At 46.8% G+C, this 70803-nt stretch overlaps 2 protein-coding genes across 3 annotated transcripts; one reads left to right on the forward strand and one right to left on the reverse strand.

The window, feature by feature from the left end:
• Positions 1 to 20081: 20081 nt before the first annotated feature.
• On the reverse strand, positions 20082 to 28281 carry TRIML1 (tripartite motif family like 1). The gene is made up of 6 exons (XM_002745157.7): positions 27737 to 28281; positions 27465 to 27560; positions 25173 to 25403; positions 23405 to 23427; positions 23137 to 23234; positions 20082 to 21007 (listed from the first exon to the last, which is right to left on the reverse strand). Exons 1-6 carry the CDS (start codon positions 28160 to 28162, stop codon positions 20457 to 20459), a joined length of 1425 nt encoding a protein of 474 aa, XP_002745203.5. The 5' UTR covers positions 28163 to 28281; the 3' UTR covers positions 20082 to 20456.
• A 9057-nt stretch (positions 28282 to 37338) lies between these two features.
• On the forward strand, positions 37339 to 59041 carry TRIML2 (tripartite motif family like 2). 2 transcript variants are annotated; one of them, XM_035292449.3, is made up of 8 exons: positions 37339 to 37640; positions 41369 to 41782; positions 42036 to 42131; positions 46641 to 46835; positions 47815 to 47955; positions 50260 to 50282; positions 50445 to 50545; positions 58357 to 59041. In XM_035292449.3, exons 2-8 carry the CDS (start codon positions 41594 to 41596, stop codon positions 58926 to 58928), a joined length of 1317 nt encoding a protein of 438 aa, XP_035148340.1. In that variant the 5' UTR covers positions 37339 to 37640; positions 41369 to 41593; the 3' UTR covers positions 58929 to 59041. The 2 variants fall into 2 exon arrangements, with proteins under 2 accessions (XP_035148340.1, XP_035148341.1); XM_035292450.3 differs by having other exon boundaries at positions 41372 to 41782.
• Positions 59042 to 70803: the final 11762 nt, after the last annotated feature.

A 70803-nucleotide genomic window follows, 5' to 3' on the forward strand; every position in this document is an offset into this window, starting at 1 on the left:
GTCTGTTCATGTCCTTTGCCCACTTCTTGTTTGTTTTTTTCTTGTAAATCTGTTTGAGTTCTTTGTAAATTCTGGATATCAGCCCTTTGTCAGATGGGTAAACTGCAAACATTTTTTCCCATTCTGTTGGTTGCCGATTCACTCCACTGACTGTGTCTTTTATGATGCAGAAACTGTGGAGTTTGATTAGGTCCCATTTGTCTATTTTGGCTTTTGTTGCCAATGCTTTTGGTGTTTTGGTCATGAAGTCCTTGCCTACTCCTATGTCCTGAATGGTTTTGCCTAGATTTTCTTCTAGGGTTTTTATGGTGCCAGGTCTTATGTTTAAGTCTTTAATCCATCTGGAGTTAATTTTAGTGTAAGGTGTCAGGAAGGGGTCCAGTTTCTGCTTTCTGCACATGGCTAGCCAGTTTTCCCAACACCATTTATTAAACAGGGAGTCCTTTCCCCATTGCTTGCTTTAAGATTGTATGGTTGTAGATATGTTGTGTTGCCTCTGATGCCTCTGTTTTGTCCCATTGGTCTATATATCTGTTTTGGTACCAGTACCATGCTGTTTTGATTTCTATAGCCTTGTAGTATAGTTTGAAGTCTGGTAGTGTGATGCCTCCCGCTGTGTTCTTTTTGCTTAGAATTGACTTGGCTATGTGGGCTCTCTTTTGGTTCCATATGAAGTTCAAGGTGGTTTTTCCCAGTTCTGTGAAGAAAGTCAACAGTAGCTTGATGGGGATAGTGTTGAGTCTGTAAATTACCTTGGGCAGTATGGCCATTTTCACGATATTAATTCTTCCTAACCATGAACATGGAATGTTTCTCCATCTGTTTGTGTCCTCTCTTATTTCGTTGAGCAGTGGTTTGTAGTTTTCCTTGAAGAGGTCCCTTACGTTCCTTGTGAGTTGTATTCCAAGGTATTTTATTCTTTTTGTAGCAATTGTGAATGGCAGTTTGTTCTTGATTTGTCTCTCTTTAAGTCTGTTATTGGTGTAGACGAATGCTTGTGATTTTAGCACATTGATTTTATATCCTGAGACTTTGCTGAAGTTGCTTATCAGTTTCAGGAGTTTGGGCTGAGACAATGGGGTCTTCTAGATATACTATCATGTATTCTGCAAATAGAGACAATTTGGGTTCCTCCTTTCCTATTTGAATACCCTTTATTTCTTTTTCTTGCCTGATTGCTCTGGCTAGAACTTCCAGTACTATATTGAATAGGAGTGGTGAGAGAGGGCATCCTTGTCTAGTGCCAGATTTCAAAGGGAATGCTTCCAGTTTTTGCCCATTCAGTATGATATTGGCTGTTGGTTTGTCGTAAATAGCTTTTATTATTTTGAGATACGTTCCATCAATATCAAGTTTATTGAGGGTTTTTAGCATAAAGGGCTGTTGAATTTTGTCAAATGCCTTCTCTGCGTCAATTGAGATAATCATGTGGTTTTTGTCCTTGGTTCTGTTTATGTGGTGAATTATGTTTATAGACTTGCGTATGTTCAACCAGCCTTGCATCTCTGGGATGAATCCTACTTGATCATGATGGATAAGCTTTTTGATGTGCTGTTGCAATCGGCTTGCCAGTATTTTATTGAAGATTTTTGCATCTATGTTCATCATGGATATTGTCCTGAAGTTTTCTTCTCTTGTCGAGTCTCTGCCTGGTTTTGGTATGAGGATGATGTTGGTCTCATAAAATGATTTGGGAAGGATTCCCTCTTTCTGGATTATTTGGAATAGTTTCAGAAGGAATGGTAACAGTTCCTCTTTGTGGGTCTGGTAGAATTCGGCTGTGAACCCGTCTGGACCTGGGCTTTATTTGTGTGGTAGGCTCTTAATTGCTGCCTCAACTTCAGACCTTGTTATTGGTCTATTCATAGTTTCAGCTTCCTCCTGGTTTAGGCTTGGGAGGACGCAAGTGTCCAGGAATTTATCCATTTCTTCCAGGTTTACTAGTTTATGTGCATAGAGTTGTTTGTAATATTCTCTGATGATGGTTTGAATTTCTGTGGAATCTGTGGTGATTTCCCCTTAATCGTTTTTTATTGCATCTATTTGGTTATTCTCTCTTTTCTTTTTAATCAATCTGGCTAGTGGTCTGTCTATTTTGTTGATCTTTTCAAAAAACCAGCTCTTGAATTTATTAATTTTTTGAAGGGTTTTTTGTGTCTCTATCTCCTTCAGTTCTGCTCTGATCTTAGTTATTTCTTGTCTTCTGCTAGGTTTTGAGTTTTTTTGATCTTGCTCCTCTAGCTCTTTCAATTTTGACAATAGGGTGTCAATTTTGGATCTCTCCACTCTTCTCATGTGAACACTTATTGCTATATATTTTCCTCTAGAGACTGCTTTAAATGTGTCCCAGAGATTCTGGTATGTTGTGTCTTCGTTCTCGTTGGTTTCGAAGAACTTCTTTATTTCTGCCTTCATTTCGTTGTTTATCCAGTCAACATTCAAGAGCCAGTTGTTCAGTTTCCATGAAGCTGTATGATTCTGAGTTAGTTTCTGAATTCTGAGTTCTAACTTGATTGCACTGTGGTCTGAGAGACTGTTTGTTATGATTTCAGTTGTTTTTCATTTGCTGAGGAGTGCTTTACTTCCAATTATGCGGTCAATTTTAGAGTAGGTGTGATGTGGTGCTGAGAAGAATGTGTATTCTGTGGATTTGGGGTGGAGAATTCTGTAAATGTCTATCAGGTTTGCTTGTTCCAGGTCTGAGTTCAAGCCCTGGATATCCTTGTTAATTTTCTGTCTGGTTGATCTGTCTAATTTTGACAGTGGAGTGTTAAAGTCTCCCACTATTATTGTGTGGGAGTCTAAGTCTCTTCGTAAGTCGTTAAGAACTTGCCTTATGTATCTGGGTGCTCCTGTATTGGGTCCATATATATTTAGGATCATTAGCTCTTCTTGTTGTATCGATCCTTTTACCATTATGTAATGTCCTTCTTTGTCTCTTTTGATCTTTCTTGGTTTCAAGTCTATTTTCCCACCAACAGACACTCGGTGACCTTCAGGGTTGTTTGTTTGGTTTCTGTCCTGTTTTGCTGTTATTGAAAATGCTCCTGCAGACATTCTTTCATATGACTCCTTGTACAAAGGGGCAAACATTCTTTTCTACAGCGCATACTAGAATTGGGCACACTCATATTTAATTTTCAAGATAATGCAAAATTGGTTTCCAAAGTCATTGCACCAATTCACACTCTCAGCAACCGCCCCAGGGGCATCATTGTTCTCTACCATGGTCATCTTTACCAATGCATTGGGTGTATCATCAGATTTCATTAAATGTTAAATTGCCTTTCACTGATTATTATGAATTGAGTCTTTTTTTTTTTTTTTTTTTTGAGATGGAGTCTTGCTCTGTCACCTAGGCTGCAGTGCAGTGGCACGATCTCAGCTCACTGCAACTCCTGGGTTCGAGTGATTCTCGTGCCTCAGGCTCCTGAGTAGTTGGGACCATTAATACTTACAACATCTGTCCACATAAAACGGGAGAGTGCCCTGATCCCCTCAAGGGACACGTGGCAGGGTGTGGCTCATTTATTTGGCCGCTGTGATCTAACACTCTACAGGAGGGTGAGCACACAGGGGAGCCAGGACCCGCACTCTGAGCTCGGGCCCCACACCAGTGGCCGGGGCATCACAATGCTCCTTCAGCTCTGCTGCCCGGGGACAGCCACAGGGTGAAACAGCTCAGTGAAGAGTCAGCCTTTTTGGACTCCTGCACTCGATGGGGTCTGAATTTCTGTCTAGCTTCTAGGAAGAACCAGGTCACATGAACTTGACGGATGGTGAATGTAGGGATTTACTGAATAGTGGAGGTGGTTCTCAGTGGGATGGGGAGGAGAAGGGGAGATGGAGTGGGAAGATGATTTTCCCTGGAGTTAGGCCATCGCTGGCCAGTCTCTCCCCTGATCGCCCCCAGCCAAAGTCCTCCCGACATCTCTTCTCTTCCCCTCTGCTGCACCCTTCTGCTCTGCCACTGTACCCCTCTTCTGATCACGGACCCTGGGGTTGACGGTTTTATGGGTACATGATGTGGGGGTGGTGGGCCAGGGCGGTTTTGGAAAAAGCAACACTTGAGTGGGAAAACAGAGATAACTGTTCTCACTTAGGGCCACAGTTTCCAGGCTTGAAGGTGAGGCCTTTGCTGGAGAACAAGCTTCTCTACCCAGTGTCCCTGCCTCCCGTCCATGTCAGGCACGTATGCACACACACTCATGTATACACATACGCACACAGAGAAAGCAAGCCAGAGAGAGAAAAAGTAAGGGAGAGAGTAACTCAATGGACCAGTGCATATTATCCCCATTCATATACACTGTAATTTCACCTCTTATCCAGCGTCCACACATTCATTGTGTTATTTCCAGACAATCTATCAAATTCCTTTTCTCTATTGGTCTATTCTTGTGCTAATGCCACTGTCTTATTTTCTATGGGTTATAATGCATCTTGATGTCCGAGGAAGCATATATTCCCACCTCATTCCACTTGAAGAGTTTCTCCCATCTATTCTTGATCTTTATCTGCCATATACATTTTTAAATTAATTTTCCCATTTCCTTTTAACCCTGTTAGTTTTGGTTTCTTTTTGGAGATGGAGTGCCATTCTGTTGCCCAGGCTGGAGTGCAGTGGCGTGATCTCAGCTCACTGCAGCCTCCACCACCTGGGTTCAAGTGATTCTCCTGCCTCAGCCTCCTAAGTACCTGGTATTAAAGGCACCTACCACCACACTTGGCTAATTTTTGTATTTTTAGTAGATGGGGTTTCACCATCTTGGCCAGGCTGGTCTTGAACTCCTGACCTTGTCATCCACCCCTTCGGCCTCCCAAAGTGCTGAGATTATAGACGTGAGCCACCACACGCAGCCCCAAGCCTGTTAGATTTTTACAATTTAATAGACTTTATTTTTTAGACCAGTTTTAGCTTCACAGCGAAACTGATCAGAAAGTACAGAGTTCTCACATACTCTCCGTCCCTACACACACACAACCTACCCCACCACCACCATTCCCCACCACACTGACGCAGTTGTGACAGTCTAAAGACCTGCGATGATACATCGTGATTACTCAGATTTCACAGTGTGCATTAGGGCTCACTCGTAGTGTTGTACAACTGCATGGTTTTTAACCAATGTATCATCACACATATCCTCCATTATACTATCATACGAAATAGTTTCACCACCTTAAAAATCTTCTGTTTTCCATCTCCTTACCCTTTACCTCTGGCAACCACTGACCTTTTTTACCGTTTCCATAGATTTGCCTTTTCCAAAGCAATCACTGCAGTGAGCCAAGACTGGAATCCTACCGTACGGAACCTTTTCAGCTTGGTTGGTTTCAGTCCTTTATATGCATTTCAGATTCCCCCGTGTGTTTTTGTGACTTGATGGCTTACTTCTTTGCAGCACTAAATAATATCTTATTGTTTGGATGTGCCACAGTTTCTTTCCTTTTTTAACCGAATGAACAGCATCTTAGTTGCTTCTAAGCTTTGGCAATTACAAATAAAGCTGCAATAAGCATTGATGTGTCCATTTGGGTGAATACCAAGGAGCATAATGGCTGGACTATGCAGGAAAAGCCAGCAAACGGCCCTCCGTAGTGTTATTACCGTTCTGTGGGTCCATCCATCCCAGCACAATGAATCGGTTTTCCTGATGCTACACAAGCTTGCCAGCATTTGTGTTTGGGATGAGCACCTTTTTGATTGGGGTGTAGTGCTATCTCATTTTTTAAAAAATGTGCAATGCTTCGTGATACAAGATGTTAACAGATCATCTGTACATCTGCTTGTTCACCACGCCCTGCGGCCAGGTGCTCTTCCTTCATGCCCCTTCCTGCTGATGTTGCTCTGCTGCTGCCCCGTAATACACCCTGATATTGACTTGCTGTTACTTACCCTTCTTTGGAACCGTCATGATTGGGTACTATGACCAGCCAATAGCACCGAAACTTCCCAGCTACAAAAAAAGATCAAATGAGAAATCAAATGGAGTGAATGAAAGACACATGATAGGTTTGTGTCTTTCATTCATTCCAGAAACATTATTAGTCATCATTTCTTGAAATATTTTGGCCGGGCGTGGTGGCTCACACCTGTAATCCCAGCACTTTGGGAGGCTGAGGTGGGTGGATCACCTGAGGTCAGGTGTTCAAGATCAGCCTGGACAACATAGTCAAACTCCGTCTCTACTAGAAATACAAAAATTAGCTGGGCATGGTGGCGGGCACCTGTAATCCCAGCTACTCGGGAGGCTGAGGCAGGAGAATTGCTTAAACAGGGGAGGCAGAGGTTGCAGTGAGCCAAAATTGTGCCACTGCCCTCCAGCCTGGGTGACTGAGCAAGACTCCATCTCACAAAAAAGAAAAAAAGAAATATTTTATTCCTTGAATTTTTTCAATAATACTGCTCTCAAATCCTGATTATATGTATGTTGGATTTTCTGCATGTCTCTTAAACTTTTCTATTTTCAGTGTATTGATCTATTTGTGTAATCATCAATATAATTTTGGAATAGCTCGGTTTACTAATCATTCTCTCATCTCTAGCAGTTTGATTTTTTAACCCTTCCTCCGAGCTTTCTTTTTACTTCAATTATTATAGTTTATATTTCTAGCAGTTTTGCCCAAATGTGTCTGCTCGTCTTTGGTGATGTTTTCACCCTGATTTTCATCCTATTCTGCCTTTCCTCACTGAAACACCTCAGAATGCCCATTTTATACTCTGCATTCCATCCTTCCAGGATCTGATGTCTTTGCAGGTCTGTTTTTGTTGGCAAATGCTCACAAACAACTTCTTCACGGTACCCATGACTTCTCTTTATCATTTACATTAGTTACAAGTTGTTGCCACTTGTCCTGTGAGGTGACTCAGAGGCCTTGTGTGAAGACTTATTCCTTGAGGGAGTATTGACATTTTGAGGTGCCTGGGGTTACTATAGACTCCCTGTGCTTTACATTTAAATTCCTGCTTGCAGTTTTCAGACCATGTAAACAGTGGGAATTCTGACTCCAACACAGGCGAGAGCCGGTAAACGGGTGTTTTTTAACTCCACTCCAGCCAATGCTAACATAGATAACACCAACGCTGTTCCCTCTGGCTATATGGAAGTGACGCCCCATCCCACTGTCCGCACTTGAGGAGCAGAGACTTTGCACCCAGATCCAGCCTCTGCTCCAAGGCAAGGATTGGTCCCAGGGTTTCTAGTGCCTTCAGGCTCTGCCCTGGACTCAAACTGTCTTTGTTACCGGCTTCCTTTGGTTTCTCTGTTTTACTGCTGGGAAGTTTCAAGATTATTGGCTCATCATAGTATCAAAAAAAAAAAGAGCCAAATAGTTACTTGTCATTATACGTCTAACTGCACCTGAATTTTGAACCATTCACCTGCCCGATATATTACACATAGGAAATTTACATAAAATTTAAAATAAATGTTCTGAACATATTGATCCTAGGTTGATCCTGTCATGTTGATCCTATTTTTCTTTTTTTTTTGAGATTGAAACTCAGTCACCCAGCCTGGAGTGCCATGTCGCAATCTTGGCTCACTGCAAACTTTACCTCCTGGGTTCAAGCGATTCTCCTACCTCAGCCTCCAAGTAGCTGGGACTACAGGCACACGCCACCCTGCCCAGCTAATTTTTTTGAATTTTTTTTAGTAGAGACGGGGTTTCACCATGTTGGCCAGGCTGGTCTCGAACCCCTGACCTCAAGTGATTTGCCTACCTTGGCCTCCCAAAGTGCTGGGATTACAGGTGTGAGCCACTGCACCTGCCCCTAGTTTTCATAATAATAGCATTAAGATATATTTAGGTAGATCATTTTTGTCTTCGGCTTGGTCTCAGTTTCAATGCAAAGACCCTTCTCAACCTGAGAAGCAAAAATGTCTCGTATCTATTACATCTAAGTGTTTCGTCTAATGTATTCTGAGCATGACTCCTCAAGATTATGTAAGGAGATGGGGTGACATTTCTTCCCTTGTCCTGTCATTTTTAGAAAACAGAACCTACAGGCTTTTGGTGTTGAAAATGGATTTCAAACAAATAGTTGAAATCATTACTTATGTATAATGAACATGATATAATGTTTACTGTGTAATGTTAGTTACCCAAACACACACACACACACACACACACACACACACTCTTTCTTTTTTACTAACATAAGAACATAGTAAGCTCTGGTGTAGACTTTTCCCAAAGATGTGATCGATGGGGCGTCTCATTCTTCCTGGCTGGCCCTGGCCCTGGTTCCACGCTGATCCTCCCCAGAGGCTTCCGGCAGAGTTGTCCACTCTTCCTGCAGGGCAGTTTCTAGCACCTGTAAATCTCAGTGTGTGCTTATACACTAGCTCCAAGCCTACTGCTTACGTGTCATCGTGTGCGTCCCTGTTTGCATCCACGGTGCTGTGCAGCCCTCCAGTGTCCCCCTCTCCTCAGCTGAGCTCTCTAGTCTGCACTGACTCCCAGTTAGTTCTTTTCTCTGTGTGTGATGGGTATTCCTATAGACTTGTAGCAATGATGGGGGCCGGGAGGAGGCATATTTTAAACGCTTTTGGCTGGAAAATCCTTTCCTGCATGGAATTCTAGCCTCATTGAAGAGCTCCGTGTTGGGACGGCTCTTCAGCAACACGAAACACATTGTCTCCCCACAAGTGTAGCTCAAAAAATGACTCTAAATCTAATTGTGGGGTGACCAAATTAAGGTACAAAAAATAAAGTTTAAATATGTGAATTGGGCAATTTATTATTATTAAACATATCTGTATTCAAGAAACGATTCTTGGTTTTTTGTTTTTTTTTTTGAGAAGGAGTTTTGCTCCTGTTGCCCAGGCTGGAGTGCAATGGCGCGATATTGGTTCACTGCAGCCTCCGCCTGCCGGGTTCAAGTGATTCTCCTGCCTCAGCCCCCTTAGTAGCTGTGAAGCAGGAGCGGCGAGAAACAAACCTCTCGAACACAGAACTGAGGAAGGAAGTGGCTTTTTATTCAGCCGGGAGCTGCGGGGGCCACACCCTCATTCACCAAGCCCCCCGAACGGCAGCTTCTCTCCTGTTTTATAGGCTTACGATGCTAAAGGGGAAACTGAGGCGAAACTGTGTCACTATCCATTGGCTGGATGTCAGACCTTACAATCTTTTGGCTTCACTGATTTGCTAATTCACATGCAGTGCAAGCGGGAACAGGCCGGGGAGGGGCCTACAGAGACAAGACAAAGGCCATGAATCATTAGTTGGTAGAGGGGTTTCCAGAAAGGAGCCCGGGTCGTGCAGACGTGGGGGTGGGACCCAGTGCCAGGTTCCAGCTGACAAGGATAACATTCATTTGAAGCTTTTTTAAGGCTTACAGATAACAGAGATGCTGGGAACGGAAAAGGGAGTCATTTTCTCAGCTCCTTGGTATTTTATTTTATTTTTTCTTTTTCACCCTCCTTCCCATCCTGAGGGGAGGAGGAGGTGAAGGACAGGAAGCGGGAGGGGGTCTCCCCTCTCAGCTGGGATTAACAGGCATGTGCCACCATGCCCAGCTAATTTTGTGTTTTTAGTAGACAGGGTTTCTCCATGTTGGTCAGGCTGGTCTCGAACTTCTGACCTCAGGTGATCCGCCCGCCTCAGCTTCCCAAGGTGCTGGGATTACAGGTGTGAGCCACTGCGCCCAGGCACAATTTTTGTATTTTTAAGCCCTCTGTTGAAAACTTCATTATCATGCTCTCAGGAAACAGTACATGAGGATACACAACGTTGTGAAAATTCTAACTTTTCAATGTTGTCTGCCCTCGGGTCATTTGTTTGCGTTGGAGTGTGTTTTGCTTGGTTTTGTTTTCTGAACTACAGGGAGCGTTCCCTTCTGCTCCTGGCATAATGCCGGTCCAACTCCCAGCTCTTTAATGCGATGGCTTCCCGCAGGAACCGCACAGAATGGCAGTAGATGGAAGAACGGACAGCGGGAAGGAACTGGAGTCAACGCAGAGCAGTCTCAAACAACTCAAGTTTTTGTTTTTGTTTTTGTTTTTGAGGCAGAGTCTTGCTCTGTAGCCCAGGCTGGAGTACAGTGGTGTGATCTCAGCTCACCGCAACCTCCACCTCCCAGGTTCAAGCAGTTCTCCCACCTCAGCCTCCCAAGTAGCTGGGATCGCAGGTGCCCGCCACAACACAGGGCTACTAAAAATAAAAAATTAGCACCTAGCCCAGTTCATGTTTAAGAGGTGCTTTATGGCCAGGCACCATGGCCCACGCCTGTAATCCCACCACCTTGGGACTCCGAGAGGGGCAGACTGCCTGAGGTCAGGAGTTCGAGACCAGCCTGGCTAAAATGATGAAACCCCATCTCTATTAAAAATACAAACATTAGCCGGGTGTGGTGGTGCACACCTGTAGTCCCAGCTACTCTGGAGGCTGAGGCAGGAGAATCGCTTGAACCCGGGAGGTGAAGGTTGCAGTGAGCTGAGATTGTGCCACTGCACTCCAGCCTGGTGACAGAGTGAGACTTTGTCTCAAAAAAACAACAAGACCATTCCATACACATCTGAGCACAGATTAAAACAAGAACACCGTGCAAACCATGAAACTTCCTCAGCATCCCCTTCTTCTACTAACGTTGAACAACTGCCTCTGAGGTGACAGCCTAAGCCCGCCTGTCTTCCTCCTGCCTCCTAGATAAAAATTATTAGGATGCTTTATCGCAGAATCTCCATTTCCTGACAGCACCAAGAAAAACCGTGTTTTACTGATGACTCACTCAAAACCCCCTAGCGGAACCCAGAGCCCATCACAAGCCCGTTCTATCACCCTTTCCCTGCGACGTCCCATGGGTCCCCACAGTGTGCTTTCCTTGTTGCCACCGGTACCAATAATCCCATCTTGTTCAATTACAGGTGATCAATTAATGGCCTTTAGCCGGGAAAATCAGCAGCAGTCCTTTTTTCAGTCTCTGTCATGAGGGCTGTGGGGACTTCCTTATAAAGTCGCCAAAGAAGCAAGCACACCTTTAGAGGAGACTGCAGTGTAGTTTCACACAAATTAAGACTATGCATTCTGTTAGAAGACCTTTGGTCCAGGCCTGGCACAGTGGCACATGCCTGTAATCACAAAACTTTGGAAGGCCGAGGCGGGTGGATCACTTGAGGTCAGAAGTTCGAGACCAGGCTGACCAACATGGTGAAACCCCGTCTCTACTAAAAATACAAAAGCTAGCAGGGCTTGGTGGCGCACACCTCTAGTCCCAGCTACTGGGGAGTCTGAGGCAGAAGAATGGCTTGAACCCGGGAGGCAGAGGTTGCAGTGAGCCGAGATCATGCCATTGCATCCCAGCCTGGGTAATGAGAGTGAAACTCCATCTCAAAAAAAAAAAAAAGAGAGAGAACTTTAGTCCGACCATTTGTGAATGAATGGCCACAGGGATACTTAGCTAAGGAACGTTTTACTCTTCACACATCTGACAGGAGTTACCCAAGATCACGAATACATGGAGATTCAAACTCTCCACCGTTTCCCACCTTGTCTCCATCAATGGGGAGATTTTCAGCACATCTCACTAAACAATAAAAGTGAACATACCAGAATTATGCTTGTGATAAGATTACTGTCAAATGTTGAATATTGATCAAAATCTCACTGTGATTTTCACCGGTCCGTGGAGTTCATTCTAATATTGTTCACGGGCTTATTATTCAGAGCTAGTCACCCACCAAGGCAGTGTTAATACTATTTGAGAAGCACAAATAAAGGTTTCGCGACTGAAAAATCTCCTCCCCACAGGCTGCCACCAGGGAAAGCAGAAATTAACGTTTATGGAGTTTCCTCTAAAAGGGAAGCACTTTCATAAAAATGTATCCCGTTTAATCCCCACGATATGCGGCACGATGGGCACTATTCAAATGTTGACATGGAAGAAGCTAAAGCCTGTGGTTTTCTCTGCAAAGAAGGGACTTAGTCTTGTATCTGTTACACCTTTGGGACAGGTCAGTGGCAGATCCACTGCAGCTACTGAGTGAAAGATCAGTTGAATAAATGAGGCTTGAAAAGGTTAAGAAAATGGTCTGAAATCCACCACTTTCTAAAAAGCAAAATCAAGATTCAAACTCCACTCTTATTGCAAATATCTAGCATTTATGAAGAGCCTAAGTTATGCCAGGTGCTAGAGACTGCGCTATTTGACAATTAAACCTACATTTTGATATAACTATGAACATGGTAAAGAAGTGAAATTTTTGTGGATAACTAACACTTTAATCTGCACCTAGTAAACAGTAGGCATATACTCACACTAATTTCCCTTTTTCTAATTAAATAGGTACATGTTGGGTTTCTCTGGAGCCCTTTTTCTCTTTGACTATCCAGATCATAAGTCATTGATAGCCAATATTGTGAGATTGTCACAGACTGACAGGTTCTTTCACTGACCCCCCAAAAAAGCCAATGAGAGTGGAAGGTATTTAATTAATTTATTTATTTTTGAGATAGAGTCTCCCTCTGTCACCCAGGCTGGAGTACGGTGGTGCAATCATGGCTCACCACAGCCTCGAACTCACACCTCAGCCCCCCAGATACCTGAAAGTACAGGCATTCACCACCACACCCAGCTCATAATAATAATTATTATTATTACATTTCCTTGAGATGGCGTCTTGCTCTGTCACCCAGGCTGGAGTGCAGTGGAATGATCTTGGCTCACCGCAACCTCCACCTCCTGGTTCAAGCATTTTCTCCTGCCTCAGCCTCCCAAGTAGCTGGGACTACAGGCACACCCACTACACCCAGCTCGTTTTTTTGTATATTTTTTTTGGGGGGACAGAGTTCCGCTCTTGTTACCCAGGCTGGAGTGCAATGGCGCGATCTCGGCTCACCGCAACATCCGCCCCCTGGGTTCAGGCAATTCTCCTGCCTCAGCCTCCTGAGTAGCTGGGATTACAGGCACGCGCCACCATGCCCAGCTAATTTTTTTGTAATTTTTTTTTTTAGTAGAGACGGGGTTTCACCATGTTGACCAGGATGGTCTCGATCTCTTGACCTCGTGATCCACCCGCCTCGGCCTCCCAAAGTGCTGGGATTACAGGCTTGAGCCACCGCGCCCGGCCGTTTTTTTTTTTTGTATTTTTAATAGAGATGGGATTTTACCATGTTGGCCAGGCTGGCCTCAAAGTCCTGACCTCAAGTGATCCACCTGCCTTGGCCTCCCAAAGTGCTGGGATTACAGGTAAGAGCCACTGTGTGCGGCCTCCAGCTAATTTTTAAAAAAATCGTTTGAGAAATGAGATCTCACTATGTTGCCTGGACTGGTCTCCAGTTCCTGGGCTCAAGTGATACTCCTGCCTTGGCCTCCTAAAGTGCTGAGGTTACAGGCATGGGTCACCCATGCTGGGACCAAGAACAGCAGTTACTGCAGCGAAGAAAGAGTTGAATGATCTCTCAGCAGTGGCAGGTGGCTGTTTCACGCTTCCTCGTCCTCAGCGAAGTTTAACCCCCTACCATAGTTCTAATCTGGTTTTATGAATGTACCGTTAATCTCCAGACAAGAAGGGGGGTCAGCCCCTGGACTCCAAGTGTAACTATAACTCCATTCCTTGGGTAGTGGCATTGGCCTCTGTGCTGTAATAAACAAAAGAAAAAACAAGCCAGCAGGTGGGGTCAAAAGGAAGATTAAGTGGGTTGTGTTAGCGTTCGCTCATTACTTTTAATTCTGCAAGGGTGGTTTTAGGATTAACTGGCATAGAAGTGTCTTCTTGGCTTGAACCTTCAACAGGATTTTCTGAGGCTATATTCTAGAATAAAAATGTGTGTGGGGGCCTGGCGGGGTGGCTCACACCTGTAATCCCAGCACTTTGGGAGACCGAGGCAGGCAGATCACCTGAGGTTGGGAGTTTTGGACCAGCCTGACCAACATGGTGAAACCCCATCTCTACTAAAAATACAAAATTAGCCAGGCGTGGTGGCGCATGCCTGTAATCCCAGCTACTCAGGAGGCTGAGGCAGGAGAATCACTTGAACCCGGGAGGCAGAGGTTGCAGTGAGCCAAGATTGTGCCATTGCACTCCAGCCTGGGCAACAAGAGTGAACTCCATCTCAAAAAAAAATGTGTATGTGAGTGTCAATTACTATGATCTGTTCTATAAAAGAAGGGCCAGATAAAATGCACCGTTTGTTTTACATTCACAAGCTGCCAGGCTGAGGGCCGGGCCCCCCCAACTAAAAAGTGAGGGACCCGGGGATGCAGTCGGCTCGACCGGACTTCGTCCTGCGTGTAAGTCACGAGGAAGAGACAAAAGTGAAGAACTGAGGAATGAAAGATCAGTATACAGAGAGGACAGAGTGCATTTCTGTTTAAATAAGTGAAATCTATATTCAAATTCAGGCAGAAAAAAAAAAAGAAATGAGGCAGAAGAGGAAAAGAAAAGATTTCCCAACTTTTCACTGACTGACGTCATCACAAGACAAAGTACACGAACCCACCGAGCTCTGGCCCGTTCTTCCACTCGGCTCAGACAATCCAGCCTTTTTACACAGCGCCTCTTCCTATTTTTAACACGATGGGCTGCTGGGGATCCACCCTCTAATCATAGAGGGAACCTCCCCAAACCAGATTGCAAAATATTGATCCCAATTGTAATGAGCCCTTAGGAGTTTATCGAAAATCTTTTATGCTTTCAACTTTGCCTGTAAACAACATCATTTTACTCACAGACAAGGAAGATTTTGCCGACAGCAGACAGCCCGTGTCATCAGCGGGGTCGGCAGGGCACATCTGCTGGAAGTGAGTGTCCCTGCGCTAGTGGCGGTGATTTGGGCAGACTGGGCTTAGCACTTCACTTCAAGGTGCTTTTGCCCTGGTCCTGAGCAAGCTTGGCCTCAGCCCCTGGAGGCACATTTGCACTCCGTGTGACTGTGGGCCTTACTTTCCAAGAAGAATTGAAGGACTTTCCCCCTTCTTCCCCTTCTCCTCTGCTTACATCCTTGATCTGTGTGTGTTAGTGTTCTACAGCTGGTCTAACAAACCACCACGCACTTTATGGTTTAAAGCAACACAAATGGTCGGGCACCGTGGCTCTCACCTGCAATCCCAGCGCTTTGGGAGGCCAAGGTCAGCGGATCACAAGGTCAGGAGTTCGAGACCATCTTGACCAACATGGTGAAACACCATCTCTACTAAAAATACAAAAATTAGATGGATGTGGTGGCACATGCCTGTAATCCCAGCTACTCAGGAGGCTGAGGCAGGAGAAATTGCTTGGACCGAAGAGTTGGAGGTTGTGGTGAGCCGAGATCATACCACTGCACGCCAGCCTGGGTGACAGAGCAAGACTCCGTCACAAAACCACCCAACCAAGCAACAACAGCAACAAACCCACAAATGTATTGTCTCGCAATTCTGGGGGTCTCAGAAGTCCGGCGTTATTTCGACTAGATTAAGAGTGGGTGTAGGCAGGCCTGCATTCCTTTTGGAAAATAAGCGGCGGAGCTGTTTCCATGCCTTTTCTAGCCTCCAGAGGCTGCCTGCATTCCGTGGCTTGTGGTCCCTTATCCCATCTTCACAGCCAGGAGAGTAGCCTCTTCTTTCCTCTCTGCTTATGTCCTTAATCTCATCCATAACTCTCTCTTCTCAGGACCTGTGACACCATTCTAAATGGTTATTTCAAGCCGTTGTGGCAGATACACAACGTTTAGCATCGCGCGTGCATTTCAGAGCACTGCGGCCGGGTCGCCAGCTTTTCTCAGGTGTGGGACAGATGCTGCCCCATTGTGTAACCACGAGCTCCATGGATGCACAGTCAGCTGTCGCAGGGGCCTGAAACTCCTCTTACCAGACACGATGTGAGGGGATAGTGAGCCCACCCTTCTCCCAGAGAGGGGAGACTTAGACACCAAGATGCTCAACTTAGTCTTTCCAAGGAAAGCTTCCATGAAAAGAAAAAGTTTAGACAAAATAAACTTATTTGAGCATTAAGGCATTCATGAATCATGCAGCACTCAGACACACAGAAGAGGTTCAGCGAGGTCTGCTCCAGCAGAGTGAGCTTTTTTTTTTCTTTTTTGAGACAGGTCTAGCTCTTTGGCCCAGACTAGAGTGCAGTGGCACAATCTTGGCTCACTGCAACCTCCGCCTCCCAGGTTCAAGTGATTCTCCTGCCTCAGCCTCCTGAATAGCTGGGATTACAGTGTCCCACCACCACTCCCAGCTAATTTTTGTATTTTTAGTAGAGATGGGGTTTCACTGTGTTGGCCAGGCTGGTCTCAAACTCCTGACCTCATGATCCACCTGCCTCAGCCTCCGAGAGTCCTGTGGAGCCACTGCGTCTGGCCAGCAGCAAGTTTTTATAGGCTGACTGTGAAAGGAAATGAATTACTGGACTGACTCCAGCCAGGCCTCTGCCTTATTTGAGTGTGATCCTATGAAAAGCCCCTACTTATATAACTAGCAGCCAGTTGGCTGGTTGGCTGTTTGTGATTGACTCCTAGTTGATTATTAGTGACTGCTTACTAGTTTGCTATTCGTAATTGGTTGCTGGTTCTTTGTTTTTGGTTTTTTTTTCAAGACAGAGTCTCGCTCTGTTGCCAGGCACCAGGCTGGAGTGCAGTAGCGTGAGCTCAGCTCACTGCAATGTCTGCCTTCTAGGTTCAAGCAATTCTCCTGCCTCAGCCTCCTGAGTAGCTGGGACTACAGGCATGCACCACCATGCCCAGCTAATTTTATTTTATTTTTTAGTAGACACAGGGTTTCCCCATGTTGGCCAGGATGGTCTTGATCTCTTGACCTCGTGATCCGCCCGCCTTGGCCTCCCAAAGTGCTGGGATTACAGGTGTGAGCCACTGTGCCCGGCCGCTGGTTGGCTTTTTATGATTAATTGCTAGTTGGCTGTTTGTGTCTGGTTGCTAGCTGACTGTGATCAGTTGCTGGTTGGCTTTTTAAAATTGATTCCTAGCTGTTTGTCTGCGACTGGTTGCTAGCTGGCTGTTTGTGATTGGCTGATTATTGGTTGTTGTTCCCCCCGACAAAAAAACTAATCAGCTTCAAGAAATGCTTCCACGTTGAACTTGGGTTTGCCTGTGTAAGTGTTCCAGGCAGGGAACCAGCCCCTGGCTAAAGACCTCCTGCATATTTTGCTTTAACGCCTCCCATTTCCAAATAAACTTCCATCTCCTTCAACGTTAGTACTTGCTGAAGCAAGAGTAAATGAAAACGTGATGCTTTTTCTAACTCCTCTGCAAGTTTATCACAATAAAAAAATGAAGAATTTGAAACATAAATGATCTGGACTCTCGGTGGAGTCCTAGAGAAATGGGATTCCATTTTAACACCCTGTCATACACAGCCATTGCTGCTAGAGTGCCACACATGTTCCTAAGAAGCACTGCAACATGCAAAACCGTGCAATAAAAACCACTGGGTTTGTGTGTTCCTGGGCACAACACTTAGAACCAATGTCAGTTTCCAGAGAAGGAATCGGCCGGGCGCGGTGGCTCACGCCGGTAATCCCAGCACTTTGGGAGGCCGAGGTGGCAGATCACGAGCTCAAGAGATAGAGACCATCCTGGCCAACATGGTGAAACACCGTCTCTACTAAAAATACAAAAAAATTAGCCAGGCGTGGTGGCGCGTGCCTGTAATCCCAGCTACTCAGGAGGCTGAGATGGAAGAATCGCTTGAACCCAGGAGGTGGAAGTTGCAGTGAGCCGAGATTGCACCACTGCGCTCCAGCCTGGTGTCAAAAAAAAAGGAACCAATAAACACGATAGTACAGTTTTATACTTGTTAAACAGTTAAGAAATGCATAAATACTGAGATAAATATGGCACTTTACCTTGAAAAAAGATCTGAAGTTTGCTGGTGAAAGCGGGCTTCAGGATCATAGCTTATGAATTATTCTGAGGTGGTAGAAGGAGGGTTTGCAGGCGGGACAGAAAAGAAAGGAAATCAGACAGAAAGCTGTCACACGAAACGTGCATGGGTGCGGCTCATAACGTGGGCAGTGAACTGAGGGGCTGGCAGATGCCGAGGGGTGTCTGCGTGTGCGTGAGTGTGAGACTGTGAGTGTTTTATGCCCTCCTGGGCAGCTGGATTCGGCTAAGTGCAGTTGTCTCTGCTCACCTCGTGTTTTTCGTGGATGAAATCATGCATACACAAACATGAAATTCTCATTACGCTTGAACTGTTCTCCGATACATCAACTGCATTGGAACAAATTTGCATTTTCAAAACGAGTGGCTAGCAGAACTGAATGCATTTGTGTATGAGCGATCTGATTAGCTCCTCCTCGGGGAGATGTGCCATGGCGTCCGTAGCCTATCAGGCTATTAACCATAAGCTGCTTTCAGTGGTCAGGTATCTCTGGGTATTCTCGGACAGATGGTAAGAAAGTGGAATCACTCTCCCACATGAAGAGCAAAATGGAGAAGACTGTGAAGATGTCTCACAGCAGAAAATGTGGGCAAGGAAGCGGTCTGTCCTAGTCGGAAGAAATATTCACATACAGTATGATTCCAACTATGTGGTGTTCTCGAAAAGGCACAGCAATGCAGACATCAGAAAGATCAATGGTTGCCAGGGGTTACTAGGGAGAGAAGGATGAATAGACAGAGCACACATGAATTTTAGGGCAGAAAAACTACTCAGTATGATACTATAGTGGTGGATACATGTAATTATACACTTGTCAAAACCCAAGGAATATGCAGCACTTTTTTTGTTTTGTTTTGTTTTGTTTTTGAGACGGAGTTTCGCTCTTGTCACCCAGGCTGGAGTGCAATGGCGCAATCTGGGCTCACCACAACCTCCGCCTCCTGGGTTCAGGCAATTCTCCCGCCTCAGCCTCCTGAGTAGCTGGGATTACAGGCACGTGCACCATGCCCAGCTAATTTTTTGTATTTTTAGTAGAGACGGGGTTTCACCATGTTGACCAGGATGGTCTCGATCTCTTGACCTCGTGATCCACCTGCCTCGGCCTCCCAAAGTGCTGGGATTACAGGCGTGAGCCACTGCACCCGGCCAAGCACTTTTGAAACACATTGCGTACACGGGTGACCCCCAATGTGAATCCTGGACTTTGTATAATAAAGAAGTACCCGTCCAGGCTCATCAGTTGTAACAAATGTACCACTCTAGTGGGTGAAGGTGATGATGGGGGAGAGTGCCGGCAGTTTGTGGGGAATCTGCGTGTTTCTCTCAATTTTGCTATGAACCTTAAGACTTCCTCAAGTGATACTGTTTCTTACACAGATTTTCCAGCCCTCACTTACAGTGCTGTGCAGTGAAGCTGAGCTCATCTGGAGCAGGAGGACCCAATTCACATTGCTGACACTGATCAGGCACAAGTTCCTGTTTGGGGACACTCCTGCATCTCATCCGGTTTTTCTTGGGCATCAGGAAAGAGTGGTAGTTTCTACACTGTGCATGATGCTAATTGCAGACACTCGAATGAGTGCCCACATGTGAGAGCACAAAGGGATGGTCAGAAGGTCTGAATGAAAATGCATGCACTTCTGAGTTTCTCTTCCAAAGAGGAGGAGGAGGAGAGTACCGGGCAGCCCCTGGAGGCAGAGGCCTACTGGGGTTCCAGCCTAATAGGAAGAGACCCTGGGGTTAAGCTGGGCGAGTCGCTTACGGATGAGAGCAGCGGCACTTTTAGAAACGTTGCCGGGGAGACACAGGGCCTCTCCCACTCCTGTGGCTGTCCTATCTTCTCCCAGACCAGCGTGTCTAAAAGTAGATACTCTTTAAAAGGAAGGAAACACATCGACATTGTGCCTGTCATAAGTGCAAGAGAAGGTGCTCAGCGGATGGTACTAGGAAGTGCCACCTCCCCAGCCATTGTCACCTTTGAACACATTCACAGAGGTCTCAGCCTCTTGCGACTATGGAAACATGAATGGTATAACGACATTCACACAAATATTTGCAGTGTTCTGAACACGTAACCTTCCTGAGTACAAATACTGCAGGCTCATGCATGGGAAGGAAAACGGCTTTTGGGAGAAGGATGGGGCCTGAGCCTCTTGCTGTCGCCCTGGAAAGATGTGCCCATGTCTCGGCTCCCCAGATGGATTGGACTCGCCCCAGCACACCGAGCTCCGCATCAAGGACAAGGACACATTGGAACAGCACAGGTTTCCAGAGTCAAAGCATCAAATACGCTCCAGAAGTGACCTATGTTTATAAAATGCAGCCTATGGCAGTGGGATTCCTGGTAATAGGGGCTCAGTATTTGAGTGACCAGCACACACATGGGATAGTCTAGATGATACATTTCGTTAAAGACACAGTATGCTCAGCTGTCTTCTATTGCTGTTGAAGCTGATTGTGCGATTTGGCTGCTCATTGTGGGATCAAGTTAATGGAAACTCTTGGGGGTGGGTGGGGGTTTCTTTGAGATCACCTGACGTTCACACAGAGGATGCCTTTGTCATCTTAACAGTCATTAGGTCTTGGTCTCAGACCTGGCCCTCTGTGAAGGCTCAAGGGCGCTCCCTCAGGCGCGGCTGTTCTGTGAGCAGATGGTGAGAGGGTCTGTGTTTGTCCCTTCATTCGGGAGATAGGGGGAAAAGATGGGCCTGAGAGCCTCTTGGAAAGAATTTGGTGGGAAGCTGTAGATGAGGGATTCGTCCGTGCCGTTGTAGAACGCTATGTGTCCAGATTCATAGTCCAAGAAGACGCCAACCTTACACACCGGCTCTCTGACGTGCTGACCTTTCAAAGGTGAGGAGACCCACAGACTGTAATCGTCTCCAATTTTTAAACCGATCAGCGAGAAGAGGTCCCCAGGTGTCTTGAGGAGATTCCCGTTTCTGCTCACAGAGTCCTTGCAGACGCCCACTTCCCACTCCGTCTTGCTTCCCACCTCCACCTCCCAGTAGTGCCTCCCGCTGGTGAAGATCTGAGCACCCAGCACAGTCGCAGACTGGTCAAATCTTTCCGGGTTGTCAGGCAGCTGCTCTCTGCTTCCCCCGTATTTCACACTCTTCAGATCCTCGGACAACACCAGGCAGGGATGGGCTGTGGCTGGGTCCAGCGTTATGTCTGCTACAAGAGGAGGAAAGAAGAAATTTTCCTTGGGCACGACTGAAAAACCTCTTACCTAGGTGAAATTTACATTGAATTCTTAGTACTTAGTCCCGGTTTTTAAAATGTAATTTGGGGCCGGGCACCGTGGCTCACGCCTGTAATGCAGCACTTTGGGAGGGCAAGGCAGGCAGATCACAAGATCAAGAGTTTGAGACCAGCCTGGCCAACAAGGTAAAACCCCATCTTTACTAAAAATACAAAACCTAGGCCGGGTGTGGTGGCGAGTGCCTATACTCCCAGCTACTCAGGAGGCTAAGGCATGAGAATTGCTTGAACCCAGGAAGTGGAGGTTGCAGTGAGCCAAGATTGCACCACTGCACTCCAGCCTGGGTGACAGAGACTCAGTCTCAAAAAATATACACACACATACATACACACATTTGGTTTAGAACAGATTTTCTGAGCTCTTCTTTCACTGTTCCACAACACACAGCGTGAAGCTCTAAATGGAGAGAGAGAAGAGCCATGTGGAGGAGCTTTAGCCTGCCTGAGATGGGAGGAGAATCCCTGTGGGAGCAATGCAAGTCGCTCTGTTTACAAGAGGCCCCTAGAACTCCGAGCTGTGCGCCCACGCAGGGACGCCCCTAGAACTCCGAGCTGTGGCCCACACAGGGACACCCTTTGTTGTTTGCTTTCATCTTAGCCAAGATGGGTTCCGGTTCTTCAGTTTGGGTGGGAGAGAAAAGAGCAGTTCTCTTTGACCGAACTTCTAATGAGCCAAACACTTTCTATACGTTATCTCGTTAAATCATTGCAACATGCTTTTCTATCGTTTTTACAAAAAAGAAAACAGGTTTACGAAGGTCAGGGGACTTCACCACGATTACACAGTCACTCAAGTGTTCGAATTACAGTCCCTAATCAGCTTTGTTCGTGATGACAAACGCAGCTTCCTGGGAGTTCAGGACAGCACCGGGGCCGTAGGATGAAGCACACACGCTGTGAACAGACAGTCACATACAAGGCCTCCTTTTTTATAGACGGGGTTTTGCTCTTGTTGCCCAGGCTGGAGTGCAATGGCGCGATCTTGGCTCACTGCAACCTCCTCTCCCAGGTTCAAGTGATTCTCCTGCCTCAGCCTCCAGGAGCTGGGATTACAGGTGCCTGCTGCCACATCCAGTTAGGTTAGTTTTCTTCTTTCTTTCTGAGATGGAGGCTTGCTCTTGTTGTCCAGGCTGCAGTGCAATGGCGCGATCTTGGCTCACTGCAACCTCCTCTCCCAGGTTCAAGTGATTCTCCTGCTTCAGCTTCCCAAGTAGCTGGGATTACAGGTGCCCACCACCACGTTCGGCTAATTTTTGTATTTTTAGTGGAGATGGAGTTTCACCATGTTGGCCAAGATGGTCTCAAACTCCTGACCTCGTGATCTGCCCGCCTCGGCCTCCCAAAGTGCTGGGATTACAGGCGTGAGTCACTGCACCCGACTTAGTCATCTTGTATCCTAACGGAACAGAGCTAGAAATGTAGACACCCCAGCACGAGGGGGTGTGTCTGCCCATGAAAGGGGGATGGAAGAAACAGAATGACAAAACCGGCAAAGAAAGAACCAGGACCCCTGAGACAGAAAACAAAGCCAGAGGAAGCCTGAGTCAACTCTCACTGCTTCCCTTTGCTCACGTTCAGAGAAGCCTGTGGCCCCAGCCCTTACTGGTGTTCTGTGCTGGCCCCGATACTTCAACCAAGAGCCTAGTGTCAGAGAGTGAATATTTATTTATGTTCTTGCTTTTGACACAGAGTCTCACTCTGTCCCCAGGCTACAGTGCAGCTGCACGATCTCGGTTCACCGCAACCTCTGCCTGCAGGGTTCAAGTGATTCTCCTGCCTCGGCCTCCCGAGTAGCTGGGACTACAGGCGCGCACCACCACGCCCAGCTAATTTTTGCATTTTCAGTAGAGACTGGGTTTCACCGCATCCAGGATGGTCTCAAGGCCGGACCTCATGATCTGTCCGCCTCCGCCTCCCACAGTGCTGGGAGTACAGCCGTGAGCCGCCACGCCCGGCCGGACAGTGAATGTTTGATACTGGAAGGACGGAAGCTAAAGTGAATTCTACAAGCCCGGGAGGTGTAGCAAATGAGGCTGACTTACTGCTGAATTTTGTCAGCATTTCCTTCATTCCCGTGACGCGGCACAGACTCAGCTCTGTGGTGGTGGCCTCTGGACACTGAAGCAGGAGTGGCTGGCTCCTGCAAGACGGCAGCGAGATTCACTCCACAGCTCAGGCCGCGTGGCCTCACCACCCAGACAGTCCGTCTCGTTTCTCCCCCAGCGATAGCACAGACCCCCATCCCCACTCAAACTGGCCATCAGCGCCACTCACCCGCAGCTGGCATCGCTGAACAGAAGGAAAGCCTACCTTTCCAGGGCTCCTCTCACTTCCTAAGGGTGACAAAGGAAGAAGGTTAGCGTGGTGCGCTTTGATGGTGGCACAGACGAAATTCATTTTGCATCCAGTCCTTTGCAAAATTCACAGAATCTGCTTCCCATGCAGCACACCATGAGTGGGAGCATGGAGAGCAGAGGAAAGCACCCCCAGTTTCTTCCAGGCATGTGCTGTGGTGAACGCAGGATGTTTCTCACAATGACTAGAGAACACCTCGTCCGTTTCTTTCTCTCATATCATCACTTTGTCCAGGGAACCTGCTCTGCAAACAAGCCAACCTGTGACTCTCATTCACCATCCAGTGAGAGGCGAGATGGCCCGGTGACAGCTGAGGATCACCAAGCCGGTGCCAGGCTGTGGTGGGGTGTTTGGAGGGCACTACATGAAGCAGCAGCATTCTGTGGAACTGGTCTACAAAACAGACCTGAAGCTGGAGTCAGGTCACCTGGCTTATGTTTAAGAAGGTGCTGAGGGGCCGGGTGCGGTGGCTCAAGCCTATAATCCCAGCACTTTGGGAGGCCAAGGCGGGTGGATCACGAGGTCAAGAGATTGAGACCATCCTGGTCAACATGGTGAAACCACGTCTTTACTAAAAATACAAAAAAAATTAGCTGGGCACGGTGGCGCGTGCCTGTAATCCCAGCTACTCACTCAGGAGGCAGGAGAATTGCCTGAACCCAGGAGGTAAAGGTTGCGGTGAGCCGAGATCGCGCCATTGCACTCCAGCCTGGGTAACAACAGCGAAACTCCATCTCAAAAAAAAAAAAGAAAAAGGTGCTGAGGAATACAGTAGCTAGAGGGGAGGTAGACCAAGGCAGGGAAGGAATTGGAGCTCCCTGCACAGAACAGGGGGCTCTTCCGTCTATTTGTGTTGTTTGTTTGTTTGAGAGGAGTCTGGCTCTGTCACCCAGGCTGGAATGGTGGCGCAATCTCGGCTCACTGCAACCTCCGCCTCCCTGGTTCAAGCGATTCTCCTGCCTAAGCCTCCAGAGGAGCTGGGACTACAGGTGTGCATCACCACACCCGGCTACCTGTTTTGTGCTTTTAGTAGGAGTTTCACCATGTTGGCCAGGATGCTCTCGATCTACTGACCTCATGATCCACCTGCCTCGGCCTCCCGGAATGCTGGGATGACAAGTGTGAGCCACCTCTCCCGGCTGCTAATTTATATATGTATTAGCAGAGATGGGGTTTCACCATGTTGGTCAGGATAGTCTCGATCTCTTGACCTTGTGATCCTGTGATCCGCCCATCTTGGCCTCCCAAGGTGCTGGGATTACAGGTGTGAGCCACCGCGCCCAGCCTCTCCCATCTATTAACAATCGAACAGGCAGATGGCTTTAGCACCACAGGTGTGAATTATTAAATCAGTGCTGCTGTTAACCCATCCTGTAGATGACACTCATCTAGAGTTCATGTCATAACGGTCTTTGTGAAGATTAAATTGAATATGCCCAGCACATGGTAAATATACATAAACTTTAAAAAATGACCACGGCTGAGGTTGCAGAGAGGCAGGTGTGGAAGAAATTGAACCCATCCTCAGGCTTGGTTTCTCATCTCTCTCTCTCTCTAAGTTCTATAAGGCTTTACTGATGTATAGAATATCAATTCTTTAGAAAAACTACTCTGGGACTGGAACTCAGTTTTCAAGACGAATAAAGGAAACATTATTTCCCATGGCTTGAAGTACTATGAGATACCATGATTTTTCCCATATGCTCATGAATTCTATTCTCACCTCTAGAGTTTCCAAAGCCGAGCTTTGCCTTTTGGACTCAATCTGTCCGATCACTTTGCTCAGGTCTCTGATTTGCTGGGTCAGTCTGGTCTCACTGCTCCTCAGTTTCCGCAGGTTCTCTCCCTCTTCCTGTTCCAGGAGCTGGAGTTGCAGCTGCTCCTCTTCCTTCAGGAACTGGTGCATTTTCATGTACTCTGACACAACAACCTGTTTACAAGTCTTTGTTTCTTCCTGCCAAAGCACACACATACACACACACAACAAACACACACACAGACACACACACAAACACACACAGACACACACACAAACACAGACACACAGACACACACACAAACACACACAGAGACACACATACAGACACACACACAGACACAGAGACACACACAGACACAAACACAAACACACAAACACAAACACAGACACACACACACACAAACACACACAAACACACACACACAGACAAAATTAGTAAGAGTAATGTCCTTGTCTACAGATTTTTAATCCTTACAAGTCCTAGAATTTCTTTCTTTTCTTTCCTTTTACTTTTCTTTTCTTTCTTTTTTTTGGGGGGGGGCGGACAGAGTCTTGCTCTGTCACCAGGCTGGAGTTCAGTGGTGCGATCTCGGCTCACTGCTACCTCCGCCTCGCAGTTTCAAGTGATTCTCCTGCCTCAGCCTCCCAAGTAGCTGGGACTACAGGCATGCACCCCCATGCCCAGCTATTTTCAGAAGGTTTCACCCTGTTGGCCAGGATGGTCTCTATCTCTTGACCTCATGATCCACCCGCCTCGGCCTCCCAAAGTGCTGGGATTACAGACATGAGCCACCACACCTGGCCAAGTCCCAGAGTTTCATGGAAACAATTCCTGAAATCCAACACATAACACATAACACATGTATTCTATTGATGAGCCAGGGGAGAGGCTGACGTTTTTGGAGGTACGTGCACTATGGATACAGTAGTAAACAAAACCAAACTCTCGGTTCCCAGGAGATTGTCATTCTAGTGGAGAAAACCAAAAATGAATAATAAATGACAGGTGGTGATCGGGACTAAGATACAAATAAAGAAAAATTAAGAAAAATTATGAAAAATGTGTGTTCATTTATTCAATAAAAGTAGGTGTCGGATAACCAACAAGGAATAGAAATATACAGGGCAAATACTCTCACTTAAGAATTAAAGGTCGGTCACGCCTGTAATCCCAGCACTTTGGGAGCCCAAGGCGAGTGGATCACGAGATCTGAAGATCAAGACCATCCTGGTCAACGTGGTGAAACCCTCATCTGAACTAAAATGCAGAAAATTCGCCGGGTGTGGTGGTGCGCGCCTGTAGTCCCAGCTACTCTGGAGGCTGAGACGGGAGAATCGCTTGAATCCGGGTGGTGGAGGTTGCAGTGAGCCAAGATCGCACCACTGAACTCCAGCCTGGTGACAGAGTGAGACTGTCTCAGAAAAAAGAATTCAGAGTCTACTGGGAGAATCAGAAACACAGTTTAAAAAATTATCTAATTAAATATTTAGTCCTTTGCTCTGACTACTGTGGATCTCAAATCCAAATCCAGGACTACCCTTGAGCGCTTGTCAGGCAGAATTTAAACCACTATTTTGCTTTTGTATCTTTCTCTTTATTACTTTTTAATTTGCATCTTTCCCTCAGTGCTTTTGAAATATTTCTTTTTCATTTATTTATTTATTTTGAGACAGAGTCACTCTGTCTCCAAGGCTGGAGTGCTCACTGCAACCTCAGCATCCCGGGTTAAAGCGATTCTCCTGCCTCAGCCTCCCATGTCGTGGCACACTGCAGGTGAGCACCACCACGCCCAGCTAAGTTTTGTATTTTAATTAGAGATGGGGGTTTCACCATATTGGCCAGGCTGGTCTCGAACTCCTAACTTTATGATCTGCCTGCCTCGGCCTCCTGAAGTGCTGGGATTACAGGCGTGAGCCGCCGCGCCCAGCAAAGATATTTCTTTTTTTAACTTGCTTTCTGTCTTATGTTATATGTCGATAAGTATCACCTATGTTTTAAATAATTATATCAGAGCCATCATAGAGGAAGCCACAGCGTTGTCTAGCTGCACAAAGGACTCTTCCTCCAGGTGGGGAAGTTTGAGCTGAGCCTTGAGATTCCCACGAGGACAGTCAGAAGTAGGCAGCCCAGTGGAAGGAGACTGCGTATTTTAGGGATGAGACTGGAAAAATGTGTGTTTTTTTCTAATATTTTGCTAAATTTCCCTTTAGTCCCCCTCATGGCATCTTATACCGGCCCCAAAGTCAGACACCGACCTTGCACAGCCCCACTCTCTCCTTCTCGTGGGCTAACACAGCCTGAGCTTCCTTTCTCCTTTTACGCAAAAGATTTAGGATTTCCTCAAGTTTCTCCTGCAATAGAAACAAACTCTTTGTGGCAAATAAGCAGGTACCAGGTGGAAGCGGGACCCACCCAAGTCTGTGATGTACTCGGATAGCACCCCTGACTGTCCCCCACGGAGGACGCTAGGAAGGCTGGTGGGGGAGCCCGGGCTGAGTCCGGGGTTCCTGCTGAGCAGCTGTCTTACTCTGTGGTGCTCCTCAGCCTCACTGGACAGATGCACTCTGGTGACAGCATGGCTCTGGGCTGCGAAGGCGCTGCCACCCTGCTCATCATCAGACAGCGCCTTGGCAGCAGCGCGCGTCCTCCCGTAGCTGCCCGGCTCATCCTCTCTCTGCAGCACCTGGGACCGGAGCTGCCTGCCAATGCTGGCCAGCCTCTCCAGACGCTCATTGGGCTGGAAATGCGGGCCCTCCAAGGTCCTCCAGCACTCAGGACAAGATAAAGGAGTGCTAGGTTCTTCCCAGCTCCTGAGGAGACACATCAGACAGAAGCTGTGCCCACACTCGGTGGTCACTGGTCTGCTGAAATAGTCCAGGCAGATGAAGCAGGTGAGTTCTTCCCTAAGACTGTCCATCAGATCTGCTGTGGACATTGTCTTGAGGCTGGACATGGGGCAAGTTTCCACCTCTATTCTGAGATCAGCACACCCTCCCTGCAGTCCTAGTTTTTAGTAACTCGTGGGCGATCTGTTGCTATGTTGTTATGACACAAAATCCTTTCCTCTCCTGTGCCTGATTTCACCCACTGACACACAGTGTGCCCCACAAAGCCAATTATGACATAATGTGGAACTCTGGGCTCTTCATCAGCCCAAACCTTGAGTCTTCTCTCTGCAAGCCACACATGCTGGAGGCTGAGGATTCTGGTTTCTACCCGGGTTACCATTTTGAGAATCAGTTATTGTACATAAACAGAACTGTGGAACCATCTAAACACATGGGTTTTAGGCGGGAAGGTTGGTAATTTGGTGTAAACCAGTAAAGAGACTAGAATTTTGATGATCTCTAATAATATCTGAGTTAGAAATTTGGTCCAAATCTGGGAAACTCCAGTAATAAAACCCATCAAGTACAGTCCTTTCTCACTGGTCCTCTCCTCTGCTTGACGAAAGCCTGAGCTTTCTGCTTCTTCACTGGGTACTGTGGACTTTTATTGAATTTTATTCATCCCAACGAAATGAGAACTCTTCCACCGAGGGTTCCTTGGTTTTAGGTGCACAATGTTTATGGCTGTTCCCTGCAGAGCCTGTACTATACTCACCCATCTGCCATCATGGAAAGCATCTAAAATGACATTCTAACTGGAAATTGCCTCAAGAGCCTATCGCACTATGGAGCAGAGAGAAAGAATTATATTTTAGTATAAATGTAATTTTGCTCACTTATTTTCTCCCATTGAAAATTTCCAGACAAGGCCCTTTCAAATCCCTGATTCTCTACCAGTTCTTACTGGACAGAAATTAAGTGTGCAGACATTTTTTTAACATATGAAAAAGTAAATGCTGACTGGCCATGGCGGCTCACGCCTGTAAATCCTTGCACTTTGGGAGGCCAAGGCAGGCAGATTGCCTGAGGTCAGGAGTTCGAGGCCCGTCTGGCCAACATGGTGTGAAACCCTGTCTCTACTAAAAATACAAAAAAAGAAAAACAAAACTTAGCTGGGCGTTATGGTATGCGCCTGTAATCCCAGCTACGTGGGAGGCTGAGGTAGGGGAATTGGTTGAACCAGGGAGCTGGAGGTTGCAGTGAGCCAAGATCGTGCCGCTGAACTCCAGCCTGGGCAACAGAGCGAGACTCTCAAAAAAGAAAAAGTAAATGCCCAGTATGGAGACTGTGCACAGTGAACACTGAGGTCAGGGCCAAATGCCACAGATTCACTGTGTCCTCTGCTCTTCCTGTCCTGCCCCACTGCCACTCACTGCATGCCAAGAAGTGGCGTCTCAAAGGCTCGTCCTCAAAGTCCAGCGAGATTGGCCTCCCCACTCGGTCCTCATGCCCTGTTTCTGCCTCCATCCCCTCAGTCCCCAGCTAAGCAGCCTCCCACGGGTTGGGCGCATTCGCAGGTTATTCCACTGATTGGTTTCTGACTTTCAAGGCTCCAACTCTTACTTCTTTCCCACTTATCTCCACAGGATGTCAGATGGTCTCTTATCCTGAACTTTGGGAAAAAGAAGTTTCCTGGCTCAGAATGTCCTTTCCTCCACCTTCCTTTCTCCCAGTCAAAACCCACTTTTCTGAAATCATTAATTCAAAATGTTTTAATCATGTACCTCCTTTGTAAATTATATGTGAATTACTAGGATGAGAATTTAAGCTATGAAGAAAACAGAGCAAAGAGTTATACTACCGTGAAGAGGAAGAGAGGTGATCACGGTGGCGTCACAAAGCCGCTACTGAGATTGCCCCCGGGATACTGACTTGTCACGGCTTCCAAATATTGCTGTGAGTTAGTCTGACTCTGTTGCCCAGGCTGGAGTGCAGTGGTGCAATCTCGGCTCACTGTAACCTCCGCCTCCCGGGTTCAAGCCGATCTCCTGCCTCAGCCTCCCGAATAGCTGAGTCTAGAGACTTGCACCACCACACCCAGCTAATTTTTTGTATTTTTAGTAGAGACAGAGTTTCACTGTGTTACGACGGTCTCAATCTCCTAACCTCATGATCTGCCTGCCTTGGCCTCCCAAAGTGCTGGGATTACAGGGTAATCCACCGCGCCCAGCCTGAGTTAGTCTTAAGTCTTGCAAAAAGAAAAAAAAAAAAAGTGGGCCAGGCACAGTTGCTCATGTTCTGTAATCCCAGCACTTTGGGAGGCCAGGTGGGCTGCTCACGAGGTCAGTTCGAGACCAGCCTGGCCAATGTGGTGAACCCCATCTCTACTAAAAATACAAAAATTAGCTGGACGTGGTGGCACATGCATGTAATCCCAGCTACTCTGGAGGCTGAGGCAGGAGAATCGCTTGAACCCGGGAGGTGGAGGTTGCAGTGAGCTATATCCGTTGCTGCACTCCAGCCTAGGTGACAGAGCAAAACTCCATCACAAAGAAAAAAAAGTCTATAATACACTAACTGCCACCACTAGAAAAAGAGCTTATGAACTACCACCTCCATTCAGTGTGTTATTTCAACACAACCCCAAAAGGAGTCGTTAACATTTACCAAAATCATTAGAATAAGTCTCACAAGACAGTTATGACACATCACAGAGCCAGTGCTCCAATCTGGAATTGAGAAGCTGCCACATTCTATGTTCAAGTCACACTGATCTGTTCCATCCCACTTCCCTCTTGGGTGTAACTTTTTTCTTTTATAAGCTTCATAACACAATAACCATGTGTTATTCATGGGTGACTAAAAGAATTCATTGCACGGCCGGGCGCGGTGGCTCACGCCTGTAATCCCAGCACTTTGGGAGGCCGAGGCGGGTGGATCATGAGGTCAAGAGATCGAGACCATCCTGGTCAACATGGTGAAACCCCGTCTCTACTAAAAATACAAAAAAAAAAATTAGCTGGGCACGGTGGCGCGTGCCTGTAATCCCAGCTACTCAGGAGGCTGAGGCAGGAGAATTGCCTGAACCCAGGAGGCGGAGGTTGCGGTGAGCCGAGATCGCACCATTGCACTCCAACTTGGGTAACAAGCTCGAAACTCCATCTCAAAAAGAAAAAAATAAAAGAATTCATTGCACATGGTTTGATTTTTCTGTAAATGAGTTCTAAATGAATAGAGCAACTATATAATTATGTAAGCACAGTCTTATATTTAGCTGGAAGTCAAGAGATCACGTAGTCCAACTGCCTTCTACAGATGCTGAAGAAAACTGCAGCATGAAGACATTGAATTGCTGCCCTGATACCTGCTTCCTACGAGCTCCTGCCTCCCAGCGTCTCTCGTTCGGCAACACGCTACAGTGCATCTCACTTGTGGACTTGTGAGTGGGTGAAAATCCCTAGTTCTCTCAATAAAATGAACATTGCCCAAATGCTGCCTGAAGGAAGTCAGATCTCTGTAATTAGGAGGTGTGACAGGTGTCCGAAATCTCCGGCTACATTCACTCTTGGAAGGTAGACTTCCTCATTGTCTTTCTTTTTTTTTTTTTTTTTTTTTTTGAGATGGAATCTCACTCTGTCACCAGGCTGGAGTGCAGTGGAGCAGTCTCGGCTCATTGCAACCTCACCTCCCGGGTTCAAGCGATTCTCCTGCCTCAGCCTCCCGAGTAGCTGGGATTACAGGCACGTACCACCACACACCCAGCTAATTTTTGTTTTTAGTAGAGATGGGGTTTCACCGTGTTGGCCAGGATGGTCTCGACCTCTTGACTTCGTGATCCACCCGCCTCGGCCTCCCAGAGTGCTGGGTATCACAAGGTCAGGAGTTCAAGACCAGCCTGGCCAACATGGTGAAATCCAGTCACTACTAAAAATACAAAAATTAGCCAGGCATGGTGATGGGCACCTGTAATTCCAGCTACTCAGGAGGCTGAGGCCGGAGAATCGCTTGAACCCAGGAGGCGGAGGTTGCAGTGAGCTGAGATCATGCCCTTGCACTTCAGCCTGGGCAACAAGAGCAAAAACCTCTCAAAAAGAAAAGGTATGTGTGTGTGTGTGTGTGTGTGTATCTGGAGACAGTGTCTTGCTCTGTCACTCAGGGTGAAATGAAGCCACAGGCAGGTGCCACCATGCCCAGATAGAATTTTTTGTAAAGACAGGATTTCACCATGTTGGCCAGGCTGGTCTCCAACTCCTGACCTCATGATCTGCCCACCTTGGCCTCCCAAAGTGCTGGGATTATAGTCATGAGCCACCGTGCCCAGAGCCCCCCCCTTTTTTTTTGGAGTTAGAGTCTTGCTCTATTTCATAGGCTGGAGTACAGTGGCTTGATCTTGGCTCACTGCAACCTCTGCCTTCTGGGCTCAAGCGATTCTCCTGCCTCAGCCTCCTGAGTAGCTGAGATTACAGGTGCCTGCCACCACGCCCGGCTAATTCTTTGTATTTTTAGTAGAAACAGGGCTTTGCCATGTTGGCCAGGCTGGTCTTGAACCCCTGACCTCAGGTGATCGACCCACCTCAGCCTCCCGAAGTGCTGAGATTACAGGTGTGAGCCACCCCACCTGGCCAAATGTTCTGTTTGAACTGACGTTGCTGGCGTAATAAACTCTGGTCACGTTTATTTGTAAAGCTGCTTTTTTCTCTCAAATCCAATTTCTTACAACATTTGATGCCAGTCTTTTTAAACAGGTCCAGGTCCTGAAAGGTATCCAAATTATCAGATCAGTTTAAAGTGTGCAGCAGGCTTTTTGATTCCTTGTTTCATGAGGATGTAAAGATGCATATCTTCTAACGATAGTGAGCAGCGTGTAGATTTTAGTATCTTTTAAAATTTCTATTATTTATTTTAGAGACAGGATATTGTTCTGTCACCCAGGCTGGAGTGCGGTGGGACAATCATAGCTCACTTCAGCCTCGACCTCTCTGGCTTTAGATCCTCCTGCCTCAGCCTCCCTACTAGCAGGAACTACAAGTGGGCACCATCGTGCCCAGCAATTTTCATATTTTGATGATGGGGCTTTATTATTGAAGTTGACTATAATGGAATAGAAAAAAATTCTTCCTAAAAATGTTATACCAGTGGTCCACAAGTTTTAGAATGAACACTATGTTAATAAAAGGTGAATGTATGCCTTGATATCAATTATACATTTACTACTTTATTAATATGCATATTACTAAACAAAAGAAGCTAAAAAGGGCACCCAAGTGCTATTAGGGGCTGGGCACGTTGGCTCACGCCTGTAATCCCAGCACTTTGGGAGGCTGGGGCCGGCGCCTCACAAGGTCAGGAGATTCAGACCATCCTGGCAAACGTGGTGAAACCCCATCTCTACTAAAGACAGAAAAATTAGCTGGGCATGGTGGCGAGTGGCTGTCATCCAGGCTACGCGGGGGAGTTGCTAGAACCAGGGAGTCGGAGGTTGCAGTGAGCTGAGATCGCGCCACTGCACTCTAGCCTGGCGACAGAGCACAAGTGGGTCTTAAAAAAAAAGAGCTCTTTATTTCCCATATGCCAATAACTCATCTGTACCACCCCCACCATCACCCCATACTTGGAGGGCAGTGCTCTTGAGTTTGCTGAACAGAATGACTCTGGGTGAGAAGAGGAAGGAAAGTGTCGTTCAGAGAGCAACTTCTGCTCTTGTTCCCACCCTCCTCGCTCCTGTGTGCGTTTCGTCCAACCTCTCATGACGCCCGGAGACTTGTGAACGACGGTGCTGGGGTCTCGTTGTGCGAGTGGTGCTGAGTTCGGTGGCTTGGTGGAGGCTGTGGCAAGTGTGTGTCCACGCTGGAATCAGAACCCACTTCAGTCTAACCTCATCAGTGACACACGATGCTTTCCGCAACCTACGAACTTTGACAAAAATCCGAACTTTGTTTGCTCAGGATTTCAGCTGAAGCCAGCCCGTTCCTTTTGCTGAGGGCATTCTTTCTAGTGAAAACAGAGAGGGCTTGTCCCAGTGTTGTAATAGGTGAGGTGAAGGTGACCTCTGAATTCTGCTGGGATTGTTAGGAGGATTATCTTCCTTAGGAAAAAGCAGAAGCGAAGTGAACACGCTGGGTTCGGATGAGCAGGCACTGACTCACAGAACACACGGGTAGCTGTCGTGAGGTGGACCGTAATGTTGGATTCTTACGTTTTAATGCTTTCTTAAGCAGGGGAGAAGCACTTGAACATGACTCCTGGATCTCTCACAGCTGCGGGAAGTAAGCCAGTGAAAGTGAAGCCCCAGCTTCTGAAGGAGCCGCCTTGGAGAAAAGGAGCCAGGGAGAGAAGCCACGCCTTCCGGATAGTGATAACACTGGGGCCACAAGCGGCATGCCCACTCCCAGTGCTCCTGCCCGGCGTGGAGGAGGTGGCAGTCTCCCGTCACAGAATTGGTCCAAAGTAACAAATACAGCCTTGCTCGGCACCAGCCACGCTCATCCCACCCAGAAGCCGAGAGTATGCCAGCCTGGGGCCAGTGGCGAAGGGAATGTGGCTAGCAAATGGGATAGGACTGGTTTTGGTTTTTTGAGACAGAGTCTTGCTGTTTGCCCAGGCTGGAGTGCAGTGGCACGATCTTGGCTCACTACAAACTCCGCCTCCAGGTTCAGGCAATTTCCAGCTGATTTTTGTATTTTTAGTAGAGACGGGGTTTCAGCATGTTGGCCAGGCTGGTCTCAAACTCCTGACCTCAAGTGATCCACCTGCCTCAGCCTCCCAAAGTGCTAGGGTTACAGGCATGAGCTAAAAACAGTACAGAATGTTTTTGTACTGTTAAAAGTTCATGAAATGACTCACGAGAACCAAGACTCACTCATTCATAATAATATTTATTATTTGACAGTGAAAAAAATCACATTTCTTCAGAAGTTTTAATGAAAAGCTTTCCTATGAAAAATCCGACTGTCTTATGGCCAGGCACGGTGGCTCACGCCTATAATCCCAGCACACCTGAACCCAGGAGGTGGAGGTTGCTGTGAGCCGAGATCGCGCCATTGCACTCCAGCTTGGACAACAAGAGAGAAACTCTGTCTCAAAAAAAAAAAAAAAGAAAAGAAAAAGAAAAATCTGACTATCATAAAATGATCTGTGTTCCTTGTAATATGATTACTCTAGCCCTATAAAAGCATCTCGTCATAAATTATGTTACAAATTTGAGGCATCTTTTTTATAAATTGGCAAGACATTTGGTTAACATTTAATAAGGACAAATCAGTATATAAGGATATATGAAATTTGGCACCAGATTCAAATCCCATATTTGAGGTTTTCCACACCCGGTGCTCTTGATCAGTTACTTAATCCAGTGACTTAATCTCTCCGTCATCTGTTTTACCAGCTGTAGATGCACCTCACAGGGCTTCCAGACACATAATAGTAGATAAGAATTCAGCTCACATTTTGTACTGTTTTTGCAATTATCTTAAAATATTGAATCTTCTAGAAGTAATAATTTCATTATTAATAAATATTTAATACCAAAACAGCCTTTAATAAGTGTTTAAGTACTTAATAAGTATTTATTTAATAATAAGACAGGCTTTAAGAGACTTCAGAACTTCACAATATGCTTGGTGTGTATTTTCCCACTGGTTCCAGGATGACATAGTTCTCTTGTCAAGAGTTATGAAAGCTCAGGGGATGGTGAGAAAATCGACAGAGGATCTGACAACATCTTCACAGACGTCGGCTGTACCCAGGCCTAGCAGAGAAAGGAAGACTGGATTAGAAAAATAAGAGAAGGGAACGAGATGGACTGGCTGTGGCGGGGCGGGGGGCGGTGCACAGGAGTAAGTGTAATCCGTTCGAAGAAAGCTGGGAATTCGGATTTGGAAAAGAGAGCGGGTGTGAGTAATCATTTGAGATAAGGATCCAAGCCCTTTGGGAGGCCGAGGAGGGTGGAGCACCTTAGATCAGGATTTTGAGACCAGCCTGGCCAACATGGGGAAACCCCCTCTCTACTAAGACTACAAAAATTAGCCGGGCATGGCGGTGCGCCTTTAATCCCAGCTACTCGGGAGGCTGAGCTGGCAGAATCGCTTGAACACGGGAGGCTGAGGCTGCAATGACGGAGACGGAGCCACTGCACTCCAGCCTGGGCGACAGAGCGAGAGCCCTGCCCCCATCTCAAAAAAAAAAAAAAAAAAAAAAAGCAGGGTGTGGTAGCTCATGCCTGTAATCCCAGCACTTTGGGAGGCCGAGACAGGCGGATCACCTGAGGCCAGGAGTTCGAGACCAGCCTGGCCAACATGGTGAAACCCTGTCTCTACTAAAAATACAGAAAAAATTTAGTCGGGCATGGTGTCGGGCGCCTGTAATCCCAGCTACGCAGGAGTCGGAGACAGGAGAATCGCTTGGCGAAGGTTGCAGTGAGCCAAGCTTGGGCCACTACATGCCAGCCGGGGGGACAGAGTGAGACTCTGTCTAAAAAAAAAAAAAAAAAAAAGGAGAGAGAGAGAAAGAAAGGATGTACTTGAGATTCCATGACGTGGAAACAGGTTCTGAAAGATCGGGTACTCCAAGGAGAAGAATTCTCATTATCCTGTCAGCAGTGTTTAAAAAACAAAAAACCCCCTGGTTTGATTAGCAGGGAACTGATGGACCAATGCAATAAACACTATAAAACTTAGAAAGCTACGAAGATGCTTCCGCCCTCGCTGAGGCCGAATACCGCATGTGAACGATCTGGGATTGTTCCCCGACCTCCCGTTGTGCCGAATTCCTCAGGCAGGTACCGACTGTCGTTTTCCTATCTACAGATAATGGAATGCACCTTCCTGCAGCAAACGTTCTAGAAACTAACGAGGCAGGTATTATTTTCTACTGAGGAAAAAACACACTCCTGAGTATTAGCCTGAAGGCTTCTTTCCTGTGAAATTGTCCACATACACTAGATTCACTAAATAAAAAAAAACGACCTTGAGGAGCTAGTCTTGTGAGGCAGTGTACATGGCACCGGGGTTAAAGAAGGCATTCATCCAGCCAAGGTCAGGGCTAGTCAGCATTTTCTGGAGTCTGTTAAAAATGTAAACTACAGAGGCCATCCTACATTTGTGGAATCAGAGCCCCTGTGAAGCGCCTTCCGTTTTAATAAATTCAGGCGATTCTAATGCTTAAGGGGAGTTTGGTGAGCCCTGTCCCAGATTAACCGTGTGAATATGATAAGAAAGTTCACAAACGCCTTCCTGATGGTGTGAGGGCGGGGCTGAGGGAGGAACTGAACAGATAAAATCTCCACCGTTCCAGCTTTTTCCCTAGAGGAAATACCTTGGCCAGGCGTGGTGACTCATTCCTGTAATCCCAGCACTTTGGGAGGCTGAGGCAGGCAGACAGCTTGAGCTCAGGAGTTCAAGAGCAGCCTGGGGAAACATACTGAAACCCCGTCTCTACAAAAAAATACAAAAATTAGCTGGGTGTGGTCATACAGCGCCTGTAACTTCTAGCTACTCAGGAGGCCAAGGTGGGAGTTCGAGGCTACAGTAAGCCGACTGACAGAGCAGGACCCTGTCTCAAAGAAAAGAAAAAACCCTGGTAATATCCCGGATTGCTACAAAGAAAGTAAGTGAGCTTTCCTCTGCAGCTCATTTTCTTAATAACTGTTTCTTTAAATTTCTCATCTTGATCTTGGAATCTATGTGTGTTTACTGCAAGTCGGTGCTAAAGGAAACAAAGAATCTACACAGACACATAGTTTGTTCTTTTTTTTTTTTCCCTATCTGTGTGTTACCAGGAAAACGCCAGAGCAAAGAAAAAATTTAGGAAAAGCAAGCAAGGGTCGGCAACATTCTGGGGCTTCATTCTTCCACTCTCCTTCCTATTTCTGTAAAAATGTTTAGTCTCTGCCCCCTCTCGTTGCTCCTTAAATACTTACTGGTTTGGCATAAAATATCTTTTAAAGTATTTATTGTGCATCTACTGTGTCAGATGTAGACTCCGGGCATCGAAGGAATTCGGTTTCTTATGAATGGAGAGTGACCCACGAGTCATTTTGCTCCTAGGATGGTGAAACCATTCATTCAGCTACAAAGAAAATAAATCAGGAAATGAGTGGTGGGAAGGTATTTCAAGTGGAGTGGTGATGGAAAGGTCTCGCTCTGGGAAGACGTTTGAGCTGAAAACTGAAGAGAAGAAGAGGCAGCCAGAATTGCACAAATGAGCAGAGAGCTTCAGCCTTGGAAGGGGGAAGGGCTGAGATGAATTTCTGCCATGGAGTTGATGGTGATGCGGGAAGCTACAGTGAGGTCAGGTGAGGCAGGAGCCCAAATTGTACAGAACGGGGTTAGCCACACGGATCTTACTCTACATGCCACAGAAAGTGGTTTTGGTTTTGGTTTTAAAGTAGTATTCCGGTGTTTGAGCGGAGGGGAGCTGGAGATGGGCCGGGAGGGCAGGGCAGAATATAAATTTGGAAAACAATAGTGGAGTTGGTGAATGGAAGGCTGAAACGGTGGCTCTAAAGGAATGAGTTTGGGGAAGAGAGGCATTGGGTTGAGATCCAGAGCGGCTTTAGCCATGTTAATGTTGGGTGCTCCTTACACATTCGATTGCAAAAATGTTGAGAATTGGGCAGGAGTTGGAAGTCGGAAAGTGGTAATTAAATCTTAAGAAATGAGTAAGATTACCTGGGAGACCAGGACTGGGAGGCCAGAACTGAACCCTGAAGCCCCCCAAGATGGAGAGGTTCAGAGGTTGTGGAACCAGGAAAGACCTTGGGAAACAAGACCAGTCAAGTTAGAGGAATGTGAGCTGTACACAGATGAGAGGAGACGTTCTGGAAGAAGAGCGTGGTAGTCAGCTATGTTTGCTGCTGAGCTCGAGGAAAATTTCAGTTCTTAAGGAAAATTTGAATTGGTGAATTTCTTTGTTTTGGTGACTTGGGGTCATCTCAGACACGTTCAGGGACGTAAAACATGGGAAACTACCAGGGATTTCAAAGACCTAAGCAGAACCAGAAATGAGAGCACATTCAAAGACAAAGAAAGAGAGTGTTTGCAACTCGTATGATACACAAAGGAACTTGGATCTGTAAACTATCTCTTAATATTGACCCTTCCCCCTAAAAAGGCCAAAAAGCCGGATGGAATAAGCTGGGAAAGAGGCTTGAACATAGAGTTTGCAGCAAAATAAATGAAAATGGCTTCTTAGCAACTGAAAATAAAAGGTTTAGACACATTAATAACAGAACAGATGGAAGTTGAAAGTGTATGAACATAGTCTTTCCCAGCCAGCCGGTGGGCAATGATCCAAAAGTGTAACATCTTTTTAATTTGTTGCTTGGAGTGCAAAATCGTACAACTTTTGTGCTTGGGAAACTGACAAAACATACCAGAATTATGGATACATTCATCCACAATCCCATTTGTGGGGAATATGCCTTTTCAGGCCAAGATTCCCAACGTTTTGAAATCAGTACTCCTTTTTTCCCCGGAAAAATAACATTTTATTATTATTTATTAACTGCGTAGTACAGCCGCAGAATACTTTCTTTTACATTTTGCCACATACTCTTTGTTCGCTTCCTCACATGGCATTAATTTTTTTTATACTGTAATTTCTGGGGTACATGTGCAGAACACAGGTCTACATGCGCCATGGTGGTTTGCCGCACCCGCCAACGCGCCTCTACATCAGCTGTTTCTCCAGCTCTCCCGCCCCCCGCGAAATCGGTTCTCCTTTGCACATGATTGACGAAGATCCCAATGAGCTTCTGTTTATGAGCGTTCGTGTCTATCTACGTTTACCGTATTGGACATTTAAAACTGCCTTTTATAAGTATTCATTTAAAATAACAAAAACGTTTTTCTGAAAATTTTTTTCCGAGCTAAGTGGCTTCTTTATTAGAGAAAGCCGGAATTACGAAGGACGTAAGAGTTGGCATGGGGGCCCTTCCTGCCAAAGGTGGGCACAGCGTTGGCAAAGCGCCGGTGGTACCGCGCCGGCCCCTTAGCCCGGCCGCTCTTCTTCCCTCGTTTGGCCGAATTAGGAGTCTGGCCTCTCGCTTGCCCAGCACGGGCCGGGAAACCACGGACCTCCCCTCGGAGCCCGGGGGCCGCCCCGCGGGTGCAGGTGGCCTGATCCGCCAGGGGCGCGCCTGCCCCGAGCAGGGCGGGTCTTCCCGGCGCTGCCTCCAGCCGCGCCGCCTGAGCCTCGCCCGGGTCCGCAGTCTCGGGGCGCCGCCTCGCGCGTGTAAAGCTCCCGCGCGGACCCAGCTGCGCTCCAGCCGAGGTGGAGTCCGAGGAAGGACCCGGCGCGCTCGCGTCCCCATCGCGGCTGCGCGTCACGGGCTCCTGAGTTGTATTCCCCAGAACTGAAGCGCGCGTGGTTTCACTGTTGCCCAAATCTCTGGTTTATGGCCCCTCGGACCCGCCGTCTTCTTCTGGTTGCTCCAGCGTTCCTTCTGTTGCAATGTGCTTTGAGCCACCTGCGGTCCCAGCCACTCCCGAAGCTGAGGTGGGAGCGTTGCTGGAGCCCTGAGCTCGAGAGGCTGCAGGGAGCTGCGGTGACGCCACTCTACTCTAGACCCTGTCTCTAAAAGGGGAAGGATTTTAATAACTTTTTCAAATAGTTGTGTGGTTTTTTTTTTCTTAGAGTCGGGGTTTCTCCATGTTGGTCAGGCTGGTCTCGAACTCCCGACCTCAGGTGATCTACCCACCTCGGCCTTCCAAAGTGCTGGGATTACAGGCGTGAGCCACCGCACCTGGCCAGTTGAGGTTTTTTTTCCTGCAATTCTACCAATTAACTTCTTTTTTTTTTTTTTTTTTTTTTTCCACACTAAGTCTCATTTTGTCTCCCAGGCTGCAGTGCAGTGGCACGATCTCGCTCACTGCAAACTCTGCCTTCCAGGTTCAAGCGATTCTCCTGCCTCAGCCTCCTCAGTAGCTGGGACTTCAGGCGCCTGCTACCTCGACCGGCTAACATTTTTTTTTTTTGTAGTTTTTAGTAGAGAGTGGGTTTCACCATGCTGGCCAGGCTGGTCCTGAACTCCTGACCTCATGATCCACCCACCTTGGCCTCCCAAAGTGCTGGGATTACAGGCGTAAGCCACAGCACCTGCCTCTACCAGTGAACGTCTTTCGTACTCTGTTACCTCACCCTAGTCCTGGAGTTCCTTCAATAATTAGCACTGTGCCTTTTGAGCACGTTTTTCTCCTAAATGACTCATGGGTGAGTGCTGTGTCACGCTGTTGCTTGTGATTGATTTTCAGCCTATTGCTCAAGATTGTCAGAAGACATGAGGGAGCCCCTCTGATCTTAAAACACTGGCCTAACTGTGTCTCTTCCCCAAGCAGGAAGCTGCCAGAGGTTTGTTGGATTTGAGGAGTCTGGAGCGCTGACCCGCTCTGTCTGCATGGACTGTTTCCGTGGATCTTGTGGACCCTGAAGTTGCCACGTGTGTGTGCCTGCTCCAGAAAAGAAAGGAAGCCACCATTTTCCCACCCTTTAGAGTGCAGGGAAGTGTGTCTAACAGCAGAAGCAAACAGTCCAGTCTTCAGCTAGGGACACCTACCAGGATGTCCCAAAGGCTCAGCCCTGGGTTCCAGCACAGCGTCGCAGAAGATGCCTGTTGTGAAGCACACCTGGAACAAACACAGCTGTTCTGTGATACTGACCAGATCACACTCTGCAGCAAATGCGTCCAGTCCCAGGACCACCAGCATCACAGGGTGTGCGGAATACAAGAGGCTGCTGAGCATTACGGGGTAAGATTCACGCCAATCCCAAGACACTCTGGCCAACTCCTGTACTGATGAAATGGACAGACATTCTGGCGCTCCAAAACCATAACTTTAGTTGATGTGTATTAAGGAATATTAGATGAGTTCCATATTCACTGAAACTTCAACCTGAGGCTAAGAACATATATACTCTGAGTTGTTGGCTTTTTAGTTGTCTGAGGTTAGGAATCCAACTGTTAAATCAGGTCTCACCTGGAGTTCTATGCTTTCTCTGTAGAAGTTATTCCAGGAGACATTGAACACACTGAGGGAGAAACTGGAAGCAGCTAAAAGCATATTGACCGATGAGCAAGAAAGAATGGTGATGATTCAGGTGTGTGCTTACTTCATTCTTGGGGGAAAATTACCAGTCATGTGGTTAGAAAATAGTGTATGGGCTGGGCACAGTGGCTAGTGCCTGTAATCCCTGCACTTTGGGAAACCGAGGTGGGAAGATCATGAGGTCAGGAGTTCGAGACCAGCCTGACCAACATGGTGCAACTCCTTCTCTACTAAAAATGCAAAAATCAGCAGGACATGGTGACATGTGCCAGTAATCCCAGCTACTCAGGAGGCTGAGGCAGGAGAAACTTGAACTGGGGAGGTAGAGGTTGCAGTGAGCTGAGATCATGCCACTGCCCTCCAGCCTGGGTGACAGAGTGAGACTCCATCTCAAAAAAAAAAAAACAAGAAGAGAGAGAAAATAGTGTAATATAAACAAAGTCCAAAGACAAATTGCAAAGGAGAAAAATCATTTGAAATCTCTAGGAAGGAAAAGTGCCAATATCTTAATGTGTATACAGCTCTTTAGTAAGTGGCCGGGCGTGGTGGCTCATGCCTATAATCCATGCACTTAGGGAGGCCGAGGATGGTGGATCATTTGATGTCAGGAATTTGAGACCAGCCTGTCCAACATGAAAAAACCCATCTCTACTAAAAATACACCAATTAGGCTGCACGTGGGGGCTCACGCCTGTAATCCCAGCATTTTGGGAGGCCGAGGTGGGTGGATCATGAGGTCAGTAGATCGAGACCATCCTGGCTAACATAGTGAAACGCTGTCTCTACCAAAAATACCAAAAATTAGCTGGGCATGGTGGCGCATCCCTGTAGTCCCTGCTACTCTGGAGACTGAGGCAGGAGAATCACTTGAACCCTGGAGAGGAGGTTGCAGTGAGCCAAGATCGTGACACTACACTCCAGCCTGGCGACAGAGCGAGACTCCATCTCATAAAAAGAAAAAAAAAAAAAAATATATATATATATATATATATATATACAAACAAATTAACGGGGCAAGGTCACGGGAGCCTGTAGTCCCAGCTACTCTGGAGGCTGAGGCCGGAGAAGTGCTTGAACCGGGAGGCGGAGGTTGCAGTGGGCCGAGATCACACCACTGCGCTCCAGCCAGGGCCACAGAGTGAGACAGCCTCTCAAAAAAAAAAAAAGTAAGAAAAAGACTAGAAACTTAATTTTTAAAAATGATCAAATAAGAGTTTGCAAAAAAGAATGTAAATATATTTTAAATACATTTAAAAAGCCTGAACTTTGTTCATGATAAGATAAATACAGGTTGGCCGGGCGCGGTGGCTCAAGCCTGTAATCCCAGCACTTTGGGAGGCCGAGGCGGGTGGATCACGAGGTCGAGAGATCGAGACCAACCTGGTCAACATGGTGAAGCCCCGTCTCTACTAAAAATACAAAAAATTAGCTGGGCATGGTGGCGCGTGCCTGTAATCCCAGCTACTCTGGAGGCTGAGGCAGGAGAATTGCCTGAACCCAGGAGGTGAGCTGAGATCACGCCATTGCATTCCAGCCTGGGTAACGAGCGAAACTCCGTCTCAAAAAAAAAAAAAAGATAAATACAGGTTAACTATATTGTGAGTAAAATGGCATTTGCAGTGCTTGTTTGCAATGACAGAAAAAGGTGAATGGCCCCATTTATGACAACGAGGTAGGACAATAAGCATCTCTTGTACTTTTGGTTGCCACATAAATTCTGAAACTCTTTAAAGAGCAATTTCAGAATTGTTATTCAAAGCTGAGGGTTCACAACCTGTTAGGCACGTTTTACTTCTAATTTCAGACTGTATCTTCGTACTTAATCCTATTCTGTGCAAGGTATCCCAAATTCTGGGTCTTTCCTCTCCCTCAGTTTTTTTTCCCCCAGGAGATGGGGTCTTGCTCTGTTACCCAGGCTGGAGTGCAGTGGCGTGATCTTGGCTCACTGGAATCCCCATCTCCCGGGTTCAAGCAATTGTCCTGCCTCAGCCTCCCGAGTAGCTGGGATTACAGGCACCTGCCACCACACCTGGATAAGTTTTATATTTTTAGTAGAGACGGGGTTTCATCGTATTGGCCAGGCTGGTCTCCAACTTCTGACCTCACGATCTGCCTGTCTCGGCCTTCCAAAGTGCTGGGATTACAGGCATGAGCCACTGCACCCGGCCCTCTTCCTCAATTCTTACAAGAAATAAATGCCTAGTTGGGTTAGAGCGTGGAGGACAATTGCCTGGCTAGGTAAGAATTTTTCAGCTGATCCCCCTTATTTTTTCAGCCCCAAGCAAATAATGGGATTCCACTGTTTGCCAGGGACTCTGCAAGGTGCTCGGGGCTCATTGGGGGAAAACCAAAAAACAGTTCTGCTTTTGCGGAACTTACATTCTGGTGGATGTGCCCAAAATAAGTTAAATGTATAGCATGTTACATGGTCAGTGTTTAAAAACATTTTTTTTAAGTGAGAAAGAAAGCAATGGAGTGAGCTTTTTTAAATAAAGTGATCAGAACCTTGTTACTCAGAAGGCAGCGCTGAAGCAGGCGAGGGACTTGGCCAGGCAGTGGTCTTGGGGAGGAATACTCGAGGTGGCAGGAATGGCAGCGAGGGAGGCCTCGAGGCTGCCAGGCCTTCGTCTGCGGCTGCTAAGGAAGTAGGGCTGGAGGTGTTGAGATCAGGAGGGGTCCGGCATTTGGGGTGGCTAGCCTACAGTGCGATACAAGGTCCAAAACCGCTGGAAGGTTTTGAACAGAAGACTGACATTTATCTTCCATTTCGTAGAAACGTGCCAAATGAAAACAGACACTAAGATGGTAACAGCAAGCCGGGCGCGGTGGCTCACGCTGTAATCCCAGCACTTCGGGAGGCCGAGGCGGGCGGATCGTGAGGTCAGGAGATCCAGACCATCCTGCCAAACATGGTGAAACCCCGTCTCTACTCAAAATACGAAATTAGCTGGGCCTGGTGGGGCGCGTCTGTAGTCGCAGCTGCTCGGGAGGCTGAGGCAGGAGAATCTCTTGAACCTGGAAGGTGAAGATTGCAGTGAGCCGAGATCACGCCATTGCACTCCAGCCTGGGCAACAATGCCAGACTCCATCTCAAAAAAAAAAGAAAAAAAAGCAGAGGCGGAGCGATGTTCTGAAGGACTTGCAGCACTTAGGGAGAGATGGTGGCGAGATGGGGGCAGGTAGAGAGGTGGTGAGGAGTGGTCAGATGAGTGCTACGCCATTGTTATGAAATGCGCCGTTAATCTTGATTTCACGGAATCTCGAATAGCTTAATAAGCCCTTACGATGGCTCACGCCTGTAATCGCAGCACTTTGGGAGTCAGGGGCAGGCAGATCACGAGGTCAAGAGATGGAGACTAGCTTGGCTAATATGGTGAAACCCCATCTCTACTAAAAATACAAAATTAGCTGGGCATGTGGCAGGCACCTGCAGTCCCAGCTGCTCAGGAGGCTGAGGCTGGAGAATCGCTTGAACCCAGAAGGTGGAGGTTCCAGTGAACCAACATCGTGTCTTCGCACTCCAGACTGGGTGACAGAGCGAGACTCCATCTCAAAAAAAAAAAAAAAAAAAAAAAAATAGCTTAATGGAGATGCTCAAACAGCATCTCTAAGATAACTAGTCCCAAATAGGTATCCCTAGCCGGGGCTTCCAAATGGTAGTAGACTTCATGTCCAGTTTCCCACTTCTTATCTATACCTGGATATCTAAGTGATATCAAGTTCATCACATCCCAAACTCATGCACACGCCTCACTCCTGGAATCCAGCCCTTCCATAGATTCTCTCCATATTTTGGTAATTCCATTCTTCCAGGTGCTTAGTCTAAACTTTTCGGTGTCTTTCATCCATGGCTCCTTTTTCCCACACCTCTTAGCCAAGCGTCGGCAAATCCCATTGGCCCTTTTCCAGCGTCCTGGTCTCTGTGATGACAGAGGCTGTAGCTTCCTTAGATTTTCCTTATTGATGAACATTTCTTCATCTGCATTTTTTTTTTTTTGAGACGGAGTTTCGCTCTTGTTGCCCAGGCTAGAGTGCAATGGTGCAATCTCGGCTCACCACAACCTCCGCCTCCTGGGTTCAGGGAATTCTCCTGCCTCAGCCTCCAGAGTAGCTGGGATTACAGGCACGCGCCACTACGCCCAGCTAATTTTTTGTATCTTTAGTAGAGACGGGGTTTCACCATGTTGACCAGGATGGTCTCGATCTCTTGACCTCGTGATCCATCCGCCTCGGCCTCCCAAAGTGCTGGGATTACAGGCTTGAGCCACCGCACCCGGCCCATCTACATTTTATGTTCTAAAATTGTGTTGATGTCTTGGCTGATGTCAATTCAAATTCCATCTGTCCTTCGGATGTATTCCTTTTCTTTCCTCTCCTGCACTTTATATTTCACTGTCTCTATACTGGGATTAGAGATGGAAAGAATGTATCCTGGTCAATATAAGATGTATGTATATAGGTATTATAGTGTGTGTGTGTGTGTGTGTGTGTGTGTGTGTGTGTGTGGCTTTAATCCATCATGTGTAACTTGAAGTCTATCCTGTCTATATCTATGAGGAAGGAAGAGGAACAACATTTTAAAGAGATGATCGAGTCTGAGTACAATATGAGACTCCGGTTGTTGAATGAAGAGCGTGAGCTGAATCTCCAGAGGTGGCATGGGTGCATAGCTGACTTGAACTTGAGAGAAGCTCGTCTCAATCAGCTGATGAAGCTCGCCACGGAGCTAGAGGAGAAGTTCCAGGAAATGCTACAGGTGAGATGTTGAAAACAACATCCTCGGCCGGGCGCGGTGGCTCAAGCCTGTAATCCCAGCACTTTGGGAGGCCGAGGCGGGTGTATCACGAGGTCAAGAGATTAAGACCATCCTGGTCAACATGGTGAAACCCCGTCTCCACTAAAAATATTTAAAAAAATTAGTTGGGCATGGTGGCGCGTGCCTGTAATCCCAGCTACTCGGGAGGCTGAGGCAGGAGAATTGCCTGAACCCAGGAGGCGGAGGTTGCGATGAGCCGAGATCACGCCATTGCACTCCAGCCTGGGTAACAAGCTTGAAACTCCGTCTCAAAAAAAAAAAAAGAAAGAAAACAACATCCTCATAATATTTGAGAAATGAGAGAAAGAAGAGCTGAACATTATGTCAGTTTCAGAATCACATATCCAGGGACAATCACACATCTGGTGCACACACGTCTGTCTCAGCTTAAACATACAGAATAGGTGTTAAAGAATTGTGTGTCTCTTGAGAGGCGTCCTACTTCAACAGAAGAATATCATGGCCGTGCCTAATTATGTCTGTTTCTGGGGTGGCAGGCAGGACAGCAAGTCTGGGTTGCTTTGTTTTGTTTTGATGGAGTTTCACGCTGTCACCCAGGCTGCAGTGCAGTGGCACGATCTTGGCTCACTGCAACCACTGCCTCCTGAGTTCAGGTGATTCTTCTTCCTCAGCCTTCCAAGTAGCTGGGACTACAGGCGCGTGCCAACACTCCCTGCTAATATTTTTGTGTTTTTAGTAGAGATAGGGTTTCACCATCTTGGCCAGGCTGCTCTCGAACTCCTGACCTCATGATCTGCCTGCCTCAGCCTCCCAAATTGCTGGAATTACAGGCATGAGCCACTGTGCCCGGCCAAAAAGCAGGTTTTTAGACATGTTGAATTAATCAGGAGGAGAAATGACTGAACTCTTGTTCCTGAACTTGCGGATGTTGAATAGTAACTGAGAGATGCTTCTGCAGAGACTGGGCCATGTGGGGAGAGAGAACATGAGGAAGCTGAAGGAGAGTGAAGCCAGGGTTTCTGAGCAGATCTGCGGCCTCCAGACGCTCACCGCGGAGCTTGAGAAGAAGTGTGGGGACGGCGCCTTAGCGTTGCTCAAGGTAAGATGCTGGGAAAGAGGAAATAAAACTCATTCCAGTGTTTGAGAAATGAGAAGTGGATAGTACTCATTAGGGGTCGCTGGCAGAACACAATATCCAGTGATCTTCAACCGCAAAAGAAGGCTACACAACCATTTTTCAGTTGCCAAAAGCATTGTCAATGGTGGTAACTTCATGGTATAGCGAGGAGCTGCGTCATGAGATGAATTCTCTCCTTAAAATTATCAGTAGTTTGTTAGGATTGAGATGTGACGCGGTGTGGTTCACAATGGGTGAGTCGCATTATGATACAACCATGTAGGAAGATATTCTGTAACCAAGTAGTGAAACAGCTCCATAGGCACTAAAACAGTATCTTCAAGCACTCGTTAAGTGTGAAAAAAGAAAGTTGCAAGCCAGGCGCGGTGGCTCACACCTCTAGTCCCAGCACTTTGGGAGACCGAGGCAGGTGGATCATGAGGTCAAGAGATCGAGACCATCCTGGTCAAGGAGGTGAAACCCCGTCTCTACTAAAAATACAAAAATTAGCCGGGCATGGTGGCGCGTGCCTGTAGTCCCAGCTACTCGGGAGGCTGAGGCAGGAGAATTGCTTGAACCCAGGAGGCGGAGGTTGCAGTGAGCTGAGATCGCGCCATTGCACTCCAGCCTGGGTAACAAGAGCGAAACTCCGTCTCAAAAAAAAAAAACAAAAACGAAAGTTCAGAACCTCTTGTGTGATCTTTGTGTAATAAGTATATATGTATATACACACGCATACGTGTGTGCTTGCTAATATTCACAGACTTTCTGGCAAAAAAAATTAATACATAGTCATCTGTGATACTCTTGAAACAAGGGTAAGATTATCTTCTGTGGTCTGACGTTTGTGTCCCTCCAAAATATATATGTTGAAATCCTCTCCCCAAGGTGATGGTATTCAGAGGTGGGGCCTTTGGGTGGTGAGTGGCTCCTGAGGCAGAGCCTCTGTGAATGAGATCAGGGCTCTTGTGAAAGAGGCCGAGGCAGACCTCGCCCCTTCAGCCATGGGAGGTTAGAGTGAGATGAAGGCTACCGAGGAGGGCTCCAGCCCTCACCGGACACTGAATCTGCCAGTGCCTCGATCTTAAATTCCCGGCCTCCAGAACTGCCAGGAATGACTTCCTGTTGTGAAGAAGCTACTCAGTCTATGGTAAGTGTTGCATATTTTGAAGCTCGTCTAGTAGCATATGTTGCCTTTTCAGAAAGTGGGTTAGTATCTTTTTTTTTTTAGGCAGAGTCTCACTCTGTTGTTCAGGCTGGTGTGCAGTGACACAGTGTCAGCCCACTGCAATCTCCACTTCCCGGGTTCAAGTGATTCTCTTGCCTCTGCCTCCTGAGTAGCTGGGATTACAGGACTGCACCACCACATCCAGCTAATTTTTGTGTTTTTTTTTAAGTAGAGACAGGGTTTTATTACCATGTTGGTCAGGATGGTCTCGATCTCTTGACTTGGTGATCCGCCCTCCTCAGCTTCCCAAAGTGCTGGGATTATAGGCATGAGACACCACGCCCGGCCCCTCCCATCTTTTTAAGACTGTGCGTATCCCTCTGCTGGGTTTATCATTGCAAGTGAATGCACTCATCTGGAAAGTGTCTGCAGGCAAATCCTTAGGAAGCAGTTCAGTTCTTGAGTGTGAGGCCAGGTGTGGCTCTGCCTAGCTCACACTGCCCTCGGCAGCCAGCAGCCCCTTCACCTGCTCAACTCTGGCCACGCCCTTCGTGGAAAGCACATAGATGCTCACCATCTGGAGAGTAAGCTGGCTGGGATGAGGTGCAGAAAGCATTTCCCTTGGGAATACAGCAAAGTGATTTCTGACCTTTCCTATTTCCATGTTAGAATTAATTCATCTGATAACTAGCATTATGAGGCTGAAGAAATGACATGGAAATTGTGTTCGAGAGGATATTTTGGCCCGGCGAGGTGGCTCACGCCTGTAATCCCTCCGTTTTGGGAGCCTGAGGCAGGCAGATCACTTGAGGTCAGGAGTTCGAGACCAGCCTGGCCAACATGGTGTAACCCTGATTCCACTAAAAATACAAAAATTGGCTGGGCATGGTGGCACATGCCTGTAATCTCAGCTACTCGGGAGGCTGAGGCAGGAGAATCACTTAAACCCGGGAGGTGGAGGTTGCAGTGAGCTGAGATTGTGCCACTGACCTCCAGGCTGGGCGACAGAGCAAGACTCGGTCTCAAGAAAAAAAAAGAAAAGAGGATATTTTCCTCTGCAGATTGCAAAAGACAGCTCAAAAACCCAGTAGTAACCTGATCTCTTTTCTTTCCCTTAGAATGCAAAAGACTCTTTGGAAAGGTGAGTTTTCGTTTTGCACACAATGGGGTCGGAATCAGACTGCAGTAAGATGTTAATTGGGATAAGGAGATTGCATTTGCTGGTGGGCTGTAATGGGATCCATCCACTACACCAAGGGGCCTACGGTCTGTGCAGATGACTGAGGCTGTCCTTTCTCTTCAGGAGCAACGCACTGCTGCTTGAGAATCTAGAGCCTGCTCATATCACAGACCTGAGTTTATGCCACATAAGAGGACTGAGCAGCATGTTCAGAGTATTCCAAAGTAAGTAACGACACTGTTCTGTATTTGAGAAGCAGGTAACCATCCTGCCATAAATAAAAACAAATTCCAATAGTTAAAAATTGTTAGGCCAGTGCAGTGGCTCACAGCTGTAATCCCAGAAGGGCCTTGGGAGGCCAAGGCAGGCAGTCCGCTTAAGGCCGGGAGTTCCAGGCCAGCCTGACCAACATGGTGAAATCCCATCACTACCAAAAATATGAAAATTAGCCAGTTGTGTTGACGCATGCCTATAGTCCCAGCTACTCAGGAGACTGAGATGGGAGAATTGCTTGAACCCAGGAGATGGAGGTTTTAGTGAGCTGAGATCACACCACTGCACTCCAGCCTGGGCAACAGAGTGAGACTCGGTCCAAAAATAAGTAAGTAAATAAATAAAAATGTTAAGACTGGAGAGCTTAATATGTTATACATATTACATAAGGAACAAGAAAATAACTATGATCTTACATTGAAAGTTTTTCACCGGGCGCGGTGGCTCACACCTGTAATCCCAGCACTTTGGGAGGCCGAGGCAGGCGGATCACCAGGTCAAGAGATCGAGACCATCCTGGTCAACATGGTGAAACCCCGTCTCTACTGAAAATACAAAAAATTAGCTGGGCATGGTGGCGTGTGCCTATAATCCCAGCTACTCAGGAGGCTGAGGCAGGAGAATTGCCTGAACCCGGGAGGCAGTGGTTGCGGTGAGCCGAGATCGCGCCATTGCACTCCAGCCTGGGTAACAAGAGTGAAACTCCATCTCAAAAAAAAAAGAAAGTTTTTCCCATGCAAATTTTTTTTTTTTTTGAGGTGGAGTTTTGCTCTTGCTGCCCAGGCTGGAGTGCAGTGGCGCCATCTTGGCTCACTGCAACCTCCTTCTCCCAGGTTCAAGTAAGTCTCCTGCCTCAGCCTCCCGAGTAGCTAGGATTACAGGCATGCACCACCATACCCGGCTAATTTTTTGCATTTTTAGTGAAGATGAGTTTTATCATGTTGGTCAGGCTGGTCTTGAACTCCTGACCTCAGGTGATCGGCCCACCTTGGCTTCCCACAGTGCTGGGATTATAGGCATGAGCCTCGGCTCCCATGCAAATTCTTTACTAGTTTCCTGGCCATGAAACGTGATTGCAGGCAGATTCTACTGCTTGAAAATTTGAAACTTCTAGGGGGAGATATTTAGCATGTATAACAAAGGGTTTCTATCTCCTGTCCTTGGAGCTTTGCCTTTTCCAGGCGTCCTATCCATGGAATTGTACAGCGTGTGGCTCTTCGAGGCTCATAGCATATTGCAGTTGAGATACAGAACATCCACGCTGCTGGCCGGGCACGGTGGCTCTTTGGGAGGCCGAGGCAGGCGGATCACGAGGTCAAGAGATAGAGACAATCCTGACAAACAGGATGAAACCTCCTCTCTACTAAAAATACAAAAAAATTGGCAGGGCGTCGTGGCACACGCCTGTGGTCCCAGCTACTCAGGAGGCTGAGGTGGAAAAATCGCTTGAAACCAGGAGGCGGAGGTTGCAGTGAGCCGAGATTGCGCCACTGCACTCCAACCTGGTGACAGAGCAAGACTCTGACTCAAAAAAAAAAAAAAATCCACGCTGCTGCGTGTATCACTAGTTCGTTCCTTTTTATTGTCGCTAAATATTCCATTGTATAAATACACCATAACTTATTTATCCTCTTGCAGTCTGATGGACGTGGGTTTTTTCCAGCTCTGTGCTGTGATATTAGCATGCAGATTTGTGTGGGCACGGCTTCGTGGTTGTTGATTGACTTGTTTTCCAAACTGCCTGTGCCATTTTGCCTTCCCACCAATGCTGTGCGAAAGATTCAGTTACTCTGTGTTCTCACCAGCATTGGTATTCTAGTTTGTTTTACTACATCCGACCCAATGCCTAGTGGAATCTCATTTTAACTTGCATTTCCAGAATGAGTAATGATGTTGAGCATATCTCCATGTTTATTTTCCCTCTATTTCTACTTTGGTGAAATACATGTACAAACCCCTTTTTTAAATTGGGTTGTATGTTTCTTTTCTTTCTTTCTTTTTTTTTTCTTTGAGATGGAGTTCTGTGCTTCTTACCCAGGCTGGAGTGTAATGGCGGGATCTCCGCTCACCGCACCCTCTGCCTCCTGGGCTCAGGCAATTTTCCTGCCTCAGCCTCCTGAGTAGGTGGGATTACAGGCACGCACTACCCATGCCGGGCTAATTTTTCGTAGAGTCAGGGTTTCACCATGTTGACCAGGATGGTCCCGATCTCTTGACCTGGTGATCCGCCTGCCTTGGCCTCCCAAAGTGCTGGGATTACAGGCTTGAGCTGCCGCGCCCGGCCGGTTGTATGTTTCTTATTGTTTTATAGTTTCCTCATATATTCCGTTAGGTGGTCATTTGTCGTATATGTTTTGCAGGTATCTCCTCCCAGTGTGATTTAGTCTCATTTTCCTAACAGTGTCTTTTGAAGTGTAGAGGTTTTGCATTTTGATGAAATTCAATTTATCAATTTTTTTATTTTATGATTTATGCTTTTTGTGTCCTATTTAAGATTTTGCCAAAGCCAATAAAGATTTCCTTCTAAAAGTTCTGTGATTTTAGGTTTTACAGAGTGGCTTATGAACCACTGAGAGTTACTATCCGTGTATAGTTCACAGAATGCTGCCAACCCTCTTCTCCCCCGACTTCTTATTTATTTATTTATTTTTAGAGACGGGGTTTCACCATGTTGTCCAGGATGGTCTCCATCTCCTGACCTCATGATCCGCCCCACCTCAGCCTCCCAAAGGGCTGGGATTGCAGGCGTGAGCCACCGCGCCCGGCCCTTGTTTTTATTTTTGACACGTGTGTATCCAGTCCGTTAAATTTCCTCAGCCGCTTTCTTGAAAATCACCTGGCATATGTGGCCAGGTCTGTTGGTGCCTCTAATAGGTCTATCGATCGTTGACTCTATCCGTTTGCCAATAGCACATTGGCTTGATTGATAACTGTGTAGGAAGCCTTGAAAGCAGGTACTGTGCATTCTCCAAATTTATTCTTTTTCAGAATAGTTTTGACTACTGTAGGTTGTTTGCTTTTCCACATAAATTTTGAAATCAGCTTGTTGGCGTCTTCAGAACGGACCGCCGGGGTTTCTATCGATACGGCATTGAATCTGTAGATGAGCTCGGGAGCACTGACGTCTTGACAATATTTAGGGCTTTCAGTCCAGGAATACAAAATACCTCCATTTATTTAGGTCTTCAGTTTCTCTCGTCACCTTCAGCATACAAATGTTGCATGGATTTTGAGATGTGTCCCTAAGTATTTTATGTTTTTTAGTACCACTGTAAACGGTATTTTAAAATATCAGTTTCTAATTGACATTTCATTCATTTCTAGTTCATTACAAGTATATATAAATGGAATTTTTTTTATTACTGACATTTGTATCCTATAACTGTGCAAAGCTCATTCATTAGACAGTGGATTTCTTCTTTCTTTCTTTCTTTCTTTCTTTCTTTCTTTCTTTCTTTCTTTCTTTCTTTCTTTCTTTCTTTCTTTTTATTTTAAGACGGAGGAGTCTCGCTCTGTTGCCCAGGCTGGAGTGCAACGGCACAATCTCAGCTCACTGCAGCCTCTACCTCCTGGGTTCAAGCGATTCTCATGCCTCACCCTGCCGGGTAGCTGGGACTACAGTCATGTGCCACCAAGCCCGGCTAACTTTTGTATTTTTAGTGGAAACGAGGTTTCACCATGCTGGCCCGGCTGGTCTGGAACTCCTGATCTCAAATGCTCTACCTCAACCTCCCAAAGTGCTGGGATTACAGATGTGAGGCACTGTGTCCAGCCATAGACAGTGGATTTCTAAAATAGATTATTCGGGATTTTCTACACAGTCATGCAGTATGTATATGAGTATAGATAGCTTTATTCCTTCCATTTCAATCTATAAGCCTTTTCTGTATTTTTCTTGACTTATTGTCTGAAAATAAGTGAAAATAAACTGGCTCAGACCTGCAATGTGGTGAGAGTAGACACGTGCTTATTCTTGGTCTTAGGAAGAAAGGAAACATTAAGTCTTTCACTCTAAATTCTGATATAGCTATAGGATTTCTATGGCTGCCTTTCATCAAATTGAGGATGTTTCCCTCTGTTTCTGGTTTACTAAGAATATTTATCATGAATGAATGTTGAATTTTTCAAGTTCTTTTTCTCTTGAGATATTCTTGTTTTTTCTTCTTCAACCATTTTTTAAAAATGAGTCTCAGTCTGTCACCCAGACTGGAGTGCAGGCACGATCTCAGCTCACTGCAACCTCCGTCTCCTGGATTCAAAAGACGCTCCTGCCTCAGCCTCCTGAGTAGCTGGGATTACAGGCACCTGCCATCACGCCTGGCTAATTTTTGTAATTTAGTAGAAATGGGGTTTCACCATGTTGGCCAGGCTGGTCTTAGAACTCGTGGCTTCAAGTGATCCATCTGCCTTGGCCTCCCAAAGTGCCGGGATTATAGGCTTGAGCCACCACACCCAGCCTTCTTCATCTGTTAGTTGGTGAATTATATTAATTTTTCTTGGTGTGTTCAACCAGCCTTGCATTCCCTAATGAAGCTGTATTCATTTCATGTGTCATTGTACCAAACGTGCTAACATGTTGCTTTTTTTTTTTTTGAGAAGGAGTTTCACTCTTGTTACCCAGGCTGGAGTGCAATGGCACGATCTCGGCTCACTGCAACCTCTGCCTTCTGGGTTCAAGCAATTCTCCTGCCTCAGCCTCCCGAGTAGCTGGGACTACAGGCGCGCACCACCGTGCCCAGCTAATTTTTTGTATTTTTAGTAGAGACGGGGTTTCACCTTGTTGACCAGGATGGTCTCGATCTCTTGACCTCATGATCCACCCGCCTTGGCCTCCCAAAGTGCTGGGATTATAGGCGTGAGCCACCGCGCCCCGCCTGTTGCTATGAGTTTTTACATTTATGTTCATAATACAGGTCTGTCGCTTTCGTTCCTTGTAAACACCTACTAGCACATTGAACTTCACTCATTTTGATTTTGATCTCTGAATAATCTATTTGGTTCTTTGACAGATCTGTTTAGTCTTGCTTTTTAGCTTCTGTAGTCTATACATAAATTTAAGATTTTATTTTTCTCCCAACATAGTAAGCAAAGTTCTGTGCCTGAATATTCACTTTGGATACTAAATATTCATGCACTTTGGATAGTGACTATTCCAGTATCTAAAGTGCCTTACAGATTTATTTCTGCTAGTCTTGACCAATAGTGGTGTTCTTATTTTGTGGATGTGTACTTATTTTTCATAGTATGCTTTCTTTTTTCCTCAAATACTTAAAAATGCTTTGAATCCAGAAATGTAGCTGCGGGTTTTTTTCTTTTTTTTTTTTTTTTTAGACAGAGTCTTGCTCTGCTGCCCAAGCTAGAGTGCAGTGGCGCAATCTCAGCTCACTGCAACCTCCAGCTCCTGGGTTCAAGCGATTCTCCTGCCTAAACCTCCTGAGTAGCTGGGACTACAGGTGCGCACCATCATGCTGAGCTAATTTTTTTGCATTATTTGTAGAGATGGAGTTTCACTATGTTAGCCAGGTTGGTGTTGATCTCCTGACCTTGTGATCCACCCGCCTCGGCCTTCCAAAGTGCTGGGATTACAGGTGTGAGTTACCGTGCCGGGCCCTTTTTTTTTAGACAGACTCTTGCTCCTATTACTCTCAGGCTAGAGTGCAGTGGCCTGATCTTAGTTCACTGCAACCTCCATCTCTGGTTTTGAGGGATTCTCCTGCCTCGGCCTCCCGACTTGCTAGGATTACAGGCTCCTGCCACCACATCCAGCGAATTTTTTGTATTTTTAGTAGAGATGGAGTTTGTCCATGTTGGCCAAGCTGGTCTGGAACTCCTGACCTCAGGTGATCTGTGCACCTCGGCCTCCCAGAGTGCTGGGATTACCGGCGTGAGTCACTGTGCCTGGCGTTTCCAGAGATAATTTGCATCCGTTTCTGCCAGTCTACTGGAAATGCTGAGTGTCGGACAATTTGTTTAAAATGCAAGACGTATATAGCTTTTGAGACCACCCTAATAATGTGAATTGGACTGCCAATTCAGAGATTTAAGTTAATTTCATTTACTGCAGTCAAGTAATAGAAATTGAACTGGATTCCATGTTATAGAAAGTAGGAAATAAAGGCTTTCCTGGTTTACGGCTTAGACAAGTAAAGCAATAAGGGTTAGGGTTAGTAGAGGCCGCGGTGACTGCTGCTCAGGTTCCATTTTGAATACATTGTGTTTGACATTCCTGTGTTTTGTCTGGGGGCAGTGGCTCACGCCTGTAATCCTAGCACTTTGGGAGGCCGAGGCAGGCAGATCACGAGTCAGAAGCTCGAGACCATCGTCCTTGCCAACATGGTGAAACTCCGTCTCTACTAAAAATACAAAAGGTTAGCCAGCCATGGTATTGCCTGCCTGTAGTCCCAGCTACTCAGGAGGCTGAAGCAGGAGAATCGCTTGAACTCGGGAGGAGGAGGTTGCAGTGAGCCGAGATCGCACCATTGCGCTCTAGCCTGGCGACAGAGTGAGACTCCGTCTCAAAAAAAGAAAGAAAGAAAGAAAGAAATTCCTGTGTTCTGTCCAACTGGTATTTGACTGTTTATGGAGTGAGTCATAAACACAGAACAGAGAGTGTTTAAAACTGAAGCTGTGTGCGGTTCCCAGGGGCAGGGCAGGGGACTCTACTGCTTGAAAGAAGAAGTCCCAGGAGCTGAGAGATCACACAGAGGTTGGGCAGAAAGAGGGGAGAGGAACAGTCAGAGGCAGGAAGAAGGCGGTTCTCGCAGGCAGGAGGAATTCATGAACCTGCCTGTTCTCCCAGTGGGTTTCTGGAGGAACCTCCCAGGTTTTCTAGCCTCCGCTGGTAAATCTTCCATTGATGTACTGCATGTCCAGGGCCCGCCGTCAGCGACGTCCAGGCACCCGTTCACACTCTGGGCATGTTCCGGATGTGTAGAGATGTCACTGGAGGCTGTCCAGGGCCCGCCGTCAGCGACGTCCAGGCACCCGTTCACACTCTGGGCATGTTCCAGATGTGTAGAGATGTCACTGGGAGGCTGAGAATCGGTAGCTGCTGGCCCACTCCGATGTCCCCGGCTGCTCCAGGCTGGGAGGAGGTCTGCAAAGACTCGGGTTGGGTCCCAGGGACACCTGGGTGGAACTTGGCACCGGGACAGTTTGACTGTGCTTCTTTCTTGTTTCCGTTTTAATATTTATTTAGTTTTCTTTTTTTTTTCTTTTGAGATAGAGGCTCACTCTGTCGCCCAGGCTGGAGTGCAATGGTGTGATCTCAGCTCATTACAACCTCCACCTCCCTGGTTCAAGGGATTCTTCTGCCTGAGCCTCTGCAGTAGCTGGGATTATAGGCACGCGCCACCACACCCAGCTACTGTGTCTGTATTTTTAGTAGAGACGGGGTTTCACCATGTTGGTCAGGCTCGAACTCCTGACCTCATGATCTGCCCACCTTGGCCTCCCAAAGTGCTGGGATTACAGGCTTGAGCCACTGTGCCTGGCCAATTTGACAGCATTTCTAAACCTTCCTTAGCCCATTCGTCTTTGTTTTATTCTTCCTGCTCGGGTAGACTGGGTCCCTTCCCACCATGTCTTAGGGACTTTTTTCCTCCGTTAGATGTTCCTTTTCCTGGACCCTCCCAAATGGCCTCTCCCGTATCTGTGCGTGGGAGCTGTGCCCACTCGGTGGAAAGCCCTCATGTTACAAATCACGTCTCTGGCATTGGCATTGGTCGACTCCTATGTTAATGAGGATTTTCTCTCCTGGTAGGACATTTAACTTTGGATCCTGAAACAGCTCATCCCTGCCTGGCCCTGTCTGAGGACCTGAGAACTGTGAGACTGAGAAATTCCCAGCAGGATACACCTGGCAGCCCAGAAAGACTGAACTTCAGTGCCATGGTGCTGGGTGCAGAACGCTTCACCTCGGGGAGGCACTATTGGGAGGTGCACGTAGAAAAGGCCACCAGCTGGCAAGTGGGCATATCCTACAGCTCTGCCTACAGGAGGGGCAGCTCGCCCAGAGCCTCCGGAGAGAAAGTCTTACTCACGGGGTCGGTGATGGCAGCGGAGCCTACGCTCTGGGTCTTTCCCCCTTTGAAAAGGGTCTTTCTGGAAAAGCAGTTGCATACAGTTGGAGTTTTCCTTGACTATGAATATGGGCAGATATCATTCTACAATGTGACCGAGAGTTCCCTCATTTATAATTTCTCCCACCTCGCCTTCCAAGGAGTTCTCAGGCCGGTGTTTTCCCTTTGTATCCCAAACGGAGACACAAGTTCAGACTCCCTCACCATCTCCCCTCAGGACAGTCCTTCCTGCGATGCCACCGTTAGCCCTTAATCTTGCACGTGCAGAATCCAAGACCACAAGAGACCAGAAAGTTTGAGAACAAGACTTTGAAAGAATGTTTGAAAACTAACCCAATAAAAAGTGTTCTAGGAGTTGGAGCCCGATTTGATATCCCAGAGCCGTTGCATTTGTGTGACAACACCTGTGTGTTGGCGGAGGTTGCACTCGACCTGAATCGTGAATGATTATAAAGGGGAGACCCTACACTAATTAGAACAAACGCATGTGCATCAGAGGAAACATAGTCTGGGGTGCGTAGAACTAGGATAGGAACTCGATGTATTTCTGAAACATTTGCAGAATCGGGTATAGTCAAGAATGAGCAGGGCTGGAGAAGTGAGTGCGCCGCCGTGCGGAACCGACGTCCCCTTACAGGATCAGGACTTCCTAAGATTTTCTTACTCCAAACAGAGAAGAATAACTTATCTGGCTATTTTTTGTGGATAGGAAGGAGAAGTTGTGGAAAATGTGAATATTTTTAAATTTTCTTTTCTATTTTATATATATATATATATTTTAGCTTTATTGAGATTTAATTCTCTCTCTTTTTTTTCTTTTTTTGAGATGGAGTTTCACTCATGTTACCCAGGCTGGAATGCAATGGCGCGATCTCAGCTCACCGCAACCTCCGCCTCCTGGGTTCAGGCAATTCTCCTGCCTCAGCCTCCTGAGTAGCTGGGATTACAAGCGTGTGCCGTCGCATCTGGCTAATGTTGTATTTTTAATAGAGACGGGGTTTCACCATGTTGGCCAGGCTGGTCTTGAACTCCTAACCTCAGGCGATCCTCCCCCCTCTGCCTCCCAAAGTGCTGGGATTACAGGCGTGAGCCACCGCACTTGGCTCCAATTTGCTTTTTCTAAAGTTACATAGCTGTTACGTATCTGGTGACAAGGAGAAGAAATTAAATCCAGACTGTCATGGGATCAAAAAGCAAGCTCTGTCCAGTTTCACTCCAATTTTCTAAAAAGGCAAGTCAGTTCCCACAGAAAATACAAGCAGCATATCATTTGCACTTCCCTCTGTGGGCAAGCTCCTGGAAGCCAGGTTCTTCAGGACGGGCAGAGTAGGTAGCAACAAAAGACAAATGTCAGAAAATTGCCTCCGTTGACTCATGGGAGTCAAGGAAGATGTGGGATCTTACTCATCTGCCTTTTGGGGAAAGAGTTTTGACCGTTTCGAATTCTCAAAATGCACTTTTAAAGTATGTGAACAAGTGTGTTTTGGTAAAGGTGTACCCTGAAAAGTCACAGTGCGTCTTTGTGTGACTCACAGGAAGACGTGGGAGAAAGTGGCTCTGTTAGGAAAAGCGAGGGTCAGGTTAGCTAAGTGAGCTGGAAATGAGATGATTATTTGAAACACTGAGATTAAGAATTCAGAGCAGTGGCTCTCAAACCCTTACCTAATTTTTTTAAGAAAAAATAATGATAACTTATATAGGGAAATGTGAGATGATTTAGCAGTAAGTGTATGATTGATATTCAAAATCCAATAATGTCTCCATCGGTAGCTACTGCAAATTATAAACTAAAATAAATACTTTGGATCAAACCCACAAGACAAAAATACAGTTGTTTATAATAAGATAGACTGTGTGATAAGCTAAGCTCATGATTCTCAGACTTGCCCCAGCTCCCAGGGAACATTTGGTGATGTCTGGAGCAGATTCCCACTTGCCACACCAAAAGAGTGGTGCCACTGGATCCAGTGAGCAGCGGCCGGTGACTCCGCCGTGTGTCCAGTGACTAGAGTCCAGTGATGCCACTGGATCCAGTGAGCAGCGGCCGGTGACTCCGCCGTGTGTCCAGTGAGCAGCGGCCGGTGACTCCGCCGTGTGTCCAGTGAGCAGCGGCCGGTGACTCCGCCGTGTGTCCAGTGATGGATACTGCAGCCTGACACACAAAGAATTATTTGGCTCAAAACAGCAGCACTAAGGCTGAGAAACCCTGACCTAAACCTATGATAATAGTAAAAATGAGGGCAGCAAATTTGGAAAACTCAAATCTGAGAACGTTGTTAAACCATTATCCGCATTTTTCCTCCAAACCACAGGAATTTCTAATGTACCTGCCTAGTGAGGGCTTCGCAAGTTATTTTTATTTATTTATTTTTTTGAGATGGAGTCTCACTCCGTCGCCAGGCTGAAGTGCAGTGGCACGATCTTGGCTCACTGCAACCTCTGCCTCCCAGGTTCAAGTGATTCTCCTGTGTCAGCCTCCCAAGTAGCTGGGACTACAGGCGCACACCACCACACCCGGCTAATTTTTTATTTTTATTTGTATTTTCAGTAGAGATGGAGTTTCACCATGTTGGCCAGGTTGGTCTCCATCTCCTGACCTTGTGATCCACCCGCCTCGGCCTCCCAGAGCGCTGGGATTATAGGCATGAGCCACCGCGCCCGGCCCAACAGGGATTTTGGATGATCTTGCAAGGGGTCCATAGTCAACATTTATCGTCTTTTGATCAACAAATCACAAATTCACCTTCGTCTGTTCTCTCCTTTCTTCTCTCACGCAGTAAACCAATTCTTTCTTAACTGGTGTTGCCTCCAAATTCCTGTAGGCTTTTACGAAATCCTAACCTGGAGATCAAGGCTTGGCAATCTTTCTGTAAAAAACTATAGTGAATCTTTTAGACTTTATCACTCGTACTGTTCCTCTTGAAACTAACTCCGCTGCTACGGCGCATACACAGCCAGGACAGTGCTTAAATTAGTGCCTGTGGCTCTACTCTCCGATAAAACTAAGAACGGGCCACAGTTTGCCCACCCCTGCCATAGATGATTCCTTTTCTCTTTTCAATATTGAAACTATCCCTCAATCAGGACCTTTTGTAGGCTGGGGTAGGGGTTCACTCCCGTAATCTGAGCACTTCAGGAGGCCCAGGCAGGACGATCCCTGAGGCCAGAACTTTGTCACCGGCCTGGACAACACGGAGACCCTGTCTCCACAAGAGCTAAGTTAGCTGGGCATGGTGGCTTGCACCTGCGGTCCCAGCTACAGGGAAGAGCGAGGTGGGAGGATCACTTGCGCTCAGAAGTTCAAGGCTACAATGAGCTACATGATTGCTGCATGATTACTGCATTGCATTCTAGCCTGGGCAACAGAGCGAGATGTTGTCTCCAAAAGAAAGAAAACATGCGACTGTATCCCTCCCCCACCTTTTTGTTTTTTGAGACGGGGTCTCACGTCACCCAGGCTGGAGTGTAGTGGCACAATCTCACTGCAACCTCCACCTCCTGGGTTCAACTGATTCTCATGCTTCAGCCTCCTGAGCAGCTGGGACTGTAGGCACGCACCACCACGCCCGGCTTATATTTTTGTATTTTTAGTAGAGACAGGGTTTCACCATGTTGGCCAAACTGGTCTCGAACTCCTGACCTCAAATGATCCGCCCGCCTCAGGGGATTGCAGGCATAAGCCACCGTGCCTGACCTTTCACTGTACCTTTTCTATGATTAGGTACACAGAACCGTTGTATTACAGCGGGCTGTACAGTGACCTGCTGTACAGGTTTGTAGCCTAGGAGAGCAGCCTACCCCATGTAGCCTAGGGGTGCTCTGGGCTGTGCCACTCAGGTGTGTGCAAGGACACTCTGATGTTTGTGCAAGGATACCTCCTAAGGATGCATTTCTCAGGAGCTGGGGACACACACATGACTGCTTCTAACCCATGAATCCAATTGGTAAAAACTGGTTCATGAGAGGTGAAAAAATTCTGTATATTACAATGGCTTGGCCCTCCAGAAGAGTCCAGCCCATAAACATGCATATATATGTGGACGTACAATTTCTTTTCTTTTCTTTTTTTTTTTTTTTTTTTTGGAGGCAGAGCCTTGCTGTGTTGCCCAGCCTGCAGTGCAGTGGTGAGATTTTGACTCACTGCAATCTCCGCCTCCCAGGTTCAAGCAGTTCTCCTGCCTCAGCCTCCCGAGTGAGTAGCTGGGACTACAGGTGCATGCCACCATGCCCGGCTAATTTTTTGTATTTTTAGTAGAGACAGGTTTCACTGTGTTAGCTGGGATGGTCTTGATCTCCTGACCTTGTGATCTGCCCTCCTCGGCCTCCTAAGGTGCTAGAATTACAGGCGTGAGCCACCGCGCCCAGCCCGTGGTAGTAAAATTTCATGAGGGAGGAAGCGATTAAGAAAAAAAGAAGTCCAAAAATGTGTGAAAGGGTCTGATAGGAAAGATGGTCCCACAGGCTTTCATTTCACAGGCCTGCGGGGTTAAACCAGCTTTGTATCTAACATAACAAAAGTGTTGGGAGACGTTGCTCTACTCCTAAGTGTTTATTTTTTTGTTTTGTTTTGTTTTGTTTTCTGCGACGGAGTTTCGCTTGTTACCCAGGCTGGAGTGCAATGGCGCGATCTCAGCTCACTGCAACCTCCGCCTCCTGGGTTCAAGCAATTCTCCTGCCTCAGTCTCCTGAGTAGCTGGGATTACAGGCGCGCGCCACCATGCCCAGCTAATTTTTTGTATTTTTAGTAGAGACGGGGTTTCACCATGTTGACCGGGATGGTCTCGATCTCTTGACCTCATGATCCACCCGCCTCGGCCTCCCAAAGTGCTGGGATTACAGGTGTGAGCCACCGCTCCCGGACTCTTAAGTGTTTCTTTAAGCTTTATAGTTGTGTTGTTGCAGAAAATTCAGGAGACTGGAGACACCAATGGGAGAAACAGGAGGATTTAATTAAGGTGGCCACCGGCTCAGCGGATTCTTGTCCCAAGGCCGAGTGGCTGACAAAGACAGGGCTTGACTTTCTATACATCCAAGATGACACAACAGCTAACAGGTTCACAGAAGCCAGAACCAAGAACAGTTAGTTAATTTGTAAAATGTCCTGTGACGTACGTTACATTTGAAAACAGCAGTGTGAGAAACACACTGCGCATTCTTTGGGTGTTATCTTGCCCTGTGACCTTGCAGCTGGTCTGCAAGAAAAACAGCAGTCTTGAGATGCCTGGGAACTTGCTGAGAATGTGGGGAGAACAGATAAGGTGGTTTACAGGGAGCTGGTTCATTTCAAGCAGAGCTGGGGGCTAGGTTTTATACTGAACACACACAGTAAACTTTACTATGCAGCAACTGCAGACTACTATTATTTAACTCCCTCTTCAGTGTGACTGACCTTTCTCATGTAATGCCTCAAAATTGTATCTTTTCCGCTACATCCAGTGGTCATCCTGTGTTCCCAGAAATGCTCCTTCCCAGCATACTCAGAGCTGCCTGCTTTCTGCTGCCTTCACGGCCATAGAGACTTAAGGCAAGTCTCTGTCCTCACCTGCCTGCGTTCTCCATTTCCTGACATAAGTGAGCTTCACACTGCCACGGGGTGAGCTTTTTGCATTATGGCCGGGTGCAGTGCCTCACGCCTGTAACGCCAGCACTTTGGGAGGCGGGGGCGGGTGGATCACTTGAGATCAGGAGTTTGACATCAGCCTGGCCAACATGGTGAAACCTGGTGTCTACTAACAAAAGAATATATATATATATATATGTATATATGTTTGTGTGTGTGTATATATATATCCAGGCATGGTGGTGTGCACCTGTAGTCCCAGCTACTTGGGAGGCTGAGACGGGACAATTGCTTGAACCCAGGAGGCAGAGGTTGCAGTGTGCCAGGATCATGCCACTGCATTCCAGCCTAGGGGACAGAGTGAGACTCCAATTCAAAACGAAATACGTTAATTAAACACATTAATTAAAATGAAAACGAATTATGAATTAGATAATGTCACCATGCAGACAGAACCCTTTAATGGCTTTTTGCTGCTGTTAGAATAAAGGCGAAACACCCCTCAGGCTCAGCATGGCCGCCTGACCCGGCCCCCTTGCCTGTCTCCCAGCCTCATGTCACATCACATCAAATTTCTCCCACCTCCGCAGCTTGGGTATGTAAGAGCTATAACCCTAAGCTCAGAAGCCAAAAGTGGCGCCAGCGTGTCCTTGCAGTGCCACTCTGGGACATGGTTTTACAAACACACAATGAGTAGTTAAACTTCCTAGGGAAACGCACCTGTGTTTCTCAGTGTTATCACCCGATGAGAGCCCAGACTCTATGAAGTTGCATGTTAACTTGTAATTATCTGGCAGGAAAATCATCTTAAAGGTTTTCATTTTACAGCCCTGAGTGGCATTAACAAGTTTTGAATTGAACCTGAGCAAACCGACTTTTAGCATTCTTTCGTATTTCTGATGATCGACATAAACCTCTCCTTGTCCTGTTTTCTGAAGCTGACTTTATGTGACTAGTTCCTTAACTAATTGCCGAGTTGAATAAAACCTCTGACAAAGGTCCGTCGTTCTGTGTTTGCGTTATGCTCGTGTTAGTAAACTCGTGTTTGCACACCCATTAACACAGCCTGCTGACCTGAATGGACGGATGCCCAGCGCAGCCTTCCCTGCAGCCCCTAATGTTCCACCTCCACTTGTCACTGCAGTCATTGCCCTCCCCGCTCCCATACTTTATTTTATTTTATTTTTTGCTAATTCCCACGCATTTTTCCAGATCTTAGTTTAAGTGTTACTCCTCAGGGAAGCTTCTCCCTTACTTTCCGTTAACAAGAAAGAGCTCTTCCTGGGTTCATCATTGCAATAGTGATAACTTTTTATCATGCAAAGCACAATTGGAGTTTGGATTTATGCGGGCAACTCTTTGATTGCCTTCCTCACTAGACTCTAAATTCCACCAGAATTTGTGTTTTTGTTGCTCTTTTTATCTCCAAGTGTTATGCAGTCCCTGGCACATAAATACTCAATAAATACATATTTGTAAAAGGAAAAATGGGCTGGGCACGTTGGCTCACACCTGTAATCCCAGCACTTTGGGAGGCCAAGGTTGGTGAATCACCTGGGTCAGGAGTTCAAGACCAGCCTGGCCAACAAGGGTCTCTACTAAAAATACAAAAATTAGCCAGGTGTGGTGGTGTGTGCCTAGAATCCCAGCTACTTGGGAGGCTTAGGCAGGAGAATCACTTGAACCGGGGAGGTGGAGGTTGCAGTGAGCTGAGATCACACCACTGCACTCCAGCCTGGGCTTCAGAACAAGACTACGTCTCAAAAAAAAAAAATAAATAAAGATAAGTAGGCAGGTGTGGTGACTCATGCCTGTAATTCCAGCATTTGGAAGGCCAAGGCAGGAGGATCGCCTAAGTCCAGGAGTTTGAGACCAGCCTGGGCAACATGGCAAGATATTGTCTCTATAAAAAATACAAAAATTAGCAGGGCGTGGTGGCACATACCTGTAGTCCCAGGTACTCAGGAGGCTGAGGTGGGAGCATCACTTGAGCCTGGGAGGTCAAGGTTTCAGTGAGCCAGGATCACGCCACTGCACTCCAGCCTGGGTGACAGAGCAAAACCCTGTCTCAAAGAAAGAAAAAAAAGCTGTAAGTCTTGTATATTTGAGATAAGTAGACCTGGGAAGCCTTTGGCTAGAGGAGCCTCCAGTGGTGTGGAAGGCCTGGGATTATCTCACTACATTGAGAAGATGCCTCATATTCTTACACTGGGAAACACGTTTATCAATAAGGTAGAATATTTCGTTTTGTTCTGTAATTTTAACTCGGAAAAAGTGGTCTGTACGTGTGCAGGGACGTCAAGCTGTGGCTTTATTTATCGCCAAACTGCGAATACATTTCTGGGCTACGGATTAGCCGAGAGGCTCAGGAGGCCTCACAGCTCGCAGGAATCTAAACCAGCTCTTTCTGTTTTCAGTGGAAAGGCAGGACAGTCAGCTTGAAATAGTCCACGTCGGGCTGAAGGAAGGAGACGTAAGTGACCTCTCTGCAGTTAGTTTTCTGATCTTGTACAAAGCAAGAGAAGGAATTACAGGAGGGAGAGGAGATAAAGAACTCACAGGATAAGGAAGGAATTTGTAGCTTTGGTTTCTCGGATTTTCTGATTGGAATGCGATAAATACTATCAGTGGATGAGGAAGTTAAAAACACAGAGGTGGGGAATGGCAAAGGGCGGGTGAGTACGCATTGCAGTTACGCCTTGACAAACTGGAACGGATGTGAGAATGGGACTTTCGCCCTGGAAATCAAGTACGAGACTGGACATTCAAACTCACATGAGAAGGAATCCTCTGTGACAACAGATGGATGCCGGAGAATGATAAACAGAAAGGATGTGAATGAATTTAGATATTACTTTTCCTTTCAAAATAGCAATTTAAGTCGGTTGTACCTTTGCTGCCTGCCAGGTAAGCTTCAGAATGCTTTCTGTCCCCTCATCTGCCCTAAGTGGTAGATGCTTTTCTTTTTCACTGAGAAATAGAGCCAACATGTTCCAAGTCTCCAGAGAATGACGTTCAGACGCTTGAAGCCGGGCTGTCTGTTTTTTCCACACACACAAACCATCTCCCTAAAAGTGTTCACAGACAGATAACGGGCTCGCTGGAGGGGACAGTTGGGGAAGTCCAGGCCAGGCAAAGATGTGGACGTGAGGTTCACATTTCTCAAAGGAAGCCGTTGATGGAAATGTAAACTATTTTCAAGAAGTGTATTTATGTAAAATAATTTTTTAAATCTTTCTATGTGGAATTTCATATCTTGCAGCATTCTGTAAGCAAACATTAAAGTTCACTTTTTACTTAAAAAAGAAAATAGATTAAAAGTGTATGTGAAAAAGGTTTTTCCCCCAACCGTTTTAATGAGCTTGTGTTTCGCCTCTGAGCACTAGTCAGCTGGATTACCCTGCTGTTTCAGATAGGAGAACTATGTGGCCATTCCAGAGACACAGGAGGACTTTCTATTTGAAAAAGAGGGTGGAAGTGAGGGAGGTAAAGGTTCCTGTTGCAGTTTTCACTCTTATCACTGTTCTTTGGCCTGTGGAATTTCTGAAGCTAAAAGCTACTCTCCTGCATCTGATGTTAACATTCAGAACCTCTATAGGCCAGGAACCAGCCAGGGAAATTTCCTCCGCGAATGGGCCGTCTGTCATCTTTGTGGAGTTAAGATTGCGTGGGTGGATGGAAAAGGAGAAGTAGAATTAGTTTCCTGGGTCTACAGCGATGTAGAGAAATGCTTCACCCCTTTAGACTAAAATCTCTTTCCAAATATTTACAAAGAACAATGTGTCAGCCAGGTGAAGTGGCTCACCCCTGTAATCCCAGCACCGTGGGAGGCCGAGGCGGGCAGATTACCTGAGGTCAGGAGTTTGAGACCAGCCTGACCAAATGGGAAAACCCAGTCTCTACTAAAAATACAAAATTAGCCAGACGTGGTGGCATGTGCCTGTAATCCCAGCTACTCGGGAGACTGAGGCAGGAGAATCGCTTGAACCCAGGAGGTGGAGGTTGTGGTGAGGCGAGATGGTGTCATTGCACCCCAGCCTGGGCAAGAGGAGCAAAGCTCTGTCTCAAAAAAAAGATGTGTGAATATTGATCCAGAACATCTTCCCGACCCTGAGCGTGTTTATATTGATTTCTTGGGGTAATTTAATTTGCTTTATGGGTGGAAGTGAATTAATGTGGAGTCGTAGTCAATGATGAACTGCTTGATAAAAATGAAAACCTGCTTCCTCAGTTTGGTTCTCTTCATCCTTCTGAATTACTACATTAGCTTCCCTTCTTGCCCGCAACTGTAAACATAGCCAGGCTTTAATAAAGGGGCTCCTGGCCGATGCTGTGGCTCACACCTGTAATCCCAGCACTTTGGGAGGCTGAGGTGTGTGGATCACGAGGTCAGGAGTTCGAGACCAGCCTGGCCAACATGGTGAAGCTCCGTCTCTACTAAAATTACAAAAATTAGCCTGGCGTGGTGGCGCGTGCCTGTAGTCCCAGTTACTCAGGAGGCTGAGGCAGGAGAATCGCTTGAACCCAGGAGGCAGAGGTTCAGTGAGTTGAGGTCGCACCATTGCACTCCAGCCTGAGCAACAGAGCAAGACTCCATCTCAAAAAAAAAAAAAAAAAAAAGAAAGAAAAAGAAAAAGAAAACAAAGGGCCTCCTAAGCCCGCATCAGCATCCTTTCTAACTCACTTACTTGCCCCGTTTCTCCAAAGGTTCAGTCAGAGCTGACTAGATGCCCAAATGTACCACTCTCGTGGGCACCTTTGCATTCTAGAAGCTTCAGGGCTCCTTCTGATAGCAGCTAGTTTGGGGTCATCCTCTACTCTGCTGCCATTCTGTGTTCAGTCTATCAGCAGTGCCAGTCGGCTCGTCCACGGACGTCCCACCGAGAACACTCCGTCTTCCCTGTTGCCACCCTAGCCGAAGTTGTGATTTTCATCTGGACTGCAGTGCTCGGCTCCCGCTGGCTGCCGCCACCCAGGCCTTCCTTGATCTGTCCTCCACAAAGAGAGCCCTTCTAAACATTCTCTGGAATCCACACTCCATCTCTGACCTCTTACCCTGCATCGTTCTCTTTGCAGCGTTAATCATGACCTGATTTAACATTATGTACTTAACTTCCTGTCTGGAATGGGGGCCGCCTGATGGCAAAGGTATTCAATGAATGGTCAGCAAGAAAACCAGCCAGTGTTCTTGAAACAGTCGCTGTAGGTCAGGCATTTGTCCTACATGAAAGGACAAAACCAAGATCTCTGGCACTGCCGAACGGATGAGGCAGCTTGATTTTGAAGTTTTGCAGTGCAGTCTTATCTAAAAAGCTCTGTGTAGATTAGCTTTTGTTTGTGTTTTTTTGTTTTGCCAGACTGATGGCTACTCAGTGAAACAGGTTCTCTAGGATGCCTATAGTATTTCTTTTTCTTTCTTTCTTTTTTTTTTTTGAGACGGAGTTTTGCTCTTGTTACCCAGGCTGGAGTGCAATGGCGCGATCTTGGCTCACTGCAACCTCTGCCTCCTGGGTTAGGGCAATTCTCCTGCCTCAGCCTCCTGAGTAGCTGGGACTACAGGCACACACTACCATGCCGGGCTAATTTTTCGTATTTTTAGTAGAGACGGGGTTTCACCATGTTGACAAGGGTGGTCTCGATCTCTTGACCTTGTGATCTGCCCTCCTCGGCCTCCCAAAGTGCTGGGATTACAGGCGTGAGCCACCGCGCCTGCCCACAGGCTGTTTTTCCTGCTATTCAGGCTACTGTAGGCGGTTCACAGTCTTACCTTTCTGGAGCAATTGCTGAAAGCCAATAGCTACAGTAGCTTTAATTGGTCTTAGTATTGTTGTTTCACATCTGGGTAGGCCCTTACGTTGGTTTCAGGAAGATCTTTCACGCCGGTTCCTAGGAGACTGCCCCCCTCCCCCGACTGGGCCATTACAGAAGGAAGGTGACACAGTGTGAGCACTTCTGTGTGTCTGTGGGTGGTGGAGAGACAAAGTGTCATGAAACAGATTGTATTATTATTATTTTTTTATCTTTTTTTTTTTAAAGACATGGTTTCACCATATTGGTCTCGAACTCCTGACCTCAGGTGATCTGCCCACCTCAGCCTCCCAAAGTGCTAGGATTACAGGCGTGAGCCACCGTGCCCGGCAACAGATTGTATTATAGATGCTGCTCTGTTTTTGATACTCAGGTGGTTGGTTTAATTGGCCGACAGTGTTAAGAGACCCCATCCAGGCCCCCTGTTTTTCCCACTTTGAGTGGGCTTCTCTCATCTGGACTTGCCATGCTTCTTTGTTCTGATTCTCCCTGCTCTCTTGCTGTGCTGGAGCCTGCAGGAGTAAAGTATTAAATTTTCAGAATTGTGTCCAGCCAGTTGACACCACATTTCTACCATGAAATCGATTACAGCGGGTTAACTTACATAGGGAATCCATGAACACTACAAATCAGGGCTTCCTCGGTGCAGCTGATTGTTAAACATTTACCAGGGCAAGTGTGGTGGCTTATGTCTGTAATTCCAGCACTTCGGGAGGCCGAGGCAGGAGGATCACTTGAGCCCAAGAGTTCAAGACCAGCA

Source organism: Callithrix jacchus, chromosome 3 (genome assembly GCF_049354715.1).
Source record: "Callithrix jacchus isolate 240 chromosome 3, calJac240_pri, whole genome shotgun sequence".
NCBI classification, from domain to species: Eukaryota; Metazoa; Chordata; class Mammalia; order Primates; family Cebidae; genus Callithrix; species Callithrix jacchus.

Coding starts and splice junctions, on each gene's coding strand:
- TRIML1 (XM_002745157.7), bottom strand. CDS start 28,162: ATGTCCAGCCTCAAGACAATGTCCACAGCAGATCTGATGGACAGTCTT. Junction 27,561..27,736: donor AGGCTGAGGAGCACCACAGA/GTAAGACAGCTG, acceptor TTTCTATTGCAG/GAGAAACTTGAGGAAATCCT. Junction 23,235..23,404: donor GTGAGAGGAGCCCTGGAAAG/GTAGGCTTTCCT, acceptor GCCGTCTTGCAG/GAGCCAGCCACTCCTGCTTC.
- TRIML2 (XM_035292449.3), top strand. CDS start 41,594: ATGTCCCAAAGGCTCAGCCCTGGGTTCCAGCACAGCGTCGCAGAAGAT. Junction 42,132..46,640: donor AAAGAATGGTGATGATTCAG/GTGTGTGCTTAC, acceptor TCTATGAGGAAG/GAAGAGGAACAACATTTTAA. Junction 47,956..50,259: donor GCGCCTTAGCGTTGCTCAAG/GTAAGATGCTGG, acceptor TCTTTCCCTTAG/AATGCAAAAGACTCTTTGGA.